Raw genomic sequence first — 71,690 nt, 5'->3', positions numbered from 1 at the left:
AATAGTCCGAAAAATATTATTCTAATTACATATCCATTTTTCATTCAAAGCATCATCTCGTAAAATTCATAAATCCCATATAAATTCATTAACAATTTATTCAATGCAAAAATAATATTATATAAATGAAGAGTCTAGAGAAGGCAGTTCATTACTTACTTTGAACGCGATCCCCAACAAATCCAATTAATCTCATAAATTCCTCGCAGGACCTAATATCCAAAAATCATATTTTCTTTTAAAATTAATCACAATATATATAAAAACTTAAATTTTAACATGCTCACAGGGCCGACCCTGCCGAAGTGTCTAGCACCCCGGGTTCGAGTTCGGATTCGGGTTCATACCCATAGACCACCCTCCTTTTATTTTATTATCATTTTTTTTTCTTTCTCTCTTTCTTTTCTTTTCTTTTCTTTTTCTTTTCTTTTCTTTTCTTTTCTTTTTCTTCTTTCTTCTTTTCTCTTTCTTCTTTCTTCTTTTCTCTCCCGACTCCCTTCCTCTCTTTCGGCGAAACAGGGATTCATCACCCCCTGCCGCCCCCTCCTCTTTGCTCTCGATCGAACCCAAGGGCGGCCGCGGCGGCTGGCCTTGGCAGCGGCAGGTGGTGGCGGAGCAAGCTCGGCCACCCCCCGGCGGCTGGCGGCGATGAACACGCGACGGCGACGAGCTTACGGGCCGAAATCCCGTTTTGGACCCAAGTCCGGCGCTTGGCCGGCTCAAAACCATAGTAAATCATGGCTAAATATCACGGAAGGAAGGAAATGAAAGTTAGAAGCCCTTACCTTAGCCTCCGACGAAGACCGGCGATCCTCTTTCTCTTCGGCGGTAATGGAGGAAGAGGAAGACCCGTGCCGAAGAAGACCCACCTTTTTAATGGTTCTCTCTCTCTCTCTCTCCCTCTCTCTCGGCCGGCAGCGGCTCCTCTTCCAATCTCTTCAATGAGAGGAGAAGCCCTAAAAAAGAACAGGGGAGCCGACTTCTTCGGGATGGCTCCCCCCCTCTCACCCGCCCTCACGTGCGCCGCACGTGAGGTCGAAATCCTTGGGCTGGGCCGGTCAATGGACCGGGCCCAGTTTCAGGGTCTCACATCCTTCCTCCCTTAAAAGAAATTTCGTCCACGAAATTTTCATACATGCAGTTCAAGAGTAGATTATACTTCTTCCAAACTAAGTCATAACACTCTTTAAATCAAAGTCGTCTTGTCTGACCAATTTCAAATAATTCTATTCACCACATTTTTTCTGCACATTCTGATTTAAACCTCAACATACCCGTGTCAAGTCTAGATTTTTTTTTTCTAGAATTACTTGCTTGTTGGTACATTCATTACTATGTCTTAATCTAGGTGAACACTTTCGAAATTTAAAAGTTCATATTCTTCTTTTGATAATTAATCAAAAAAAAATGTTATGTAACTATTTAATCTTTTCTAGCAGCATAATGAGTTGTCTAACAAAGAGCAGTGAGCATGGCAAAACAATACATAGAAATAAATATTGGGACTAGATTAATACCTATCGTCAACACATCAGAAGCCTGTGCATCTTGCTGTGTAAGTGCAAATACTCTTCCTTGAGTCTTTGGCCCCTAGCTTCCTTCCATTGCTTGAGTAGATCTATTCTCGTTTCTTTATGGGCAGTCTGCAATTTTATGACCTATCTTACCGCATCTAAAGCAGGCACCGGTGTTCCAATGGCAATCCTTGTCAGCATGAGCCTTACCACATCTAGAACATTTATTGATATTCATCTGCTTAGGGTTGTCACTCGTTGATTTCTTGTTTGAACTTTCGGCATTTTCATTGCTCTGCCCCTGAAATGCATTCGATCTGTTTCTCTTCTTTTGATTTCTTTCCCTTTCCAACCGTTCGTAATTAACTTCCCTTTCAATTATTAAAGCCTTATTTACCACAGCTGCATAGGTAGTCAATTCATAAGGTACCACTTGTTTTCTAATTTCAGTCTTTAGTCCCATCTCAAATTTATGCGCTCGATCTAGCTCATCCTCGACTAACTTTGGAACAAATTTAGCTAGCTCGGTAAATTTAGCTTCATATTCTGCAACAGTCATATTTCTTTGCTTTAGATGAATAAACTCCTGCTCTTTCTACGTCCTTACACTCCGAGAAAAATACTTATCATAAAAGGCTCCTCGAAATTTTTCCCAAGTGAGTGGCTTCCTATCCTGTTCATATTTATGTTCCAACATCCGCCACCAGTTGAATGCCTCACCTTGCATCATGTATGATGCAAACAAAATCTTTCATCATCCTGGCATCTCAAGACAGCAAATGCTTTCTTCATCTCTGTAAGCCAGTTGTCTGCTTCTAACGGTTCTGTAGTTCCCTTGAAAGCTGGAGGAGCTAGCCTCTTAAATTCAGCTATACTGCTATGCTGTTCACACTGTTCCCCTCGTCCTTGCTGTGGTTGTGTCTGGGGCAACTGCGCTTGTTGTTGGAGCAACTGCTGTTGCACCTGCTGTTGCATCTGCATAAGGCCCACTATGGTCTGCATAACCTGGCCTAGGCCCGGTTCTTGTTGTCCTATCTGAGTATCACTAGCAGGATTGACGACTCTCTCCTGTTGAGGGGTGTTACCAACTTGTTGGGGTGTGCTGTCATTTTGCGGGTTGGGTGCCTTATTAGTAGCTCTGCGAGTAGTCTTTCTCATCCGACGTGGAGGCATCCTGACATATGTCTATCAGATAGCGGCATGCCAATAATAAGCTTACCAATTCATTACAAGTACATAGAATAGTTGCTACAATCATCATAAACTAACGTCCCAATGTCCCTAGTGTCTACCCACCTACACTCATGTCATGTCAGATTTTCTTATCTCATAATTTATCCAATTATGCTCTGATACCATAAAAGTTGTCACGCCCCCGGCCCGAGATCGCGAGCCGGGGGTCGCGCCAACTGCCGCACACCCGTAGAAAACTCTCCCCACGAGCATGCAAGGCATCTTAACCAAAACACCTCAATTATGTAATTCTAAATTAATTCAGCTGAAATAAATGCAATCTTCTTCCATTGACTGACACAAATTATAAAGTTTCACAGTTCTCAATGCGCAGCGGAACAATAAAGATAGAACATTAATTTAAATAAAACCTAATCTAAGATAACTTGTGTCATAATTCTTGTATTCGCTCTCCCATATTGTAAAACCCCGGATCGAGCTAATTCCTCGGATCTGTAAAAACAGTAAGAAATCGTATAATGAGCTAGACAGCCCAGTAAGTAATAAACACCTTAACTAGTCAATTCATATAATAACATAAAATATAAATACAAATTACGATGAATCAACATAATAACATAATCAATTCCTTTTGAAGCACAAATTCATTAAAATTCGTATTTTTTTCAAATATCTATATACATAATCATAAATCTGATTCGAAACAAATCATATTCATCTCATCAGCCTTTAGCTACAATCACATTTATACCCTGTGGCTAGGCCAGAAACAGAACCGCACTTATACCTGCGGAGTGGGCCAGAATACCGCACTTATACCCTGCGGAGTGGGCCAGAATACCACACTTATATCCTGTGGTGGGGCCAGAATTGCCAATGCATAACCCCCTATTGGCAGGGTCCAGAACATAGCCAGGCTGAGAGCTCTAAATCTGATGCACATCAAAATTCTTTTGTAACATAATAGATATATCATAATCTGTTGCCCAGATAAACAACCCAAGAGGGGGGGTGAATTGGGTTTTAAAATAATTATTACAATTATTTGATTTGCGAAATACTAATTAACACTTTTTGCAAGTTGATTAATTAGATGCTATGTGCTGTGAATGAAATGAAAGTAAGAGAGATACACAAACAATCACAAACACAAGGATTTTATAGTAGTTCAGAGCTAACCCTTGCTCCTACGTCCACTCCCCAAGCCTCACTTGGGAATTCACTATAACCCCTCGAATTACAGCCGGTTGTTTTACAAGCTCACAACCAAACTTGTTGTTTTACGAGGTCACAACGAACTCGGTCGGTTTTTCCAGGCTCACCGACTAGAACCACCCCGATTGTTTTTCCGGGATCACAATCGAACCCTTACATCGTTGGTTTCAACCTAGGCTCACCAACAAACCTATACACCCTTGATTCAATCCCCTGATTGAATCAAGTAAAGACCAAATGGAAAGAACAAAGACAAACAGAAAAATAGAGCTTCTAAAAAGCAGATATACAACGATATAACTAAGAGAGAAGTTTAGAGCCCTCAAACACGTTTGAGTTGGAGTAGAGAAGGGCTTCTTGAACTTTCTGTCTCCTCTTGAATGTCTGAAAGACTTGAAGGCTGGAGGAGACTTCTTTAATGCTGGGAAGAGTCGGTTGAATGGAGTTAATGGTGCTCTTCCTTCTTTTCCATTGAAAAATCGTTTGCAGATGAAGGATTCTTGTTTTCTTTGAGTGGAATGTTGCTTCTCTACTTTGCTACAGTCCTCTGTGGCTATTTAAGCCATTCCCCACGAAAACTAACCGTTAGACTCACTTTACTAACCATTCTGCACACTCTGCACATCCTGACAATGTGTCCGTTGGGGTCGGAGTCGACTCGCGCGATCTGGAGTCGACTCGGCTGTAGCGGGAGTCGACTCATGCTTTTCTGGAGTCGGCTCGGCAACTGTTCCGGATTTGAATTAAAGTGAGCTTCTCGACTGGGAGTCGACTCGACTTAACCCGGAGTCGACTCGCCAAAACCTGGAGCTGACCTGGCATTTTTGGAGTCGGCTCATCCCATGAAATCCACAGAGCTATTCTTCAACTTGGCCCACTCGAGTCGACTCGGAAATACTGGGAGTCGACTCGGCACTCAGAGCCCGAACTCCCGATCTTCTGTCTTTTGGCTCGTCCAGTCTTGGAGTCGACTCGAGCTGTTCCGGAGTCGACTCGGCTCTCAGTTTCCAAAACACAGCCTTCTATCTTTTTGGTGTAGCGCTGCCTTGGAGTCGACTCGAGCTGTTTTGGAGTCGACTCGCGTCTCAGAGACAACAATTCGGTCTTCTGTCTTTTTGGGGTCGTGCTGTCTCGGAGTCGACTCGGGCATTGCGGGAGTCGACTCGGATCTCAGTGTCCGAAAACTGCTCTCTGACTTTTGCCTAGTATAACACTGAGAGTCGACTCTAGCTTTCTTTGGAGTCGACCTGCCAACCATCGGAGTCGACTCGCGTTCCTCAGAAGTCGACTCGGCTCTCAGGGTCGAAAATTGCTCTCTGACTTTTTGTCTGTAACTCCCTGGAGTCGACTCATACTACTCCAGAGTCGACTCGTCAAGCTTCGGAGTCGACTCGCGCTCTTCAGGAGTCGACTCGTTGACAGGTTTTGAATTGAGTCTTTCTGTTCATCTGTCTGTTCTCAGTCGGAGTCGACTCGTAATGTTCCGGAGTCGACTCGAGCCTGTGCCAGTGCTGCTGATACGCTTGGAGTCGACTCGTAATATCCCGGAGTCGACTCGAGTCTCAGACTTTGGTTCAACTTGACTTCTTAACTTATCCAAAATATCTTGAACCAAGTCTAGACGCACTTAACCATAAATTTATAAGATTTTCACTGAAACACTAGATTGAATTCATTAGTAAGCATAAGATATACTCAAATGCTTTGATCTCATCAAAATCTAATAGGGTTATGATCAATCACTCCACAATCTCCCCCTTTTTGATGATGACAAAACATTGAGTATATGTACAGTGAATTGCGCAACACACAAGGAAATTTATTGATAAAATTTTGAAATGAATTCAAGTGTCTGGTTATTTAATTTATCCAAACTTGAAAGGTGTGAAACAATAAATTTTGGAGTTAAAGCTCCCCCTTTCATTTGGAATTATATAAGCCTTCATGTCATGCAATCAATTATTTGGCTTATATGTCTTTAATGATTTTGCTTTCTTAAAAGTTCAGATTCTCCCCCTCAACATATGCATTCAACTTGTTTTGATTCTCTGAATTTTCTTTTAATGCATTGAAGCTTTTGAACTTAAATTTTTGGTTTTTAGAGGGAAAATCTATCACTTTGTTCTTGAGTAGGATTCAACTAATCTCCGAATATCCCTTGAATAGATTCTGGAGATTACTCCATTAGGAGCCCCAACAGAGAGATAATGAGTCTCGAGGTATTGAATCCACTTAGAACAAATTATTGTGTGTTTTAAAAGTTTTTCTTTTTATTGATTTTCTTTTTCCTTTTACATATCTATTAAATATATTCTCCCCCTTTTTGTCATCGTATCAAAAAGGAAGTGAGTAGAACACACAAGCAAGCAGAGATCAATTTGCACAATATTGAAGAGAATTTGTCTACTCATTGTATTGATGTATATGTAAGTACATTTGTGAATACAATAAGTAAAGCAGAAAATACATGTCAAAATAAAACAAAATCAGCTAGGGTCTCCTCGAGGATGTGGCTCCTCCTCTCAATCTATTTTGCTCCATGAGGAGACCGACCCCATCCACAACATTCCCTAGCTGGGAGATAATGGCCGAGGTGGCCCTGCTATGTGTCGTGGAGAGCTCGGTCAGAGTCTCCTGAAGTGTGTCCAGCTTGGCGATCAGCACATTCGCCAAGCACTCGGCCCCCTGACTAGTAGTCCTCATATCGTGTCGGATGTCATCGCGCATCTTCCGAGTGTTGCTCGTGACATCGCTCATGTTGGAAAACTGGGCTTGTATCAGGCTCCTGACGTTGAAGATCTCCTCCCTCAGATGAGCCGTCATCTCGGTCACGGCTGATAAGGAGGGAACCAACGCAGAGGAGGGTGCAGGGGCTGGACCTCGGAGCTCCCTCAGCAGGTCGTCCCGAAGATCTCTAACAATCTCCTGCCGCAACTCCCGGAGCTGCTCAGGAGAAATCCGAACCTCCATGGGCTGAGTAGGTGGAGCTGAGGAGGAGGGTCCGACTGAGGTGGTGGGAGCTGAGGTGGAGGAAAAGGTAGGGAAGTCTGAATCAGGATCTGGACTGGGGGAATGTCTGGTAGTAGGTATGGAGGAAGATGGTTTCCTGACCCAAGTTCCCTCTACCTTACGAAACCCCATCCTGTGTAGGGTTCCCTCACGCATGCGATCTGTCCATCGCAATGCGCGAGAGGGTTCCCCCTCAGGAATAGAAATCTCGGACTCCCTAAAAATAAGTGTGTACATCATCCCATAAGGGAGGGTGAGCCTAGGTCTATCTAGTGGCTCACATAAGTATCTATAGATCATCTTGGGAAAGTTGATAGGGGTGTCCTGGAGAATGTAGTACATAAGGGCTAGGTCCCTCTCAGACACAAAATCAAATCGGCCGGTCTTAGGGAACAATGACCTAGAAATGATGCTCAGGAGGAGCCGCATCTCAACAGAAAGTGAGCTAGCGGACACCTCATCTAAGGGGGACTGGGGTGGACTCCCTAAAATGGCCGTAAGGGCCTCAGTCCTATCCTCGGGGTGTGTAGGAGATACCCCTACTTGGGGAAGGTGGAGGATTTGAGCTATGAAATCCTCGGAAATAAATAATGGGACACCGACTACGGTTCCCTCTATCCCACCATTGCCCCTACGCACAGTTCCATAAAACTCCCTAACTAGACCTGGGTATGTGGGGAGATCTAAGGAACAAAAGAACTCTAAACCCTGGGCCCTCAACCTCTCTCCTATGGTGAAGCCCTCCCGGGAGAGATAGTCAAAGTCGACGTATCTCCCGGTGGAGACCGCCTTCCCGGCGCACGGCCGCGAGGGAACCGCCCTCGGCGGGGAACGAGCTGGAGGTTGTGGCCTCACGGGATCGTTCCGAGCTTTGGAACGTCGCTCGGCACCGGTCGCGGGTTGGGGCCTCTTCCGGCTCGGGACAACTGACTTACGGGGCATGGTTGACCTAGGGATGAGGAAAACACCTAAGGGACAGAAGAAGGTCGACGGAAAAGCCCTAAGGACGGTCGGAGACGTTGTCGGAGTCGGCTCTAGGGTTTGTGAACAGTGGCGGCGGTGAATAGAAGTGTTGATTAAACGCTTGGATTAGGGTTAAAAACTCGGATCCCGACCGCGAGACGACTCCTGTAAGTCTCGAGTCGACTCGACCTCGAGTCGACTCCAAAATATGCGCGAGTCAACTCCCCTTATGCGCCTATTGACCTCGAGTCGACTCCCGACTATATGCGAGTCGACTCCCTTATGCTGCCATTGATCTCGAGTCGACTCCCGTATATGTGCGAGTCGACTCCCCCTTACGAGCCGACTCTGAAACTTACTCGAGTCGTCTCGAACTCTGGCACGTACCTAAAAATCATGCTATTTTCGTGCCGAATGAGGGAAAATCACTAAGTTATGATCTGATTTGATGATCATAGATAAGAAACTCTATATTTAGCACAATCTAATCATCAAAATCAATGAGCTAGAAGAGAATATCACTAGGATGGATCAATCACTCCTAATCCTCTCCTAAGCACACTAAATCTCTCTTCACTCAAGGGTTTTGTGAAGATATCAGCTAATTGATCATCAGTGCAAACAAATTGAAGTGTCACATCACCATTCATTACATGATCTCTTATGAAGTGATGTCTTATCTCAATATGTTTAGTTCTTGAATGCTGAATTGGATTCTTAGTTAGATTAATGGCACTTGTATTATCACAATTAATGGAAATTTTATCTTGTTTAATGCCATAATCTTCCAATTGTTGTTTGATCCACATGATTTGAGCACAACAACTCCCGGCTGCAACATATTCAGCTTCAGCAGTAGATAATGCAACCGAGTTTTGTTTCTTGCTAAACCATGAGATTAAGTTTTCTCCTAGGAATTGACATGACCCGCTGGTGCTTTTTCTATCAAGTTTACATCCAGCAAAGTCTGAATCTGTATATCCTATTAAGTTCAGACTAGATTCTTTAGAATACCATAGACCTATATTTTTTGTTCCTATTAGGTATTTAAAGATTCTCTTGACTGCAATTAGATGAGATTCCTTAGGATTAGACTGATATCTAGCACACATGCAAACACTAAACATGATATCAGGTCTACTTGCAGTGAGATACAATAAAGATCCTATCATATCTCTATATAACTTTTGATCTACAGATTTACCTGATTCATCTTGATCTAATTTGCATGATGAGCTCATGGATGTGCTGATTGACTTGTTTCCTTCCATATCAAACTTCTTAAGCATCTCCTTGATGTATTTGACTTGATTGATGAAGATGCCTTCTTCAGATTGTTTGATTTGAAGCCCGAGGAAATAGTTCAGCTCTCCCATCATGCTCATCTCAAACTCACTCTGCATCAAGTCAGCAAATTCTTCGCAGAGGCGATTGTTAGTAGCACCGAAAATAATATCATCAACATAAATCTGCACTAATAACATATCTTTGTTTTTCTTCTTTAGAAACAATGTTGTATCTACATTTCCCTAGAGAACTCATGTTCTAGTAAGAATTTGCTAAGCCTCTCATACCATGCTCTAGGTGCTTGTTTCAAACCATAAAGTGCTTTGTTCAGTTTATACACATGATTAGGGTATTGATGATTTTCAAAACCAGGAGGTTGTTCTACATACACCTCCTCATTAATATACCCATTTAAAAATGCACTTTTTACATCCATTTGAAATAATTTGAAATTCTTAGAGCATGCAAATGCTAATAATAATCTAATTGCCTCGAGTCTAGCTACAGGTGCAAAGGTTTCATCAAAATCTATACCTTCTTCTTGATTATACCCCTTTGCTACTAGTCTAGCCTTATTCCTTATTACAATTCTATTTTCATCAAGTTTGTTTTTATATATCCATTTGGTACCTATGATTGAATATTCAGAAGGTCTTTCAACTAGATTCCATACCTTGTTTCTAGTAAATTGATTTAATTCTTCTTGCATTGCATTTATCCAATTTACATCTTTTTCAGCTTCTTCTATGTGTTTGGGCTCAAAATGTGAGACGAAAGCTAGATGATTGTTTAAGTTCCTAAGAGATGCTCTAGTCCTAACAGGTTGAGATGGATCATCTAGAATTAATTCCTTAGGATGCCCGTGAGCAAACCTCCAAGCCTTAGTCAGCCCATGATCCATAATAGCCTCTTGGCTTGATGATGCACCTCCAATTAATTTTTGATTATCATCTTGTAATGTCATCTCATCTATCTTTTCTTCAAGAATTTCAGCATCATCATCAAGATTAACTCTCTTACTAGATGAGGTATCACTAGAATCATCAAAAACAACATGTATTATTATGAACAAAACACCTACATCCAAAAACATGAAAGTAATTTACCTTTGGTTTTCTGTTTTTCCAAAGTTCATAAGGTGTTTTCTTTATAATGGGTCTCAATAAAACTCTATTTAATATATGACATGAAGTATTGATGACTTCTCCCTAAAAGTACTTAGGGAGGTTACTTTCACACAACATAGTTCTAGCCATTTTCTCTAGAGTTCTATTTTTCCTCTCCACAACTCCATTTTGTTGTGGTGTACTAGGTGCAGAAAAATTATGAGTTATTCCCTTTTTACTACAAAACTCATCAAATAAATGATTTTCAAATTCGGTACCATGGTCACTTCTAATAGCTATGACTAAAGTATCTCTAGCATTGGTTACTTCCTTATGAAATTTCTTAAATACTGAAAATGCTTGATCTTTATGAGCTAAGAACATGACCCAAGTATATCTAGAAAAATCATCTACAATAACTAGACCAAATTTATTTCCACCTAGACTTGTGGTTCTAGTTGGTCCGAATAGATCCATGTGTAGTAGTTCTAGAGGTCTAGAGGTAGAGACACACTTTATGGATTTAAAGGAGTTCCTTGATTGTTTGTCATATTGACAAGCTTCACATATTTTATTCTTTTCAAACTTTAGTTTTGGCAAACCTATCACGGAATCTCTTTTAACTAGTTTAGATATTATGTCCATGCTTGCATGCCCTAACTTGCGGTGCCATAACCAACTAGCATCATTATCCTTAGTTTCATTAACAACTAAACATGGGTTATGTTTGACAAGATCCTCAAGGTCTACAACATACACATTTCCACGTCTTATTCCTTTAAAAACTAAACTATTGTCACTTGAGTTGGTTATGATGCATAGTGATGGTTTGAACAAAACATCAAAACCTTTATCACACAATTGACTAATGCTAAGTAAATTATGTTTAAGACCATCAACATATCGAACATTATCAATAAAGGTTGAAGGGATAATTTGTACCTTACCTATACCAATGATGTGACCTTGGTTATTGTCTCCAAACGTCACAGCACCTCCCTTCTTAGCTTCAAGGGTGAAGAATTGATCCTTGTCACCCGTCATGTATCTTGAGCAACCACTATCCAAGTACCAACAATTTTTGTTGTCTTTGGCTGCAAGACACTTCTACACAAGCAAATCATACAGTTTTAGGTACCCAAGTTTTCTTGGGTCCTTCATGGTTAGTAATGTTGGTTCCTTTTGGAACCCAAACCCTTTTAATTTTTCTTTTGGTTTTTCCTTTTCTAAAATCACATACATTTGCTTTGTGTCCTAATGTTCCACAGCAAAAACATGTTATTTTCTTAGTTTTGTTTTCTCCTGCTTTAACAAAGAAATTACTAAGGAGTTTTTGCCTATTGTTAGGTTTATACCTTAAACCAGCTCTATTGAATACAGCTCGTTGACTACTAAGTATCATCTCTAATTTTTCTGAGCTATATATAAATCGTTCTACAAAAGGCTTGTATTTTTCAAGATCTAGTGTCAATTTTTGTTTTTCTGTTTTTAGATCATTTAGTTCTTTTGTGAGACTCTCATTTAAGATATATTTATTGTTTTTAAGTTCTAATATTTTTTTGTTCAGCCTTTCATTATCTTTGGTTAAGGTATTATTCTTTTGTATCAAGATTTGGTTGCTTGTTTTAAGTTCTGCATTTTCTTTAATAAGAACATCTTTATCCTTAACTAATGTATCATACTTACGGAGATGTGTTTGGTTAGTTACTTTTAATTCTTTGTTTTTAAGGTTTATTGTCTTGTATTCATCCATTAATTCATTGAAAGCATCATATAATTCATCGAAAGTAAAATATAAATGTGTTCCGGATATTACCTCATTGTCGTTAGCCATAAAACAAATGTTGGCCTTTTCTTCTTGCTCCTCATCCGATGATGATGAAGATGTATCGGAGTTCGATAGGGTGGAGACGAGGACTTTCTTTTTCTTGTGCTTGCTCCCCTTCTTCAGCAAAGGACACTCAGCTCTGAAGTGCCCCGGCTTCTTACACTCATAACATCCGATCCCCTCATTTTTTCTTTCCTTACCTTTATCCTTGTGATAGGAACTTGAGGGGCCTCTCCTTTGATGTGAAGATTTCTTTCGGTTGATGAATCTTCTGAATTTTCTTACAAGGAGAGCCTCATCATCATCTCCCTCATTATCTTCCTCTTCACTGCTACTGCTGCAAGACAAGTCTTTGTTAGTAGACACCGATTTAATGCTATTACCTTTTTCTTGTGAGAGGACTCCTCTTCATTATGTTGTTTCATGGTGAGCTCGTGCGTCATTAGAGATCCAAGAAGCTCCTCAAGTGGAAGCTTGTTCAAGTCCTTGGCTTCTTGGATAGCTGTCACTTTGGCTTCCCATGACCTTGGTAGACAGCGAAGAATCTTCCTGACAAGCTCACTGTTGGTATAATTTTTGCCAAGGCTTTTTAGGCCATTGACAATGTCAGTAAATCTAGTGAACATGCAAGTGATTGTTTCATTAGAATCCATCTTAAATAGTTCATACTTATGAACCAATATATTTATTTTGGATTCTTTGACTTGATTCGTGCCCTCATGGGTCACTTCAAGTCTATCCCAAATCTCTTTTGCAGAATTGCAAGTAGAGACCCTATTGAATTCATTTCTATCTAATGCACAGTAAAGCACATTCATTGCTTTGGCATTGAGTTGTGCCTTCCTCATGTCATGGTCATCCCAATCCTTTTCAAGTTTGGGTACAGTGAGACCCTCTACATAGATGGATGGGATGTATGGTCCATTTAATATAATGGTCCACATCTCATAGTTTTGGGCTTGGATAAATATTCTCATCCTAGCCTTCCAATATGAGTAGTCGGATCCATTAAAGAATGGAGGTCTTTGGGTGGATTGGCCCTCAATGTGGGAAGATCCAAATGGGGTTGTCATTTTGATCTTTTACACTTTGGGTAAAAGAGTTCCTGCTCTGATACCACTTGTTGCCCAGATAAACAACCCAAGAGGGGGGGTGAATTGGGTTTTAAAATAATTATTACAATTATTTGATTTGCGAAATACTAATTAACACTTTTTGCAAGTTGATTAATTAGATGCTATGTGCTGTGAATGAAATGAAAGTAAGAGAGATACACAAACAATCACAAACACAAGGATTTTATAGTGGTTCGGAGCTAATCCTTGCTCCTACGTCCACTCCCCAAGCCTCACTTGGGAATTCACTATAACCCCTCGAATTACAGCCGGTTGTTTTACAAGCTCACAACCAAACTTGTTGTTTTACGAGGTCACAACGAACTCGGTCGGTTTTCCCAGGCTCACCGACTAGAACCACCCCGATTGTTTTTCCGGGATCACAATCGAACCCTTACACCGTTGGTTTCAACCTAGGCTCACCAACAAACCTATACACCCTTGATTCAATCCCCTGATTGAATCAAGTAAAGACCAAATGGAAAGAACAAAGACAAACAGAAAAATAGAGCTTCTAAAAAGCAGATATACAGCGATATAACTAAGAGAGAAGTTTAGAGCCCTCAAACACGTTTGAGTTGGAGTAGAGAAGGGCTTCTTGAACTATCTGTCTCCTCTTGAATGTCTGGAAGACTTGAAGGCTGGAGGAGACTTCTTTAATGCTGGAAAGAGTCGGTTGAATGGAGTTAATGGTGCTCTTCCTTCTTTTCCGTTGAAAAATCGTTTGCAGATGAAGGATTCTTGTTTTCTTTGAGTGGAATGTTGCTTCTCTACTTTGCTACAGTCCTCTGTGGCTATTTAAGCCATTCCCCACGGAAATTAGCCGTTAGACTCACTTTACTAGCCGTTCTGCACACTCTGCACATCCTGACAATGTGTCCGTTGGGGTCGGAGTCGACTCGCGCGATCTGGAGTCGACTCGGCTGTAGCGGGAGTCGACTCATGCTTTTCTGGAGTCGGCTCGGCAACTGTTCCGGATTTGAATTAAAGTGAGCTTCTCGACTGGGAGTCGACTCGACTTAACCCGGAGTCGACTCGCCAAAACCTGGAGCTGACCTGGCATTTTTGGAGTCGGCTCATCCCATGAAATCCACAGAGCTATTCTTCAACTTGGCCCACTCGAGTCGACTCGGAAATACTGGGAGTCGACTCGGCGCTCAGAGCCCGAACTCCCGATCTTCTGTCTTTTGGCTCGTCCAGTCTTGGAGTCGACTCGAGCTATTCCGGAGTCGACTCGGCTCTCAGTTTCCGAAACACAGCCTTCTGTCTTTTTGGTGTAGCGCTGCCTTGGAGTCGACTTGAGCTGTCTTGGAGTCGACTCGCGTCTCAGAGACAACAATTCGGTCTTCTGTCTTTTTGGGGTCGCGCTGTCTCGGAGTCGACTCGGCAAGCTTCGGAGTCGACTCGCGCTCTTCAGGAGTCAACTCGTTGACAGGTTTTGAATTGAGTCTTTCTGTTCATCTGTCTGTTCTCAGTCGGAGTCGACTCTTAATGTTCCGGAGTCGACTCGAGCCTGTGCCAGTGCTTCTGATACGCTTGGAGTCGACTCGTAATATCCCGGAGTCGACTCGAGTCTCAGACTTTGGTTCAACTTGACTTCTTAACTTATCCAAAATATCTTGAACCAAGTCTAGACGCACTTAACCATAAATTTATAAGATTTTCACTGAAACACTAGATTGAATTCATTAGTAAGCATAAGATATACTCAAATGCTTTGATCTCATCAAAATCTAATAGGGTTATGATCAATCTCTCCACATAATCCGATCTAAATATGCATATACGATGCAAAAACAGTAATGTAACAATAGTCCGAAAAATATTATTCTAATTCACATATCCATTTTTCATTCAAAGCATCATCTCGTAAAATTCATAAATCGCATATAAATTCATTAACAATTTATTCAATGCAAAAATAATATTATATAAATGAAGAGTCTAGAGAAGGCAGTTCATTACTTACTTTGAACGCGATCCCCAACAAATCCAATTAATCTCACAAATTCCTCACAGGACCTAATATCCAAAAATCATATTTTCTTTTAAAACTAATCACAATATATATAAAAACTTAAATTTTAACATGCTCCCAGGGCCGACCCTGCCGAAGTGTCTAGCACCCCGGGTTCGAGTTCGGATTCGGGTTCATACCCATAGGCCACCCTCCTTTTATTTTATTATCATTATTTTTTTTTCTTTCTCTCTTTCTTTTCTTTTCTTTTCTTTTTCTTTTCTTTTCTTTTCTTTTCTTTTTCTTCTTTCTTCTTTTCTCTTTCTTTTTTCTTCTTTTCTCTCCCAACTCCCTTCCTCTCTTTCGGCGAAACAGGGATCACCCCCTGCCGCCCCCTCCTCTTTGCTCTCGATCGAACCCAAGGGCGGCCGCGGCGGCCGGCCTTGGTAGCGGCGGCCGGCGGAGCAAGCCCGGCCACCCCCCGGCGGCTGGCGGCGATGAACACGCGATGGCGACGAGCTTACGGGCCAAAATCCCGTTTTGGACCCAAGTCCGGCGCTTGGCCGGCTCAAAACCATAGTAAATCATGGCTAAATATCACGAAAGGAAGGAGATGAAAGTTAGAAGCCCTTACCTTAGCCTCCGACGAAGACCAGCGATCCTCTTTCTCTTCGGCGGTGATGGAGGAGACCCGTGCCGAAGAAGACCCACCTTTTTAATGGTTCTCTCTCTCTCTCTCTCTCTCTCCCCCCCCTCTCTCTCTCTCGGCCGGCAGCGGCTCCTCTTCCAATCTCTTCAATGAGAGGAGAAGTCCTAAAAAGAACAGGGGAGCCGGCTTCTTCGGGATGGCTCCCCCCCTCTCACCCGCCCTCACGTGTGCCGCACGTGAGGTCGAAATCCTTAGGCTGGGCCGGTCAATGGACCGGGCCCAGTTTCAGGGTCTCACAAGTATATCAAAAAAAAAAACAGCATAAAAATAAAACACTAAGGAGTGCCTGCCTATTTCCCAAGCCTATAACCCATTATTTAGAGCCTAGCATCGCTGTTCTTGCAACGATCCAATAATTCATAGGAACAGAAGATGCAAAGGTGCATGCAAGCAAAGAAAATAACTGCCAGCCTATTGAAAATATATACATACATACATACATACATACATACATATATATATATATATATATATATATATATATATATATATATATATATATATATATATATATATATATATATATATCAAATTAAAAAGTTGTTGGGCTAACTTCTAATAGCTAGCAAAATTAAGCCAGAATTATTAGGTAATTGATAATTCAATAATAACTAATAAAATAAGGTATAAAAAAATGAAACGGGATTAGATCAAACCCACAACTTAAAACTGACATTCGAGTCCAAACTTGGCTAACTTGACGTGGTTGGGAGATAATTATTAAAATTTTAATTTGCAAAATTTGTCGTCAATTCTATATAGAACCCTACTAATCCATTCTAGACAGCTAGTAAATATCCGGATCACAAATAGAAAGATACATGCTTATGCATGCGCCTAAGCGGGCTGACGGGTTAGTGTTAGATTGGCTGCAACAGAAAACCGTGTCATTTTATAAAGAATTTTTTGCATGAATACCCTTCTAAATATCGAATTTTGCATTAATATCCTTCCAAAATTAATATTTGCATGTATACCCTCGTAAAATTTTGATTTTGTACAAATGCCGGTAATATAATAGTTGTTCTAACGGTGTTAAGAAAAATCATATTATATTAATTAAAAATAAAATAAAATTTTAAAATTATGCTATTGTTTCTGTCTTTTTCTTCTATCGGGATTACGATCTATGTCTACTCATTAACGGTATTTTAGTTATTTTAATTTGAAACCGTTAAATTTTTAACGTCGTTAGATAGCATAGGTACATATACAAAACTAAAAATAAAAAAATGGATAGAATGAAAAAATAAGTATTTTACGAGGGTATATATGTAAATATTAATTTTAAAAAAATATTTATATAAAATTTGATATTTAGAAAAATATTTATGAAAAAAAATTTATAAAATAAGTTTGGATTCTCTGCAATGCATATGCGAACCGGAGAGGACCAATTCTCCCATCACGGTTATTTGTGATTGGCACAATGACTGTAATTAGACGAGCCCCGAATCGTACATAGACAACATGTTGGTGGGACTCGTCCAGCCCTCTCTAGTTCACATAAGAACCGGACATGTTGGTCAGACAAGTACTATAATTTAAGCATGTAATCTTAGGCGTGTACAAGCACAACCACATTCATTACAAACAATGTTAGAAACATGTTAAAAAAAGAAGCTTTTAAGAAGATGTTATTTTTTATTAAAAAAAGAAGAAGCAGACACCTGTTTTCATCGTCTACAAAAAGCTGGCTCGTTTCTATTTTATTTTTACATAAATATCACTAAAATAATAATTTTTTTAGTGTTTTTTAGAGTATATACCGATGTTTATAAGCGCCGATAATTTTGGCGCAAACACGTTCAAAAATGCCACAAAAGTGTCGGCTAGTTGGGAGAGAAAATTTTTTTTGCCGATGCTTTTGAAAAGTGTCGGCAAAAACAGAAACTATACCAAAGCGTCGGCTTTTGCCCAGTAATCACATATATAATACGCTTTTAAAACTTGAAAGTCTGTTGTCGGAAATTCAACCCCATATATAATAAGCGTCAGCATGATCATGCTCAGAAAATTCAAGCTCGGAAATATAGTTTCTTTTACAAACTCCGTTAATGAGATGCTGCAACAAAGAAATATATAATCTTATTTGGATGCTAATAATATTTTTTTTACAAATTATAATAAATTATATATAATCTCATTAATAAATTTTTTTTACAAATTACAATAAACTGTAAAAGATCTCCTAACCCCATATGGTTCATTTACAAATTACTAGCAAAAAATCCCCAATGCAATCTGAGGATGTTTCTTTCTCCCCTCCCAACAAAAAAAAACAAAAAACAAAAAAAAAAAACAAATGGGAATCTACCAGTTACCTGCCCTAACCCCAGAAGTGCCTGCCTTCTTCAAACCCTTCTTCTTGACGATGAAGATGGCGTCGATCAAGAAGCTCGAGGAGAGAGTGTGAATGAGGCCCTTGATGTTGTCGGCAGACATCCCGGTGCAGGACTCCACCTAGCTCCTCCCCGACGCCGCCTCCGACGCCATCGCGGAGAAGCCCTATCAATTTGGCCACTACCGTGAGATCCCCAGCCTTTAGGGGCGGAGAGACGGCGGAGGGGCGGATACGCAGTCCCGGTGGGTCATTGCCGCTTCTATCACCGTCGGTCGCTTTTGTTTTCTCGGAGATCTAGCGGCAGTGGGCGGAGGCTCGCGGAGAGAAGACGCATGCGGAGGTACTGTGGGATATGGGGCTAAGGTTTCCATCCTCCTCCTCCTCCTCCTCTCTCTCTCTCTCTCTCTCTCTCTCTCTCTCTCTGAGTGGCCAAGTTTCTGATGCAGCACCGATCACAGAAAGGCTGCCGCAGCGGTGTTGACGCGGATCCGAATAGGGATGGGCTGTTGTGATGTGAAATCAGAGGAACGGGAAAGAAGAAATGGAGGAAGAGGAGAGGAAGTAAGGCAGAAAGGAAGAGAAGAGGGAAAAGAGAAGGAGAGGAAGAAAGAGGAGGAAAAGAGAAGAGGAAGACGTGGGGAAAAAAAAGTTCTTAATCTTTCATTAACCCTAATCATCATAAAAATTTCCTATAAATAGGCTCAAATAAGAACAATTAAAATAAAACTTCCTTACACAAAATAAATTTCAATAAGCCCAAAATACACAAATAAAGTCCAAACAATAATAAAACTGCAAACAAACTCAGATATAAAAGAAAATAAAATGCAAATAAAATAGGGGACTAAACGGAAGGATAATCAGCTTTGATGTTTCCATCAACTCCTTCCGGATGGAAAAAACTCGACCCGTCGAGTGCAGATCTGACCGGCTGTCGTACTGCTCCAGAAGGTCAGGGTCAAGGCCCTGCAACTCGGTTCGCGAAATCCACGTCACATCCGATTCGGATCGACCTTTCCACCAAACAAGGTACCGTTGGTAGCTTCCTTTCCTGGTAGATATAAACTGCTCATCTAATATATGTTTTATGTGCTCTCTGCGTGCATGAAACTTTGGAGGTTGAGGCTCAATAGCAAGTGATGGGTCAAGATGATCAATAGAGACAGGTGTATCATCAAAAGGGTCAGAAGGAATGAATGTTGACATAAGCATTCGAACTGATTTTCTTTAGGACTTTGAACGGTCCCGCACTACGAGATTGCAACTTTTTGAACGTTCTCGAAGAAAGCCGTTCAGGTCTAATTCTCACCATGACATAATCTCCTACATTCAACTCTTTATAACGTCTGTGCAAATCAGCAAGAGATTTATATTTTAAGTTATTAGAGTGAATACGTTTGTTGATTTTCTGATGCAAGGAATGCAGGTGTGATGCAAATGAATATACAGACTCAGAGACTCTATATTGATGAGATATGAAAATCAAGTCTATGGGCTGCCTAGGTTTATAACAATTCACCACTTCGAAGAGACTCATGCCTAAGGACCTATTGACCGAACTATTATATACAAACTCGACTGTCGGTAACACTAAATTTCAGATCCTAGCATGCTTACCTTTCAGACATTTTACCATGTTTTTAAGGCTACGGTTGACAACTTCAGTCTAGCTGTCGGTTTGAGATTGATAGGTAGAAGAAACTTCTAGTGTGATGCCTATCCAAAGAATTTTTCTAGAGTAGCTCGCGAATTTAACATTCTTGTCAGATATAATAGATTTTGGAAGGTCAGGAGGTCTAACGACTTCATTAAACTAAAGTTTGGCAACTCTAGAAACATCAGAAGTCTTAGAATAGAGGAGAAAGCAAGTCATATTTGAGAAACAGTCCATCACCAAAAAATTGGAATCGTGCTTGATAGAGGTACGAGGAAGTCCTAACACGAAGTCAATACTGACATCTTACCATGGACATTTGAGATGAATCCGAATCTGGTGGTATCTCCTCTTCAGGTCGATCTTGGAGAAAACCGTAGCACCAGACATAAAATCTAAGAAGTCGTCCAGCCTAGGGATGGGAAAACGATACTTAACCGAGATTTTATTGATGGCATGGCTATCAACGCACATCCTCCAAGACCCATCTTTCTTGGGAGTGAGAAGTGCGGGTACAGCACAGGGGCTCAGGCTCTAATGCACATACCCTCAGGTGAGGAGTTCGTCAACTTGACATTTCAGTTCAGTGTGCTTGTTTGGGTTGAGCCTATGATGGAGGAGATTTGGTAAGGATGATCCAGGAACGAGATCAATTGCGTGCTGGATATCACGCATCAGAGAAAGTGTATCTGTAGAATCCTCAGGGAAGACAGAGTGAAACTCCTCCAACAAGGGAACTACTGTCGGTCTGTGCTCAGGGTTCGACTCCACACTGATGGCTCTAGCCACAAGGGCAAACATAGGTGATTGGCATTCGATATCCTTCATTACCTCTTTTGAAGTAATGATGTGAGGTGATTCATCTTTTTGTAGAGTGGTACTTTTCTTTTCAGGGGTGGGCTCTCTAGGAGGCAATGTGTTCAGTATAATTTTCCAATCTTGAAATATAAAGCTACACGAATTTGAACGTCCTTAATATGTGACGTCCATATCGTACAACCAAGGTCTTTCTAGATTAACTTGACCTACGTCCATCGGAATGCAGTCACACCAGATTTAGTCTTTATAGGATAGGAATTGAATCGGGACGAGACATCTTTCCGACACCGAGATAGACGTCTTATCTACCCAAGCTACCTTATATGGGTTGGGATGAGGGGTAGATTTCAGACGGAGGCAGGGAACAACTTCGGAAGCAATAGCTTTAATGCAGCTCCCGCTATCAAATAGGATTTTGCATGTTTTACCATTGATCTTAATAAACGTGAAAATAGGGAGGTCCTACGCCAATCTTGTTCGATCTTAGTTTGAGCTAGAGTACACCTAACCACATGAAGCCTAGGATTTTGGTCATTCCGATCAGTGGGCTCCTTTTGGAGTTCAACCTGGATAAACTCTAATCTGATTTGTTTGTCTCCAAAATCTTCTACAAAATTCTTGAGGTTTGGTTCGTAGACTTCTTCGACACATTCATTCTCCTGGGTTCCAACTTCAAGTTCAGTCATTAGATAGGACTTGGCATTACATTTGGACGCTATATGGCCAACTTTTTGGCACCTGAAACATTGGGTTTGGCTTCTAGAAGAAGGGTTGGAACCTAGTATGCATTTTCTTTTATCATTTGACGGATTCTGGGTAGTTATCGGGGGGGTCTTAGTCGGTGCTTGGCTAGAACCGAGCTGGTTAGGAGGATTGGGAAGTGGTCTGGATTGTGGAAGATAATTTTGGCTAGGTCGGGCTCCTGGGACCATGGGTCAGAGGTTGGTAAACCTCACTACAGGGATTCGTAAGAAACTATCCACATCTTGAGCCAACTGGTATGCTTGGCCAAGGGTGGTAATCTCTCGGAGGATTAATTCTTTCTGGATCTCCTCGCGGAGTCCTGCCCGAAACCTAGAGAGAGGAACAGTCTCCTCTTCGATTACACCGCACCTCATATGAAACTCCTCAAATTGTGCAATGTAATCGGCAACGGTTGATGTCCCTTGAGTTAGTCTCTACCACCTATCCATAAAGTGTTGTCGGTAAGAGAATGGCAGATATTTCTCATTCAGTTTTTCTTTCATATCCTCCCAGGTGGTGATACGAGGAAGCCTTTGGGTCTCATGCATATGTTCAATATTATTCTAGTACCAGTGAGTTTGCCCAATAAGCTTCATTTTAGCGAATCGTACTTTTCTAACGTCAGTCATTTCGTACCACTCAAAATAATTATCCATGACTGCTCTCCAATCAAGATACACACTTGGCTCTAGTTGACCAGCAAATGTGGAGGCATCTACTCTTATGGTACGAAGTAGTCGTTCGTCAAGATCGTGCTGGTGATCAGGAGGATGTTGGTTCCTAGGGGGATGGGGAAGACCTATAGGTGGTGTGACCTAACCAAACTCGGGATAAGCTACGATTGGGGTTGACGGTTAAGGAGTCCTAGGGTGTTGCACTAGAGCACGGATCTCTCACTTGAATTCGTCATGATCAGCTCGTAAGGCGGCGATTTGTTCCACAAGATCTTGCAGAACTCTGGAATCCATTGTGGCTAAAGGGGTCTTAGAATGAGTGAGGAGGTACTCCCTACCACTACGGGTTGGCATGCAAGGACTACACCGGTTAATGGTATGACATGCAATGCTACTAATGACCCTAACTGGCCAACTGTGATGCAGGACAACCAACTAATGCAACCTACTATAAATTCGGTAATCAACAAATTTTTACAAAAGTAACTTAAAATTAAATGTTACCAATTTGTACTTCGGTTATTTCAGAGTTAAAGTATGAAATTAGTCACTATAAGAAGTTAGGTTGAAAGCACGTATTACGGTCGTTCTAATCCTATGGTAGTCTGATCGATGGATGTTGAGAAATATCCTGTCGCTAGGATGTGCTAATTTAATATTTAGATTTAGATGGTGAGTAGGATGGGTGTGGTAGTAGATGTTTTAGGTTTTGAAATTTGACAGGAAAGTAAGTTTTCAAAATAGGGCTGTCATGCAAGAGAACTAGAACAAGATTAAATGAACAAGCCCAAAAGAAAGAAGAACCTGTCACCTGTGGTGGATGCAGTCAACCGGAAGCGTCTGTTATAGAGTCCCGAGCACGAAGTTGGTGCCAGGCGGAGCTAGCTGGAGCTGTGGACCTGGATCTGCAACACAAGAGCTCTTGGGCTTCTAAAATGGACTGAAGAAGGTGCTGGATCGGGCCTAAAATACGGCCTACGGCTGATTGGACTTGGGTCGCGCTACAGTAAACGGCGCACGACCTGGACCAAACCCGTTTTGAGACCGCCTGGGTCTGGGCCGCGCTCAAGGGAGGTTGGCGCGCGGGCCAGGTGGTGGGATTGGGCGTGACGCCTGCTGAACACGAACTGGGGGTCAGCCCGGTCAAGCTCAGTTGTGGCCTGATGGCACCGCTCGGATGCCTCCTGGTCTCGGGTGAGAGGAGAAGGCCAGATGGGGCTCGGCGAAGGGGCGCTGTAGGCGGCCCGCTCGGTGGAGACGGCACTCGGAGGAGGCCGTGGCCGAAGGGGACGCTTGACGAGGTTCGGCAGCATTGGGGAAGGCTGGCTGGCGCGGTGACACTGCTCGTCGGGGAGGACGACGACGGCTTGGTCACCGGAGGTCGAGCGATGACGGCTCGGGGTGCTCGGAGTAGGGGGAAAAGTTGGAGGGCGTTCAGAGGTGGCGACGGCGTTTCCGACGGGTGGATGGCACGGCGGAAGAAGAAGCGGCGACCGATCGAGACGACAACAAAGGTAAGGGTTTTTTTTTTGGTCGCGTGCAAGGCACGTGCTACTTTTTTTTTTTGAACCTTTACGGGTTCGGGTTTTCGGTTGCAACCCGCTCCGATACCCGTTAGATCTAGCACGTGCGGATCACGTGCACTTTTTTTTTTGATTTTGGATCCGGGCTACCGGGTTGTGGGTAACGGGTTTAGAACTTACCCGTTACTTGACGTCGTCTTCAACCTCCCGACCGATTCGGAAGGGCATGCCGGTCTCCTCGGCGGCAGTTGCAGAATGGCTGAAGGGGACGGTGACGGAGCTCGTGGTTGCAGCTCTGTGGTCGGTGGCGACAGCCGGCGGCCGATCACGGCATTGGATGGCCCCTTCCTGTGTGCGGTGGCCGACGGCTGCTACAGCGGGTCCGAGAGATAGAGCCGAAAGAAGAGAGGCGATGCTCCTTCTCTTTTTGGCAATGGGAGTTGCGCATGGCCCATCAACACGCTCCGGCGTCTTTGGTGCTCGGGGTACAGCGTAGATCTCGTGCGCCCACCGAAATTCTGGAATCCGGTACTGCTCCACCATAGACCAGGGTGGAGCTTCTGTGGGCCGACGTTCTCCAGCAGAAATTAGTGGTGCGGCGGCGTTGTGAGGTGGTTTGGGGAATGAATCTCGACACCGAGAAGGAAGCACAGGGGTGGGGCGAGAGCACAACGATGGGGAGGGCAAATCCCGAAGGGGCTGTTTTTTCCTGTGAGGTCTGAAAAGAGAGCACGGGAAGGGGTCTCTTTCCGACCCACGGCAGCCCAGAAAAGAGAAACGGTTTTGGCACGGGGGCAAAACCAAAAGCTCTGATACCAAGTTGATGCAACACCGATCACGGAAAGGCCGCCGCAGCGGTGTTAACGCGGATCCGAATAGGGATGGGCTGCTATGACGTGAAATTAGAGGAACGGGAAAGAAGGGAAGGAGGAAGAGGAGGGAAGGAAGAAGAGAGGAAGTAAGGCAGAAAGGAAGAGAAGAGGGAAAAGAGGAGGGGAGGAAGAAAGAGGAGGAAGAGAGAAGAGGAAGATGTGGGGGAAAAAGTTCTTAAGCTTTCATTAACCCTAATCATCATAAAAGTCCTCTATAAATAGGGCCCAAATAAGAACAATTAAAATAAAACCCCCTTACACAAAATAATTCCCAATAAGCCCAAAATACACAAATAAAGTCCAACAATAATAAAACTGCAAACAAACCCAGAAATAAAAGAAAATAAAATGCAAATAAAATAGGGGACTAAACAGAAGGATAATCAGCTCTGATATCCCCATCAGTTTCCAACCGTGGGATCTGGGGATGGATTTTTTTTTATGACAGGACTAGTTGAGCGTCGTGCGGATTCCGACAATGCTATTAAGCGTCATCTCCCCACTCGCTTTGTTCACTTCCGACGACGCTTTTAAAAACATCATGTACGCTTTCTTTTTCTTTTTCTTTTTTGGCCTTCGACGATGCTTAAAAGCGTTGTCTTATGATTTGCTTTCTCCGCTCACCCAATTTAAGGTCGTTTTCTGGCGATGCAACTTAGAAGCATCAATAAATTTTGATGCTGGAGCCAAAATTACTAACGCTTCTGCCTAACGTCAGCATGTTTATGTAGGCATTGCCCTTTTTTCTTGTAGTGTATTAATTTGTAACTCAGTAGACAAAAGCCTAATGGTTTTATTCATTAGTCTATATCTTGGTTGATAATGGCGTGCATTTATCTGTGGAGCAATGTATGCGTGATTGCTTGGAAATTTATTTTGGATGTGTCTGCTTTTCCCATGACATGGTTAAAATTTTTAAAATTATTTTCTGTTGTGTATCTCTTGAACCATACTTCTAGTGTTGAGTAGAACTACTTCACTTCAAAGCCATGCAAACTCAAAAAAAGCCCTATAAGAGTTTCGGTAGGCATTTGGGCCTCAAAGAAACGAGGATATAAGACCCATCTCAGAGTAGGAAAAGGGGCTTCGCCACTATTCAATATATATTATATGATCTACAATTATTTTATTTTATTTTCTCACGTATCTGAAGGTGCTAGACGATATACTTATACCATATAAACTAAAGTTAGAAAATGTGGCCTATTAGCTCAGTTGGTTACAGCGTCGGGGGCCAAAAATTAGTGAGATAATTTTTGTTTTAATTTTTTTACAATGGGTAATATAAAAATTAGTGAGATAATTTTTGTTCTTATTTTTCTGCAATGGGTAATTTAAAAATATATATCTACAAGCTCGAGACTTATAGCGGCTGGCTGTTTGTTTTTTGGTAACTATGGTGGAACAATATTTTTAAAATTTTTCTAGTTAAAAATTAGTAAGATAATAAAATATAATATTTGCAATGGGTAATTTAAAAATTAGTGAGATAAATTTTGTTTTAATTTTTCTGCAATGGGTAATTTAAAAATATATATTTGCAGGTAGGGGCTAGCTGTTTTGTTTTGGTAACTATGGTGGAATAGTATTTTCAAAATTTTCCTAGTTAAAAATTAGTGAGATAATAAAATATAATATCCGCAGTGGGTAATTTAAAAATTAGTGAGATAAATTTTGTTTTTATTTTTCTGCAATGAATAATTTAAATATATATATTTGCAGGAGACTTGTAGGGGCTAGCTTTTTTTTTTTGGTAACTATGGTGGAGCAGTATTTTCAAAATTTTTCTAGTTAAAAATTATTAAGAAAATAAAATATAATATTTGCAATGGGTAATTTAAAAATTAGTGACATAAATTTTGTTTTTTATTTTTCTGCAATGGTAATTTAAAAATATATATTTGCAGGCTCGAGACTTGTAGGGGCTAGCTGTTTTTTTCGATAACTATGGTGGAGAAGTATTTTCAAAATTTTCCTAGTTAAAAATTAGAGAGATAATAAAATATAATATTTGCAATGGGTAACTTAAAAATTAGTGAGATAAATTTTGTTTTAATTTTTTTTACAATGGGTAATTTAAAGATATATATTTGTAGGCTCGAGACTTGTAGGGGCTAGCTTCTTTTTTTTTGTAACTATGGTGGAGTAGTATTTTCAAAATTTTTCTACTTAAAAATTAGTGAGATAATAAAATATAATATTTGCAATGGGTAATTTAAAAATTAATGAGATCAATTTTGTTTTTATTTTTCTGCAATGGGTAATTTAAAAATATATATTTGCAAGCTCGAGACTTGTAGGGGCTTGCTGTTTTTTTTTTTGTAACCATGGTAGAGCAGTATTTTCAAAATTTTCCTAGTTAAAAATTAGTGAGATAATAAAATATAATATTTACAATGGGTAATTTAAAAATTAATGAGATAAATTTTGTTTTAATATTTCTAGAATGGGTAATTTAAAAATATAGATTTGTAGGCTCGAGATTTGCATGGGCTAGCATTTTTTTTTGGTAACTATGGTTTAGCGGTATTTTCGTAATTTTTTTAGTTAAAAATTAGTGAGACAATAAAATATAATATTTGCATTGGTAATTTAAAAATTAGTAAGATAATTTTTGTTTTAGTTTTTTTGCAATGGATTTAAAAATATATATTTGCAGGCTCGACACTTGCATGGGCTAGTAGTTTTTTTTTTCTGTAACAATGGTCTAGCAGTATTTTCATAATTTGCAGGCATACAGCACTTCTCCACTTAAAATAAAATAAAAAAACACTATGCTTAAGGCAATGAAATAGTGAAATATAATCTTTTATTTTTGGCAATGGGTAATCTAAATATATATTGTGGAGTGATTGATTATAACCCTACTTGATTTTGATGAGCTCAAAGCATTTGAGTATATCTTATGTTGTACTAATGAATTCAATCTAGTGTTTCAGTCAAATACTTGTAAATTTATGGTTAAGTGTCTCTAGATTTGGTTCAATACATTTTGGATAAGTAAAGAACTCAATTTGAACCTGTTACGGGGGAACTTAGCCACCATGCCCCACGTGACCGGCACGCGCCCGGGAAGACTACGGTTGCCCCTTGATCAATCTCTGACAACAACAGACTGTTCCCCTGAGGCATGCCGCGGCCCCCTGCTCCACTACTCCCTGCAACGGCCGTATCCGACGCTGTTTCACGATCCCCTGTAACAGCCGTACAAAGCGGAACTCCACTACGCCCTGCCATAGCCGTACCCAGCGCTGCCCCACGACGCCCTGTAACGGCCATGTCAGTGGCAACCCCATCGCGCCACACGATGACCAATCCCCAAAAGAACCCCTCAGCCTGGTATATATGCGGCTGGGGGGGAAGGGGGAGGGTAAGCAAGATTTTCCAGAGTATCATCTTACCTGCTACCTCTCCTTCTCCTTCGATCTTCCCTAACTTGATCGTCGGAGGGCCCCCACTACCCCGGTGGTGGTGCGAGGCTTGCTTGCAGGTTTCCCGGCGGAAGGTGGAGCGCAACCGAAGCAATTCCAAGGGAACCCCGTTCACACCGCTGTGCCAATCGTTCTCGGTTTGAACCCCCAGCAACAGAACCAAAGTCTGAGACTCGAATCGACTCTGGAAAATTACGAGTCGACTCCAAGCGTATCAGAAGTACTGGCACGAGCTCGAGTCGACTCCTGTACATTACGAGTCGACTCCGACTGAGAACAGACAGACGGACAGAAAGAATCATCTCAGAACCTGTCAACGAGTCGACTTCTGAAGGGCGCGAGTCAACTCCGATGCTTGCCAAGTCGACTCCAGAGTAGAACGAGTCGACTCCAGGGAGTAACAGACAGAAAGACAGAAAAGCTATTTTGGACCCTGAGAGCCGAGTCGACTCCTGAAAAACTCGAGTCGACTCCGATGGCTGGCAGGTCGACTCCTAAGGAAGCGAGAGTCAACTCCCAGAGGAAAACGAGGCAAAAGTCAGAGAGCAAATTTTGGACACTGTGAGCCGAGTCGACTCCCGCAAAGTCCGAGTCGACTCCAAGACAGCGCAACCCCAAAGACAGAAGACGGTATTTTCGTCTCTGAGAGGCGAGTCGACTCCAAGACAGTTCGAGTCGACTCCAAGGCAGCGCGACCCCAAAAGACAAAATACTGTTTTTCGGATACTGAGAGCCGAGTCGACTCCGAGACAGTTCGAGTCGACTCCGAGACGGCACAAGTCAACAGACAGAAGATCGGGATTTCTGGATCTGAGCGCCGAGTCGACTCCCAGAATTTCCGAGTCGACTCGAGTGAGCAAACTTGAAAAATACATCTCAGGATTCCTTGGAACGAGTCGTCTCCAAAAATACCAGGTCAGCTCCGGACATTGGGGAGTCGACTCCAGGTTGAGTCGAGTCGACTCCAAGTCGAGACAGTACTTTAATTCAAATCCGGAACAGTTGCCGAGCCGTCTCCAGAAAAGCACGAGTCGACTCCTGCAACAGGCGAGTCGACTCCAGATCGCGCGAGTCGACTCCGATCCCAATGGAAACATTGTCAGGAGTTGCAGAATGTGCAGAACGGCTACAATATTATGTCTAACGGCTAGTTTCCGTGGGGAATGGCTTAAATAGCCATAGAGAACTGTAGCAAGGTAGAGAAGTGACATTCCTTTCAAAGAAAACAAGAAATCTCTACCTACCAAAATTTTTCAAAGGGAATACACGGAAAAGAAGGAAGAGGGGCATTAAACTCCATCCAACCAACTCTTCCCAGCATTCAAGAAGTCTCCGTCAGTCATCAAGTCTTCGAGATATTCAAGAGGAGACCCCGAGTTCGAGAAGCCCTCCTCTACATCTTCATAAATTTGTTTGAGGGCTCTTAACTTCTCTATTATTTATATCGCTGAATATCTGCTTGTTAAGAAGCTTTATTTTTCTGTTTGTTTTTTAAACCATTTGTTCCTTACTTGATTCAATCAGGGGATTGAATAAAGGGTGTAAAGATTTGTTGGTAAGCCTAGGTTGAAACCAACGGTGTAAGGGTTTGATTGTGATCCCGGAAAAACAATCGGGTGGTTCAACGGTGTAAGCCTGGAAAAACCGACCGAGTTCGTTGTGATCTCGTAAAACAACAAGTTAGGTTGTGAGCTTGTAAAACAACCGGCTGTAATCCGAGGTATTATAGTGAATTCCCAAGTGAGGCTTGGGGAGTGGATGTAGGAGCAAGAGTTAGCTCCGAACCACTATAAATTTCTTTGTGTTTGTGATTGCTTTATTGTCTCTTACTTTCCTTTCATTCACTGCATATAGCAACTAATTAATCCACTTGCAAAAGTTTTAATTAGTTACTCACAAAGCTTTTAAATTGCAATAATTATTTTAAAACCCAATTCACCCCCCCCTCTTGGGTTGTCTATCTGGGCAACAAGTGGTATCAGAGCCGGAACTCTTTTACCAAAAGAGTAAAAGATCAAAATGACAACCCCATTTGGATCTTCTCATATTGAGGGCCAGTCCACCCATAGACCTCCATTCTTTAATGGATCCGACTACTCATATTGGAAGGCAAGGATGAGAATATTTATCCAAGCACAAGACTATGAGATGTGGACCACCATACTTAATGGACCATATGTCCCATCAATTTTTGTAGAGGGTGTAACTATACCCAAACTTGAAAAGGATTGGGATGACAATGATATACGGAAGGCACAACTAAATGCCAAAGCAATGAATGTGCTTTATTGTGCTTTAGATAGAAATGAATTCAATAGAGTCTCTACTTGCAATTCTGCAAAAGAGATTTGGGATAGACTTGAAGTGACCCACGAGGGCACAAATCAAGTAAAAGAATCTAAAATAAATATATTAGTTCATAAGTATGAATTATTTAAGATGGATTCTAATGAAACAATCACTTGCATGTTTACTAGATTTACTGACATTGTCTATGGCCTAAAAAGCCTTGGCAAAAATTATACTAACAGTGAACTTGTCACGAAGATTCTTCGCTGTTTGCCAAGGTCATGGGAAGCCAAGATAACGGCAATCCAAGAAGCTAAGGACTTAAACAAGCTGCCACTCGAGGAGCTTCTTGGATCCCTCATGACGCATGAACTAACAATGAAGCAACACAGTGAAGAAGAGTCCTCCCACAAGAAAAAGGTAATAGCCCTCAAATCTGTTTCTACTAACAAAGATTTATCTTGCAGCAGCAGCAATGAAGAGGAAGACAATGAGGGAGATGATGATGAGGCTCTTCTCGTGCGTAAGTTCAGAAAATTCATCAACCGAAAGAAGTCCTTTCATCAAAGGAGAGGCCCCTCAAGTTCCTATCACAAGGATAAAGGTAAGGAAAGGAAAAATGAGGGAATCGGATGTTACGAATGTAAGAAGCCGGGACACTTCAGAGCAGACTGTCCTTTGCTCAAGAAGGCTAGCAAGTACAAGAAAAAGAAGGTCCTCGTCTCCATCCTATCGGACTCCGATACATCATCATCATCGTCGGATGAGGAACAAGAAGAAAATGCCAACCTATGTTTTATGGCAAACGACAATGAGGTAACATCTGAAACACATTTAGACTTTACCTTCGATGAATTATATGATGCTTTTAATGAATTAATGGACGAATATAAGATAATAAACCTTAAGAACAAAGAATTGAAACTAACTAACCAATCTCTCTTCCGTAAGTACGATACATTAGTTAAGAATAAAGATGTTATCAGTAAAGAAAATTCAGAACTTAAGACAAGCAACCAACTGTTAATTCAAAAAACTAATACCTTAATTAAAGATAACGAAAAACTAACCAAGGAAATTTCTGAACTTAAAAGGGATAAACAAACTTATAGAGATAATTTCACAAAAGACTTAAATGCACTAAAAACAGAAAAATAAAAGTTGGCACTAGAACTTGAAAAGTACAAACCTTTTGTAGAAAAGTTTACATATAGCTCTAAAAAATTGGAAATGATACTTAATAGTCAACGAGCTGTGTTCAATAGAGCTGGTTTATGGTATAAACCAAAAAATAAGCAAAAGCTCCTTAGTAATTTCTTTGTAAAATCAGGGGAAAGCAAAACTAAGAAAATAACCTGTTTTTGCTGTGAAACAATAGGACATAAAGCTAATGTGTGTGATTATAGAAAAGGAAAAACTAAAAGAAAAATTAAAAGGGTTTGGGTTCCAAAAGGAACCAACATTACTAACCATGAAGGACCCAAGAAAACTTGGGTACCTAAAATTGTATGATTTGCTTGTGTAGGAGTGTCTTGCAGCCAAGGTTGACAAAAACTGTTGGTACTTGGATAGTGGCTGCTCAAGACACATGACGGATGACAAAGACCAATTCTTCATCCTTGAGCTTAAGAAGGGAGGTGCTGTGACATTTGGAGACAATAACCAAGGTCACATCATTGGTATAGGTAAAGTACAAATCACCCCTTCAACCTTTATTGATAATGTTCGATTTGTTGATGGTCTTAAGCATAACCTACTTAGCATTAGTCAGTTGTGTGATAGAGATTTTGATGTTTTGTTCAAACCATCTTTATGCATCATAACCAACTTAATTGACAACAGTTTAGTTTTTAAAGGAATAAGACGTGGCAATATGTATGTAGTAGACCTTGAGGATCTTGCCAAACATAATCCATGTTTAGTTGTTAATGAAACTAAGGATAATGATGCAAGTTGGTTATGGCACCGTAAGTTAGGTCATACAAGTATGGATACAATATCAAAACTAGTGAAAAGAGATTCCGTGATAGGTTTGCCAAAACTAAAATTTGAGAAAAATAAAATCTGTGAAGCTTGTCAATATGGCAAACAATCAAGGAACTCCTTTAAATCCATAAATTGTGTCTCTACCTCTAGACCTCTAGAACTACTACACATGGATCTATTTGGACCAACTAGAACCACAAGTCTAGGTGGAAACAAATATGGTCTTGTTATTGTAGATGATTTTTCTAGATATACTTGGGTCATGTTTTTAGCTCATAAAGATCAAGCATTTTCAGTATTTAAGAAATTTCATAAGGAAGTAACTAATGCTAGAGATGCTTCAGTCATAGCTATTAGAAGTGACCATGGAACGGAATTTGAAAATCATCTATTTGATGAATTTTGTGGTAAAAAGGGGATAACTCATAATTTTTCTGCACCTAGGACACCACAACAAAACGGAGTTGTGGAAAGAAAAAATAGAACCTTAGAGGAAATGGCTAGGACCATGTTATGTGAAAGTAACCTCCCTAAGTATTTTTGGGGAGAAGCCATTAATACCTCATGTCATATATTAAATAGAGTTTTATTGAGACCTATTATAAAAAAACACCTTATGAACTTTGGAAAAATAGAAAGCCCAAAGTAAACTATTTTCATGTTTTTGGATGTAGGTGTTTCGTTCATAATAATGGAAAGGATAACCTAGATAAATTTGATTCTAAATCTGATGAGGGTATATGTTTGGGGTATTCTACAACAAGTAAAGCCTATATAGTTTTTAATAGAAGAACCCTTGTTATTGAAGAGTCTATACATGTTGTTTTTGATGACACTAGTGATATCTCTTCTAGCAAGAGAGTTGATCTTGATGATGATGCTGAAATTCTTGAAGAAAAGATTGATGAGATGATATTACAAGAAGATGAACAAAAACTAATTGGAAATGCATCATCAAGCCAAGAGGCAATTGTAGATCATGGGCTGACTAAGGCTTAGAGGTATGCTCATGGGCATCCTAAGGAATTAATTTTAGATGATCCATCTCAACCTGTTAGGACTAGAGCATCTCTTAGAAACTTGAATAATCATCTAGCTTTTGTCTCACATTTTGAACCTAAACACATAGAAGAAGCAGAAAAGGATGTAAATTGGATAAATGCAATGCAAGAAGAACTAAACCAATTTACTAGAAACAAGGTATGGAACCTTGTTGAACGACCCTCTGAATATTCAATAATAGGTACTAAATAGATATATAAAAATAAACTTGATGAAAATGGAATTGTAATTAGGAACAAGGCTAGACTAGTAGCAAAGGGCTATAATCAAGAAGAAGGTATAGACTTTGATGAAACCTTTGCTCCTGTAGCTAGACTTGAGGCAATTAGATTGTTACTAGCATTTGCATGCTCTAAAGATTTCAAATTATTTCAAATGGATGTAAAAAGTGCATTTTTGAATGGGTACATTAATGAGGAGGTGTATGTAGAACAACCTTCTAGTTTTGAAAATCATCAATACCCCAATCATGTGTATAAATTAAACAAAGCACTTTATGGTTTGAAACAAGCACCTAGAGCATGGTATGAAAGACTTAGCAAATTTCTACTAGATCATGAGTTTTCTAGGAGAAATGTAGATACAACACTGTTTTTAAAGAAGAAAAACAAAGAAATGTTAGTAGTGCAGATTTATGTTGATGATATTATTTTCGGTGCTACTAACAATCGCCTCTGCGAAGAATTTGCTGACTTGATGCAGAGTGAATTTGAAATGAGCATGATGGGAGAGCTGAACTATTTCCTCGGGCTCCAAATCAAACAATCTGAAGAAGGGATCTTCATCAATCAAGCTAAATACATCAAGGAGATGCTTAAGAAGTTTGATATGGAAGGAAACATGTCAATCAGCACACCCATGAGCTCATCATGCAAACTAGACCAAGATGAATCAGGTAAATCAGTAGATCAAAGGATGTATAGAGGTATGATAGGATCTTTATTATATCTCACTGCAAGTAGACCTGATATCATGTTTAGTGTATGCATGTGTGCTAGATATCAATCTAATCCTAAGGAATCACATTTAATTGCAGTTAAGAGAATCTTTAAATACCTAATAGGAACAAAAAATATAGGTTTATGGTATTCTAAAGAATCTAGCCTGAACTTAATAGGGTATACAGATTCAGATTTTGCTGGTTGTAAACTTGATAGAAAAAGCACCAGCGGGTCATGTCAATTCTTAGGAGAAAATCTAATCTCATGGTTTAGCAAGAAACAAAACTTGGTTGCATTATCTACTGCTGAAGCCGAATATGTTGCTGCCGGAAGTTGTTGTCCTCAAATCATGTGGATCAAACAACAACTTGAAGATTATGAAATTAAACAAGATAAAATTTCCATTAATTGTGACAATACTAGTGCTATTAACTTAACTAAGAATCCAATTCAGCACTCAAGAACCAAACACATTGAAATAAGACATCACTTCATAAGAGATCATGTACTGAATGGTGATATTACACTTCAATTTATTTGCACTGATGATCAACTAGCTGACATCTTCACAAAACCCTAGAGTGAAGAGCGATTTTGTGTGCTTAGGAGAGGATTAGGAGTGATTGATCCATCCTAGTGATGTTCTCTTCTAGTTCATTGATTTTGATGATTAGCTTGTGTTAAATATAGAGTTTCTCATCTATGATTATCAAATCAGATCATAAACTTAGTGATTATCCCTTGTTTGGCACGAAAATAACATGATTTTTAGGTGCGTGCCAGATTACGAGTCGACTCGGATACATTTTAGAGTCGGCTCATGAGAGGGAGTCGACTCGCACATAGATAGGAGTCGACTCGAGGTCGATGGCATCATAGGGGGAGTCGACTCGCGCATATTTTGGAGTCGACTCGAGGTCGAGTCGACTCGCAATTTACTGGAGTCGACTCGCGGTTGGGAATCCGATGTTTTAACCCTAATCGAAGCGTTTAATCGACACTTCTATTCACCGCCTCCACTGTTCAAAAACCCTAGAGTCGTCTCCGACCTCGTCTCCGACCTCCATTAGGGCATTTCCATCGAGTTTTCCCCCGATTCCTCATGTCTTTCCCCCCTCCTTCGGTCTAGGATGCCTCGAAAAGTTGTTGTCCCGAGCCGGAAGAGGCCCCAATCCGCGAGCGGCGCCGAGCGACGGTCCCAGACTCGGAATAAACCCGTGAGGCCACAACCTCCGGTTCCTTCCCCGCCGAGGTCAGTTCCCTCGCGTCCGTGCGCCGGGAAGGCGGTCTCCACCGGGAGGTATGTCAACTTTGACTTCCTCTCCTGGGAAGGCTTTACAATAGGGCATAGGTTAAGGGCCCAAGGGTTAGAGATGTTTTGCTCCCTAGATCTCCCTACTTACCCGGGGCTAGTTAGGGAGTTTTACGGGACAGTAGCTAGGAGTCATGGTGGGATACAGGGAACCGTAGCGGGTGTCCCTTTATTTATTTCGGAGGATTTCATTGCACAAATCCTTCATCTTCCCCAAGTAGGGGTGTTTCCCTCTCACCCAGCCGATAGGACTGAGGCCCTTACGGCCATACTAGGGAGTCCACTGGTGCTTTTGAAAAACTGTTCTCCCAAGTGCAGGAGAATCGCACAAGTAGTATAACTCGGAAGTCCGAGGTCGATTCCTCAGGGAACGAAATATGGATTATTAGTTTAATTTCAGATTAATTGATTCAATGAACTTGTGGATTAAGATGATGGTTTGCAAATAGAAAATAAACTAGTAAATAGAGAGTCGAAGTTTGGATATATTAAAAATGGTGTAGGGATCCAGAATCTCCTTTAATAATATCAAGTTCATGCAATAAATTCTATGATTCTTTTGTTTTCTTTTAAAAAGTATAAGCAGATAAAATTTAATTATTGAGTATGTTCTTGATAACATGAATTCTCTTTTTAAGCATTCAACGTGCCTTAGAACGTCAACGATGAATCAAATAATTGAGGAAGACATGTATCAATAAGCATAAATCATAAAAGAATTTTCAACATATGAGAATCATAACATAATCAAAAGATAAATCGTATAAAGCAAAGGATTAGAATTTACATCATGAACTCGGTACACCAAAGGATCCTCCTTCACCCATCACCAAGGATTTTAGCTCATCATCTTCCTCTCTCTTTCTCACTCTTTTTTTTTTTTTTTTTAATAACAGAAACAGGGCATCCCCTGTTTCTATTTTTTTTTTTTCTTCTTTTTCTTGCTACTGCAGCAGCCCGGCTCTCCTTTTTTTCTTTCGAATGAGCGCTCCCCTGTTCTTCCTCCCCCTCCCCTTCTTATAGATCGCCGGAGCATGGCGTGGAGGAGAAGCGGGTGCGGAAGGAAAGAGGCGCGGGCTGAGGCGGAGGAGGAGCGATGATCGCGGGATTGTTCTAGTGAAGATGAATCGATGGAGGAGGAAGACAGCTGCGGTTGGATCGCAATCTCTTCCGGATGGCCGCTGGGAAGCTTGTGAATGGCTGGGAGGTGAAGCGGAATCAGTGGAGGAGCGTTGCAGATCTGGAGGACGCCCGAAAGGGAGAACGGCTGGGTGATCGCCGAGATAATCATGAACGGCTGCTGGCGGCATCAACGGGATGCTGAGGTCTTAATACGGGAGCTGGGATCATGGAAGAATCAGTGGAGGAGCATTGCAGATGCGTGGGAGATTTGGGAGAGGCGGATCCCGGCTGGGCGCGGGTTGCTCGGATGCTGGGATTGTGCACGGGAGTGGAAGCCGCGGACGGATGCTGGGCGTTGATCACGGTTGCTGCGACGTTGGAGCTGAAACGGGTCCGGAAGAAGGGATGGACGCGTGAGCCGGTGGGAGACTCGGATGGATCGCGGACGGCAGGGGCGTGGACGAGTGAATTGCGAACGTCTAGGATCGCTGGGACTCAATTTCCGGAAGCTGGGATTACGGGGGAAAGAAGATCATGTGGGAGAAGCTTCACGGGCTCGGGCAGGATCAGAACGGAACTCATCACGGGTGTGGACGACCTGGAGGGGACTCGTTGATCACGGGATGATCGCTGATGTGGCCATTTCGGATGTCCCATTGCGTGTTGTCTTAGGATGGCTGGCATATACCCCTCGAGTGCAAGTGTGCTTGAAGATTGGTGGGTTTGATCACCATGACCAGGTTGGGCGTATGTGGTCTAAGTTATGCATTTGTCTAGGCCCAATTTATTCTAAATACGCATTGTAACTTTGATTTCTGATCACCTGCACCCAATCAAAAATATAATATTAAATTAGTGATAATATCGTTATCCGTTGGCAATAATACTAATTTAAGTAGTATGTAGATCGTACTTTTGTACTCTCATCACACCCCCCAACTAGCTTATTGCTAGTCTCTAGCAATTCAGAGTAACCAATAACATGAGAGTACAAAAAGTGTTGATCAATCCTTTGACTTTTTATTAAGGCTAAAGACATAAAACTAAGATATGTACCCACTTTCGTAGGGTATCACGATTGCACTTAGCACGTGCAACAAGCCGTTAAACCCCTAGGTTACCCTAGTGGACGAGTGTTGTCTCGTGAGGGTTTTCAGTAATGTTACCCACAAACATCATTCATAAAATGATATACAATGAAATCTAAGTCAATACACATGTGATATATATATTTTTCTAAAGCTTGGCAACTATCAAAGCAAGGGGAATACTAAAGTGTAATATGCATAAACAGAATGACTTTCTTAGAGCACTAATACCTCCACCACAACATGGTACCACTTGAATTTTAGGTGCATACTCAAGTTCGCAAGTGTTTACTACAGTTTATTAGAACCTGATCTATCAAATTTTCAGAATATCACATGTTGTCTACATTCGTCAAGAATGGTTCGTATGTAAAGAAAGAGCTATCAATCCCAACTAAATATCCAAAGTACACAAAGGTCCAATACAATGGAGTCAAACCAGCCATTACCACATGTCACTGGGTTCAGCCCAACCAACCCTATTCATGCTTTTTTTTTTTTTTTAGCATAAATATTGGAAACACATATGGTGGTTACAATAGTCCAACCCCCTTAGGCTCTAGCAAGGTCCATGTAGCGAGTTTTCGGCCAATGACTCTTGATCCAGTTGGCTCAAGGCATTAGGTGAAAACACCCCTCGGGCTTAATTACTCGAACCAAACTACACCACGAGGTTAGACTTGTCATCTCCTCATTTATTTATTTATTTATTTATTTTTTTTTTTTCAAAATAGAGAAGGTAAACTGAACCATATAACATGACTGTATCGTGACTATAGGTCAACCAAGGTCGGAACATAAGGCACTTAGGTGATCTAGCCAGGGTATTCAACCTCTATCTTTATGTGAAAACCAAATCATGAACCTTATAGTACGGACAAGGATACTCGTACTTCTTTTACAGATACGGCTTAATAAAAATGCATTAAACAAATATGAACTCCTGAGGCCTTCCTATAATCATTAAGTACATATGCGGGGATCTAATAATAGGTCTCTGATCAGTCATAATATGCATGTGTTCCTTGCCGTAATAGTTGCACAAACTCAATATGAAAATACATGTGCATTTGCTTAGAAAAGAATGCAATTTTTTTTTTTTTTAATCAAAATACTTTCCTCCCCCCAACTTAAACATTGCATTGTCCTCAATGTAATAGATACAAGAAAGCTATAATGAAAGACAGTAGAGAAAATAATATTGAAGAGAAGAGGAATACCTTGAGCTGTTGATATCCAGAAAATAAAACCTACAAAACTAGAAAAATAATCCTAACTAATATACACGTACCTTTGCCTTCATGCTCAGTCATAAGAAGGCTCCCCCAAGAAAAAGGAGTCCTCTTCATCTGCAAAATTCTCAAGAAAAGGTTTTAACCTGTGTCCATTTACCTTAAAAATTTTACCATCCCGTGGATTCTCAATCTCAACCGCCCCATGTGGAAAAACAGTTTTTATAATGTAAGGACCTGTCCATCTCGATCGCAACTTACCAGAAAACAGATGTAAGCGGGAATCATATAAAAGAACTTTTTGCAAAGGTTCAAAAGATTTTTTTAAAATTGATTTATCATGTACGATCTTCATTCGTTCTTTGCAAATTTTAGTATTGTCATAAGCATCTCTGCGAATCTCATTAAGCTCGTTTAATTGCAATTTTCTAGCTAGACCGGCATCTTGTAAATCAAAATTCAATTTTCTAATTACCCAATACGATTTATGTTCTATTTCTACAGGCAGATGACACGCTTTTCCATAGACTAGCCGGTAGGGAGACATGCCAAGAACGGTTTTGTATGCAGTACGGTAAGCCCATAATGCATCTGATAGTTTCAAGGACCAATCCTTTCGTGATGGGTTCACCGTTTTCTCTAAAATACGCTTGATCTCTCGATTGGCTAACTCTACCTGGCCACTGGTTTGCGGATGATATGGGGTAGCAATTCTATGGGTGACACCATATTTTTTTTAATAAGGTTTCGAAAGGCTTATTACAAAAGTGTTTTCCACCGTCACTAATTATGATTTTAGGCATCCCAAATCGTGAAAAAATATTTTCTTTTAAAAACTTCAGAACGGGTTTGTGATCATTGGTCTTACAAGCAACAGCTTCTACCCATTTGGACACATATTCGACACCGACTAAAATGTACTCATATCCAAAAGATGGTGGGAATGGGCCCATAAAATCGATGCCCCAACAATCGAAAATTTCGATAATAGTAATGGGTTGAAGAGGCATCATTTGCCTACGAGTTAGACTTCCAATACGTTGACATGGATCACATGTCCTGCAGAACTCATGGGCATCTTTGAACATAGTGAGCCAATAGAAACCACATTGCAAAACTTTTGCAACAGTTTTCTTAGAGGCAAAGTGTCCACCGCAAGCATCAGTGTGGCAGAAAGAAAGTACGCTTTGTATATCATGATCCGGTATGCATCGTCTAAAGATTTGATCGTTGCAATATTTAAATAAATAGGGATCGTCATAGTAATAATTTTTTACTTCGCGCAAGAAAATTTTTCTATCTGTCGACCCCCAATGCTCTGGCATCCGGTTTGTAACAAGAAAATTTACAATATCTGCATACCATGGTATACTAGAAAGTGCAAACAACTGCTCTTCAGGGAATGAGTCCTTGATGGAAAACTGTGGCACTGAATCATGAAAAACTAATCGTGATAAATGGTCAGCAACCACATTCTCTACTCCTTTTTTATCTTTGATAGTGATGTCAAATTCTTGGAGTAGAAGTATCCATCGTATTAAGCGTGGTTTGGCCTCTTTCTTATCCAACAAATATTTTAGTGCTGCATGGTCCGTGAAGATAACAATTGGAGCACCAAGGATATAAGAGCGAAATTTATCTAAGGCAAATACTACTGCAAGCAATTCCTTCTCGGTGGTAGTGTAATTCATTTGAGCATCGTTTAAGGTTTTGCTTGCATAGTAAATGACATATGGCTTATTATCCTTGCGTTGTCCTAAGACAGCTCCTATTGCATAGTCGCTAGCGTCGCACATAATCTCAAAAGGTAATGACCAATCGGGTGGTCGAACGATGGGTGCAGTGCTAAGCATAGACTTTAACTTCTCGAATGCATCTTGGCAAGTTTCAGTCCAATTGAACGGTGTATCAAGGGATAGGAGATTACATAATGGTCGAGATATGACACTAAAGTCCTTGATGAACCTCCTATAAAATCCGGCGTGACCCAAAAATGATCTAACATCTCTAACCGTCTTGGGTGCAGGTAGCTTAGCAATTAAATCAGTCTTAGCTCTATCTACTTCCATGCCCTTCGATGAAACAATATGTCCTAAGACAATTCCCTTTGGCACCATGAAGTGGCATTTCTCCCAATTCAGTATCAAATTCTTTTCCATACATCGAGCTAAGACAGCTTGTAAATGTGACAGGCAATCATCAAATGTGTCGCCAAAAACGGAGAAATCGTCCATGAACACTTCCAAAAAATTCTCGTTCATGTCTTCAAAGATGCTGAGCATGCATCTTTGGAATGTTGCAGGTGCATTACACAACCCGAATGGCATTCGTCGGAAAGCAAATGTGCCAAAAGGACAAGTGAAGGTAGTCTTCTCTTGATCTTCTGGTGCAATTTCAATTTGATAATATCTCGAATAGCCATCGAGAAAACAATAGAAATCATGCCCTGCAACCCTCTCCAATACTTGGTCTAGGAAGGGTAGAGGAAAGTGATCCTTTCGTGTGACCAAATTCAGCTTTCGGTAGTCAACACACATGCGCCAACTCGTCGGGACACGAGTTGGAACTAGTTCACCTTGTTCATTTTCTACTACCGTCAAACCCGACTTCTTAGGAACAACTTGAGTAGGGCTTACCCACTTGCTATCGGAAATTGGGTAAATAATACCCACATCAAGCAACTTGAGGACTTCTGCCTTAACCACATCTCTCATCGTAGGATTCAACCTTCGTTGCATTTGCCTTGTGGTTTTGGTATTGTCCTCCAAATATATCCGGTGCGTGCAAACTAAGGGGCTAATCCCCTTCAAGTCGGCAATAGACCACCCTAAGGCTTCCTTATGATTTTTTAGAACACCAAGTAATTTTCTTTCTTGGATATGATCAAGTCCAGACGAGATAATTACAGGAAAAGTATCTTCGGGTCCAAGAAAAGCATACTTAAGTTCCTTTGGTAAGGGTTTCAATTCGAGCTTGGGTGCTTGCTCATGGGATGGTTCTATTTTCACCTCTCGAGGCGACAATCTCTCAAATTCTTCTTCTTTTGGTCTCCACCCATTGACCATCTTGATATCTAGATTATCCACAATAGGTGTGACTGACAAATCATCATCATTGGTTCCATTAGGACACCAATAATTAAACTATCATTGGATGGGTCGTTAATTGCTTTAGCTAACAAATATTCTTCTGCGATGGTTTCAACCCAATCAACCTCTTTACTCTCTTCAGAATCATTGGGTTGTTTGCACACATTAAAAATGTTCAGTTCTAAGGTCATATTACCGAAAGAAAGCTTCATGACGCCATTCCTACAATTAATCAATGCATTAGAAGTTGCAAAGAACGGACGTCCTAAAATGACCGGAATCTGAGACTGTGAGTTCGAAGCCGGATGTGTGTCCAATACAATAAAATCGACAGAAAAGTAGAATTTGTCTACTTGGACTAATACATCCTCGATAATCCCCCTTGGAATTTTAACTGACCTGTCAGCTAATTGCAAAGTGACGGAGGTTGGCTTCAACTCACCTAAACCAAGTTGCTCATAGACAGAATATGGCAACAAATTCACACTCGCCCCTAAATCTAACAATGCTCGCTCTATCCTAAAGTCACCTATGATGCATGAGATGGTTGGGCAACCTGGATCTTTATATTTAGGGAGAATGTTGTGCTGCAAAATAGCACTCACATTTTTAGTTAAAAATGCCTTCTTCTTAACATTTAATCGGCGCTTGACGGTACACAAGTCCTTTAAAAATTTGGCATATGAGGGTACTTGTTTGATTGCATCAAGAAGAGGTATATTGATTTTTACTTGTTTAAAAAGCTCAAGAATTTCAGAGTTAGGTTCGAGCTTTTGTAACGGCTTTAACCGTTGTGGAAAAGGTGGAGGAAAAGGACATTCAACTTTCTTAGTAGAAGTTGGGACCTCAACTTCTTCTTTGTCCCTTTCATCAACTTTGGGAGCATCAGAATTAGAAGTGACTTGCGGTCTTGATGGGACGGTTTGATCAATGACTTTCCCATTACGCAAAGTCATGATGCTCTTTGCATGCTCTGTATGCGAACTAGAGGGAGCCGTATTATTACTACCGTGCACTTGTGGGTTAGGTTGGGGTTGAGCTGAAAGCTTACCCTTCTCTTGGGTACTTAGGACGGTAGTCAACATTGACAATTGGTTCCTTATGTCTTCAAAATTTCGAGTATTTTGAGCATTGATATTAGCTTGACCTTGTAGAAAAGTTTGTATGGATTGCAAAGTATCCTCGATATTTGGCTTTTGAGATGGTGATGGTGCATAAGTAGGATGTGCAGGTGGAGGAGCTGAATGGTGTGACTGTTGAGGATGATCGTTTCTCCACCTAAAGTTTGGATGATTCTTCCAACCAGGGTTATAGGTATTCGAGTATGGATCGTTATAAGGCTTTTGGTAGGAGTTCATAGCATTCGCTTGATCGTGCAAGACTTCTTTGAATGCCGGTATGGTGGGGCAATCTGTAGTGGTATGACCTGACATATCGCAGATACCACAACACTCGTTTCTAAGCTCTATAGTCTTGACAGGCTCAACCTTCCTAAGCTCAATTTCTTCTACCTTCCTAGTGAGGGCTGCCATTTTAGCATGAAGATCATCCTCAGTTCTGAGGTTGTAAAGGCCTCCCTGTACAGAGCTAGTGGGCTTAGGCAAAGACTTATTATTTCTATCCCCGTTATCCCAAAGTTGGGCAGTCTCAGCAAGGGAATCCAAATACTCCCATGCCTCATCAGGGTGTTTTTCTAAAAATCTACCATTGCACATGGTCTCTACAAATTGTTTTAACTGCGAAGATAAACCTTCATAAAAGAAGCTAATGGTTCTCCAAGTTTCGAATCCGTGATGAGGGCATGAGAGAAGAAGGTCTTTTAATCTTTCCCAACATTCATAAAATGTTTCATTATCTTTTTGTTGGAAATTGCTAATATGTCTTTTTAAAAAGTTGGTCCTTTGTGTGGGGAAGAACTTCTTTAAAAATTCTCTCTGCATATCTTGCCAATTTCTTATTGATCTAGGTCGCAGAGAGTTTAGCCATGTTTTGGCCTTATCCTTTAGAGAGAAAGGAAACAATGTCAACTTGAGGACATCCTCGGTGACATTTGGCACTCTAAATGTAATGCTCAATTCTTCAAAATCCTTTAAATGAAGATACGGACTCTCGGACTCTAACCCATGAAACTTGGGCAGCAATTGGATTACCCCTGGTTTGATGTCAAAATGACCTACATTATCAGGAAAAATTATGCATGAAGGCTGACTAGTCCTAGCCGGTTGTAGGTATTGTCTTAGAGTCATAATATGGGGTTCAAGTTCTCGATTGTGGTGACTCCCCGCATCTTCATTTAGATCAGCCATCTCACAAGGTGTGAGATATTGCGAAGGAATTTCAGAGGTATGTCCTAAGGGATGATCTAAAGTTGTACGACTTAATCGACCGGTGTCGTCCCTATTCCACTTTAGCATGCAAAATATTTCCCTCTTCTTTTTTTTTCTTTTTCTCTTTTTTTTTAAAAAAATAAAAGAAAATAAAAAAATAAATATAAGTACCAACTAAAGATACCCTAAAACGACATCCTAAAACAAAAATCCTATTCACAATCAAACATGCAACAAAACATTACACCTCAATTTCTAATGTTTTTCTTAAATTTCTAGACAGCTCCTAACTGGTTTGAAGAGGGCACCTAAGCCTCCAATCCGGTCTAATGAACCGAGTTGACCAGGTAAGCTCCCAGGTAAGTGGAGGGGTCACGATGCGTTCGCAAAGGTCCCACTTAAAACCCACTTGCCTCGAACAGATGAACTGTCTCCCTTATAGGGACAAAGCTTGCCTAGACATCAACTAAGCCACAGAGCGAAATTGGTGCAACTTTCGGTGGTCTTCGTCCTATTGAGCTCGAATGTCCTTAGGGGCCAACGTCTAGTTGATTTTAGTTAAGCTTAGGATATTTATGCACTGGGGTGATTTCTGGGCTAAGGACGAGTGATGAAATCCCGACCTTATCTTTTTAAATGGGTTCAGCCCTTAGAATATTTTATGCTGATGCCTTATACTATATGCAACAATCAAGAGATTTTTTTTAATATTTTATGACATGACATTAAATTTCATTGAATAGGTGATCAAGCAAATTATTTATTTATTTATTTTTTAAATTTTATGAGTTATAGTTTGAAATTTGAATTCTGAAATTTGAAATTTGAAATTTGAAATTTTAGGTTTTTTTCTTTTTTTATTTTTGAATAATCACCCTTGATCTTTTCTTAAAGTTTTTTTTTTCTTAAATTTTCAATTAGCAACAAGGGTTAATGAGATATGATAACGATAAAATTCCGATTCTAAAAAAAATAAATGCAGAAAATTTAAAGTAGAAAGCAGCAAGGTTTCGTATTAATCTGATGGTCTTAAAAGTCTCAGAATGTCAATCAGACCGTTCAGATTATTCAACAATGTGTTGTCCACTAGCTGACCAAATTTGAGTCAAATCAGATGGCTAATTTCTATGATATCAGAGTTTGATGCAAACTGTGCAGGAAATTAAAAATAGTAGTAAAGATGTAATTTAATTTTTTTTTTCAAGAGAAAAATACTAACTACTAAGGTAAAAATTAAATCTAAAATTATACTAATAACTCAGCCGTTCCCCGGCAACGGCGCCAAAAACTTGGTGCTTTTGAAAAACTGTTCTCCCAAGTGCAGGAGAATCGCACAAGTAGTATAACTCGGAAGTCCGAGGTCGATTCCTCAGGGAACGAAATATGGATTATTAGTTTAATTTCAGATTAATTGATTCAATGAACTTGTGGATTAAGATGATGGTTTGCAAATAGAAAATAAACTAGTAAATAGAGAGTCGAAGTTTGGATATATTAAAAATGGTGTAGGGATCCAGAATCTCCTTTAATAATATCAAGTTCATGCAATAAATTCTATGATTCTTTTGTTTTCCTTTAAAAAGTATAAGCAGATAAAATTTAATTATTGAGTATGTTCTTGATAACATGAATTCTCTTTTTAAGCATTCAACGTGCCTTAGAACGTCAACGATGAATCAAATAATTGAGGAAAACATGTATCAATAAGCATAAATCATAAAAGAATTTTCAACATATGAGAATCATAACATAATCAAAAGATAAATCGTATAAAGCAAAGGATTAGAATTTACATCATGAACTCGGTACACCAAAGGATCCTCCTTCACCCATCACCAAGGATTTTAGCTCATCATCTTCCTCTCTCTTTCTCACTCTTTTTTTTTTTTTTTTTTTTAATAACAGAAACAGGGCATCCCCTGTTTCTATTTTTTTTTTTTCTTCTTTTTCTTGCTACTGCAGCAGCCCGGCTCTCCTTTTTTTCTTTCGAATGAGCGCTCCCCTGTTCTTCCTCCCCCTCCCCTTCTTATAGATCGCCGGAGCATGGCGTGGAGGAGAAGCGGGTGCGGAAGGAAAGAGGCGCGGGCTGAGGCGGAGGAGGAGCGATGATCGCGGGATTGTTCTAGTGAAGATGAATCGATGGAGGAGGAAGACAGCTGCGGTTGGATCGCGATCTCTTCCGGATGGCCGCTGGGAAGCTTGTGAATGGCTGGGAGGTGAAGCGGAATCAGTGGAGGAGCGTTGCAGATCTGGAGGACGCCCGGAAGGGAGAACGGCTGGGTGATCGCAGAGATAATCATGAACGGCTGCTGGCGGCATCAACAGGATGCTGAGGTCTTAATACGGGAGCTGGGATCATGGAAGAATCAGTGGAGGAGCATTGCAGATGCGTGGGAGATTTGGGAGAGGCGGATCCCGGCTGGGCGCGGGTTGCTCGGATGCTGGGATTGTGCACGGGAGTGGAAGCCGCGGACGGATGCTGGGCGTTGATCACGGTTGCTGCGACGTTGGAGCTGAAACGGGTCCGGAAGAAGGGATGGACGCGTGAGCCGGTGGGAGACTCGGATGGATCGCGGACGGCAGGGGCGTGGACGAGTGAATTGCGAACGTCTAGGATCGCTGGGACTCAATTTCCGGAAGCTGGGATTACGGGGGAAAGAAGATCATGTGGGAGAAGCTTCACGGGCTCGGGCAGGATCAGAACGGAACTCATCACGGGTGTGGACGACCTAGAGGGGACTCGTTGATCACGGGATGATCGCTGATGTGGCCATTTCGGATGTCCCATTGCGTGTTGTCTTAGGATGGCTGGCATATACCCCTCGAGTGCAAGTGTGCTTGAAGATTGGTGGGTTTGATCACCATGACCAGGTTGGGCGTATGTGGTCTAAGTTATGCATTTGTCTAGGCCCAATTTATTCTAAATACGCATTATAACTTTGATTTCTGATCACCTGCACCCAATCAAAAATATAATATTAAATTAGTGATAATATCGTTATCCGTTGGCAATAATACTAATTTAAGTAGTATGTAGATCGTACTTTTGTACTCTCATCATCCACCCCAGTCCTCCCTAGATGAGGTGTCTGCAAGTCAGCTATCAGTTGAAATGCGGCTCCTCTTAAGTATTATATCTAGGACCCTCTTCCCTAAGACTGGCCGTTTTGACTTTGTATCTGAGAGGGACCTAGCCCTAATGTACTACATTCTTCAAGATACCCCAATCAACTTTCCTAAGCTCATCTATAAATACCTATGTGAGCCTCTAGACAAACCAAGGCTTACTCTTCCCTATGGGATGCTGTACACATTGATCTTCAGGGAGTTAGAGGTCCCCATTCCTGAGGGGGAACCCTCTCGCGCACTGCGATACACAGATCGCATGGGTGAGGGAACTCTTCACAGGATGGGATTTGATAAGGTTGAGGGAGTCTGGGTCCGGAAACCATCCTCTTCCACACCTACTGACCCTACTACTCGTCACTCCCCCAGCCTTGATCATGACTCCGATTTTTCCACCTATCCCTCCACTTCAGCACCATCCACTTCAGCCGGACCCTCCACTGCACCACCTTCTAAGCCACAGGAGGTCCGGATCTCTCCTGAGCAGCTCCGGGAGTTGCGGCAGGAGATCGTGAGGGATCTTCGGGACGACCTACTGCGGGAGCTCCGAGGTCCAGCGGCTGCTCCCTCCACTGCCCTGGTTCATTCATTGGCAGCCGTGACCGAGATGACGGCTCATCTGAGGGAAGAGATTTACAATGTCAGAAGCCTTATACAAGCCCAATTTTCAAATATGAGCGATGTCACGAGTAACACAAGAAAGATGCGAGATGACATCCGACAGGACCTAGGCAGCCAGAGTCAGGGGGCCGAGCGTCTAGCCAATGTACTGATCTCCAAGTTGGATACCCTCCAGGAGAATCTGACTGAGCTTACCTCAATCCAGAATAGGGCCACCTCGGAGATCATAAAGCAGCTAGGAAACATTACAGATGGGATCAGTCTAATTATGCAACAATCTAGACTGAGCAAGGGAGCCACATCCTCCACAAAGAAATCCTAGTATAGCTTGTTTTCTCTTTTTGATATGTACTTACTGCTATACTTTTTGATGTATCTACAAGTGTACTTAAATTTACATCAATACAATGAGTAGACATTTCTCTTCAAATTGTGCAAATTTGATCTCTAATTACTTTTGTGATGTGCTTTCTTTCTTTTTGCTATGATGACAAAAAGGAGGAGAAAATATATTGAATAGACATGTAAAGGGAATCAATAAAAAGAAACCTTTTAAAACACAAAATAATTTGTTCTAAATGGATTCGATACCTCGAGGCTCATTATCTCTCTGTTGGGGCTCCTAAAGGAGTAATCTCCAGAATCTATTCAAGGGATATTCGGATATTAGTCGAATCATACTCAAGAACAAATTGGCAGATTTTCTCTCTAAAAACAAAAAATTCAAGTTCAAAAGCTTCAATACACTAAAAGAAAATTCAGAGAATCTAAACAAAGTTGAATGCATGTGTTGAGGGGGAGAATCTGAAATTTTAAGAAAGCAAACTCATTAAATATATATAAGCCAAACAATTGATTGCATGACATGAAGGCTTATATAATTCCAAATGAAAGGGGGAGCTTTAACTTCAAAATTTACTGTTTCACACCTTTCAGTTTTGGATAAATTAAATAACTAGACACTTGAATTCATTTTAAAATTTTACTATAAATCTCCTTGTTTGTTGAGCAATTCACTTTACATATACTCAATGTTTTGTCATCATCAAAAAGGGGGAGATTGTGGAGTGATTGATTATAACCCTACTTGATTTTGATGAGCTCAAAGCATTTGAGTATATCTTATGTTGTACTAATGAATTCAATCTAGTGTTTCAGTCAAATACTTGTAAATTTATGGTTAAGTGTCTCTAGATTTGGTTCAATACATTTTGGATAAGTAAAGAACTCAATTTGAACCAAAGTCTGAGACTCGAGTCGACTCCAGAAAATTACGAGTCGACTCCAAGCATATCAGAAGCACTGGCACGAGCTCGAGTCGACTCCTGTACATTACGAGTCGACTCTGACTGAGAACAGACAGACGGACAGAAAGAATCATCTCAGAACCTGTCAACGAGTCGACTCCTGAAGGGCGCGAGTCGACTCCGATGCTTGCCGAGTCGACTCCAGAGTAGAACGAATCGACTCCAGGGAGTAACAGACAGAAAGACAGAGAAGCTATTTTGGATCCTGAGAGCCGAGTCGACTCCGATGGCTGGCAGGTCGACTCCTAAGGAAGCGAGAGTCGACTCCCAGAGGAAAACAAGGCAAAAGTCAGAGAGCAAATTTCGGACATTGTGAGCCGAGTCAACTCCCGCAAAGTCCGAGTCGACTCCAAGACAGCGCAACCCCAAAGACAGAAGACGGTATTTTCGTCTCTGAGAGGCGAGTCGACTCCAAGACAGTTGGAGTCGACTCCAAGGCAGCGCGACCCCAAAAGACAGAAGACTGTTTTTCGGATACTGAGAGCCGAGTCGACTCCGAGACAGTTCGAGTCGACTCCGAGACGGCACAAGTCAACAGACAGAAGATCGGGATTTCTGGGTCTGAGCGCCGAGTCGACTCCCAGAATTTCCGAGTCGACTCGAGTGAGCAAACTTGAAAAATACATCTCAGGATTCCTTGGAACGAGTCGTCTCCAAAAATGCCAGGTCAGCTCCGGACATTGGGGAGTCGACTCCAGGTTGAGTCGAGTCGACTCCAAGTCGAGACAGCACTTTAATTCAAATCCGGAACAGTTGCCGAGCCGTCTCCAGAAAAGCACGAGTCGACTCCTGCAACAGGCGAGTCGACTCCAGATCGCGCGAGTTGACTCCGATCCCAACGGAAACATTGTCAGGAGTTGCAGAATGTGCAGAACGGCTACAATATTGTGTCTAACGGCTAGTTTCCATGGGGAATGGCTTAAATAGCCACAGAGAACTGTAGCAAGGTAGAGAAGTGACATTCCTTTCAAAGAAAACAAGAAATCTCTACCTACCAAAATTTTTCAAAGGGAATACACGGAAAAGAAGGAAGAGAGGCATTAAACTCCATCCAACCAACTCTTTCCAGCATTCAAGAAGTCTCCGTCAGTCATCAAGTCTTCGAGACATTCAAGAGGAGACCCCGAGTTCGAGAAGCCCTCCTCTACATCTTCATAAATTTGTTTGAGGGCTCTTAACTTCTCTATTATTTATATCGCTGAATATCTGCTTGTTAAGAAGCTTTATTTTTCTATTTGTTTTTCAAACCATTTGTTCCTTACTTGATTCAATCAGGGGATTGAATCAAGGGTGTAAAAGTTTGTTGGTAAGCCTAGGTTGAAACCAACGGTGTAAGGGTTTGATTGTGATCCCGGAAAAACAATCGGGTGGTTCTAGTCGGTGAGCCTGGAAAAACCGACCGAGTTCGTTGTGATCTCGTAAAACAACAAGTTAGGTTGTGAGATTGTAAAACAACCGGCTGTAATCCGAGGGATTATAGTGAATTCCCAAGTGAGGCTTGGAGAGTGGATGTAGGAGCAAGGGTTAGCTCCGAACCACTATAAATTTCCTTGTGTTTGTGATTACTTTATTGTCTCTTACTTTCCTTTCATTCACTGCATATAGCAACTAATTAATCCACTTGCAAAAGTTTTAATTAGTTACTCACAAAGCTTTTAAATTACAATAATTATTTTAAAACCCAATTCACCCCCCCTCTTGGGTTGTCTATCTGGGCAACATATATATATTAATTTTCTGCATATACGATTGCTAAAAATTAACTAGGAAAATATAATTTTATAGGCTCTCAATAATTGCCAAATAGATATAGGATCTGTAGGGTATGCCTCATAGATATGGGATGATTTCTTCTTCATAGATATAGGACCCTATATCCTAACTTGAAGTGCAGCAAAAAAAATGCATTGAAGAGCCACCCGGTGGATGGCAAGCCTCACCATTGCAGTCTTTAACATTTTATCAGAAAACATTTAGAACTTTAAATTACTTCGAGAAAAGTTCTCAAATCTTGAGGAGTGAAAGATCGCAAGAAAAACTGCAAGGACAGTGCAAAGAAGCATGTAACCCTGTTTAACCTTCTTGTATAAATAGTTCTACCCTGGCCTAAACTCTTTAATTATTTTATTTTTGGTTAGTTGGTAGAGAGATGAAAAAGATTGATGGCTCAATGCAATTCTGTGATCCCAGCTATAGGAATTCTTCAGCATGGATTTATCACAATGTAAAAGTTAGTACCTGTTTGAGATTAGATCCTAATGGTAACAACAACATTTCCTCGAAGTTTATTCTTGCAGCTCAGTTTGCTAGACTCGACAACTTTTAGGCCATGGAATATTTGAGGTAACCACAACTAGGACAATGGCGATCTTCTAAAATGTTGCGATTGGAAATGTAATTTTTGATTAGATTGATTTGGTTCATGGTCTTCCATCTTTCGCAGAAACGAGCTCCATCTCTTTGAGACAACCTTCCTCAAGCCCTACTGATGGCTCCCTTCTGTGTTCCTTGAGGTAATCACCAATGTTCTCTAATTTGCAAGGCTCTATTTTGCAGGTTTAATTCCCGTTTGATGTCCCGGTACTCAAAAAATTCTTTGGTTATGAACTCTATCCTGGTTTCCATGGTGGCGTCCATGCAAAGATAGAAGCAGCACGCAAGGAATGGCAGGAGAACGAGCAGAAGAAAATTTCCTGTGCACAGTCTTTGAGTCAGTTGAATGATGTTGGTTCCTTAACTATAGGCAAAAAGCATCCCCCAGTCTCTTCCAATTCCAAATTTCCACGTTTGAGGCCAATCATTTTATCCAGGTACAACATGCATGCTGAATTCTGGTATCATTAAGCTTCCATGACACTATATTGGCATCTTTCATATCATCAAATTCCTGAGTACATGGAGCTGCATGCCTGGGGGTTGGCAATTGAAACAATCTGACTGAGCATGGCGCTGCTTCTGTGGAATAAGGCTCATAGATCAATATCCATAGACAGTATTAAAACCAGGGTGGCCTGATCTGTCCGCAACCATATCTCGACCTCAAAATGTTAGGTACTTCCTTGCATTGGCTCCTATATATTGGCAGCAATCCTTGTTATGGTCAATGAGTGTTCCAGACTAACAATTCCCCTGGATACATTTCAGAAAATCCAAACTGAAGGAATCCTGATTATAAAGTTGTACCAATAGTCATCGAGCAGTTCCTTTCAATCTCGAAACAGTCGCTGGCTGCAACAAGAAGTGCATCAGCTCTTTACCATCTGCCTCAATTAAAGCCCAGCCAGCCTCCTTGGTGATTCCTCTGTGATCCATCAACTTCCTCACCTTCTCTGCTCCATTCCACTCCCCCATTGAAGCATATATGTTGGAGAGCAGCACATACTCCCCACTTGCATCATGTCTCATCTTTAGAAGTTGTTCATTTGCACGCTCTCCCAACTCGACATTCCCATGGATCCTACAAGCTCCAAGCAATGTCCTCCACACAATAGGATTTGGCTCAATCTTCATAGCATCCACAAATTTGAATGCCTCTTCCAGTAGGCCAGCGCGTCCCAGCATGTCCACCATACACCCATAATGCTTAATATTTGGCTCGATCGCATACTCATTTTGCATGAGGGAGAAGTATTCCCTGCCCTCTTTGACCAACCCACCATGACTGCAACCAACCAAGACAGCAACAAAAGTGATCTCATCCGGCCTCACCTTCTCTCTGAGCATATCTTTGAACAGAAACACGGATTCTTTGCTGTGCCCATGGAAAGCTAACCCTCCAATGATTGAATTCCAAGTAGAAACATCCCTCTCCCTCATGCCTCTAAAGACCTCCATGGCTCCCTCTATGCTCCCACACTTTGCATACATATCTATCAGTGCATTCCCAGTAACTACACTCAAGCCACTTCTCGAACACATCTTCAGAAGAGAGTGGTGTATCCTCTGCCCAAAATCAAGAGCCCCAGAGTCGGCACAAGCTGACAGTGAGCTCAACATGGTGACCTCGTCAGGCCGTTCTCCTGCCCGACACATCTGATCAAACACCTCCATCGCCTGCATTTGTGATCCACACTGCACATACCCAGCGATCATCGCATTCCATGACACGACATCCCTCTCCGGGACTCGATCAAACAACTCCTGAGCCCTCGCCATCTCACCTTGCTTCGCATAACCAGTGATCATGACATTCCAGGAGACCAAGTCTTTTGACGGGGTCTCGTCGAACAGCTGACGGGCAACGTCCAGTTCGCCTCTCCTTGCATAGCCGGCAATCAGAGCGGACCACGCGACAACATCCCGTCTTGCAGGGCCGTCGAATAGAGCAGCAGCCACCGCCAGGTCCCCACAATTGGCGTGCAAGTTAATGAGGGCGTTCCTGACGAAGGCATCGGATTCCAGGCCAAATTTAACGATCTTGGCGTGGAATTGGGCGCCGGTGGAGGCCGAGGAGAGCTTGGTGCAGGCCCTGAGGAGGAAGGGGAAGGTGAGCTTGTTGGGCCAGGTGCCACCCCTCTCCATCCGGGCGTAGAGGGAGATGGCGTCAATAGGTGTGGGGGTGTGGGCGGCGCCGCGGATGATGGTGTTCCACATGAAGAGGTCCGGGTGGGGGATTTGGTCGAACAGGCGGCGGGCGTAGGGCATAGCACCGGGGACGGAGACGGCGGAGGAGAAAAGGAGCTCTCGAAGGGCGGAGGGGTGGGCGAGGAAGCCTCGTACGACCATGAGGGCGTGGATTTGCTTGAGAGCGCGGAGGCTCCGACACCGCTGCCATATTCCTGTTTGGGGTCGTTTGTTGCCGGATTTTCTTATCATGAGCTCCGGCAAGGCTTTCCGTGACCCGGAAAATGCCCTGGCACTGTGAGCTTTGCTGGTTGGTTGCTAAATTTATAATCCGTCCATGCACAATTTACGGTGAGTGCCGAGAGCTGACCGAGTAGCCCTCGGAAGGTGATTCGTCTACAGTGATAGAATAGATTTAAGGTAAAGACGGCTAGCGCCAGCCCACTTGTACAAGATATATGGATGAGCACTCAGAAGTGAAGTGTGTATTCCTGATGGTTAGACACATTCACATGGGAGCTAATGGGTAGCTGACTGTGTTGCTTCTTTTGTAGCTCAAAACGAGTTTTCATGGTGGCTATCCTGCGTCGTCTGCCATGGAATATTTTATTTTCTAATTTTTTTAATATATTCATACTATATATATATATATATATATATATATATATATATATATATATATATATATATATATATATATATGAGCTGTCCGTTCTATATTAAAAAAATAAAAAAACATACACCGGCTTTATCAAATACATTAACATGCTTAATTCTCACTATCCAAATCATCAAAAACAGCCCTACCCATACCCACAACACCATTTTTTCAAGTTCACCCCCAAATATTCGGATGGTGCATCAGCCTCCCATTTTGACCCCTTTTTAATCTTCTCAGCTTTGTAAAAAAAAAAGAAGCGCCAACCACCTCTTTCTACCCCCCATTAGTTAATTTTTCTGGTTTTGCGGGCAGTGGTTTGGCCTACTCGGAAGCCTAAGCTTTGGTTTAGCGATAGTAAGTTTTCATATTTTTTAACATTCTAATAAAAAATATTTTTTAATTAAAAATGATAATTTATTAATTAAGATAATTTCTTATATCCTTGTCTGAAATATTATAATGAAACTTGCTGTTCTTTGGCTTTAGATTCTTCAACATGATTTGCATGTTTTGCCATGCGCTATCTGAATATATGGTCTTTTTGGTTGACATATACATTTACTGAAAGCTTTGCTTATTGATAGCATATAAACATTTGCCTATGAATTACCAACGAGATAGACAAATTCAGAAGCTCAAAAAAGAGGAAAGAAAGAGAAGTAAACGTATATTGAACTATTCCAATGAAGCCCGGGACTGTGTCGTATAGCAATGGATTAACAAACTTCCGTCGCATCCATTTTCAATTCATAGCTCCCTGGTCGGGAGAGATCTAACAATAGGTGCCCCAGAAGCTAGGAAATCAACATATCTATGCACGTCTGGAAACATGGATCTTTAACCCATGAGCCATTGATAATATGGTCATCATCCTATATTTCACTGGATGATTTGGCACCAGAGCAAATGTAAAGAACCTGCAAAGGATGGCGAGTGTCATCTTCATCTGGAGATAAGCAGAATCCTTCCCCAAACATATCCGAGGTCCGGCCTGAGAATTAAATCATAGACACCAACGTAAAAATATTAGGAGAAGAAAAGAATGCATCTGTTGTTATGGTGGATGTACCTGGAAAGCTGTGAATTTAAATGGCGATACACTTTGGAGCATGCCATTTTTGAACCATCTCTCGGGCCTAAAGGATGCAGCATCTGGCCCCCAGTTGTACTCCATTCTTCCCATAGAGTAGGGAACATAGGTAACCATTCCACCAGCTTTAACTTGGGTTCCATCAGGCAAAACATCATCCTCTAGGATACCTTTTGGGTCCTACATTATTTGACAAACAGAGTTTTATCAGTAATCAACACCTTGTTCCACCAGGCCTATGAGACAAGCAGAACAAATATTGATGATTGAAAGACTGATTTCGAGCTTAAATTGGCAGTGCAGTCACCTGAGGAACTGCAGGATACAGTCGAAGTGTCTCGGTGATGCATGCATGCAAGTATACCAGTCTTCCCAAGGAATCATAATTTAGAAGCTCTGCAAACTGATTTACCCTGCTGCTGAAGGACTTGACATCGTTGGGAACATATGAAATCAACTTGACCTTCTCTTCCTTGGCTCGTTCTTCTTCATAGGCCTTGAGCTCAAAGTAGAGCTTATCAGCTACAGCAGGGTGCGTCATGAGCATGTAGATGAACCACGAGAGGGTTGTTGCTGTTGTATCTCTTCCCGCAATCACAAAGTTGAGGACCACATCTCTAAGGCTTTTCTCATCACTGAAACTGCTGTCAGGCACCTCTCCCAGCTCGATAAACCTAGATAGTATGTCATGCTTGATCTGTTTGTGCTTGTCCATGCATGACAAGTAGTTAGAAGAAAGAGTTGAACATGAGTTGTTTAATAAATAAGCTTGCTGCTTTTTTCTTTTCTTTTTTTGATGTAATACCGCATTTGTTATGTTGGACTCAAGATTTCAGCAACTTGGTCCTTGTCTATCTAATTCAATAACAAGTTTGTGCATACCTAATAAGTTAAAACCTGAAATGCTACTCAGGTTTTCTTTTTGAGGTCTCAGTACATAAAGGTTTTAACGGCCCTTGGCCCAGACCATTTACTAGCTCTTACTCTTTAGCTTGACCTCGTATGTTCATCTGTCATCTTTGCTGCACTGTTAGCCAAGCCAAGCAGCACAGCCTTAAGCACCATTTCGTCGAACCTTTAAGCTTTTTAACTAATTCACTTCTTTTAAAACATTTGCTTCTTCTATTTATATGGACCTTGAAGTGGAAGACCGTTACCTCTCTGATTCCACTAGCTCGGGCTCTCTCGATCTCTGCTTTTCTCTTTCGAATCACATCATATGTAAAGTCATCCACCGCCTTGATGCTTCGTTCAAGTAGAGCCTCCGAGCCTGCACGAAGAAATCTCTTTATCCTCCAGAGGGGATCAATGAATCGGAGCGTTACAATTATGTTGGCAGCATCAAATGCTTGAGCAAAGCTGTTATCAGGCAGGTGGGGAGAGAGTGTTCCAATTTCAACTCCAAACCCAACCTTGCATATGGAGTCCAATGTCATTCTCATAAACAAGTCCTGTATATTTTTGTCCAAAACAGTGCTGAATTAGAGCTTTGACATAAACTGAGGTATGCATAACATATGCTCAGAAGATGGAGGCTTACCTGCATGTCCATGTCTTGATTATTTATTGATAATTGGCACAATATATTGGAGAGCTTCAAAGCATATTCTCTAAAAACTTTTGTACTGAAATCCCTCAGGTTTTTGGAAGCAAACTCCAAGCTCGCCGTCTTCCGCTGCTTCCGCCACATATCTCCATCTGCATTGAAGATGCCATCACCCAGCAAGACATCCATGTACGATCGATACAACTCTCCCTTTAAAATAGAATAACTCCTGTTAGGATTATGCATAAATGAGAAGTCGAATTAAACAAACTTTTGGCGTCAGTCTCATATTACAAGTACTTTTACCTTGGGGTAATTGTCGAAGTTGGTTTTGAGGACATGCTCTACATTTGCTGGGTCTGCAATGTAAGTGAAAGATCTGAAGGGCATTGAGACAGTTATGGTCTTCGACACAGATAGGTATTCAGCGAGCCAGTCATGCATTCGATCATAGTTTCTTAGTTGTTCGATGGCTGCTCCGATGATAGGCCATGTCTTCGGGCCTTTATGGTTCCTTTGACTCCATCTATGAATCAAGATCCATGACAAGACTACCATGATGAGTGTCAGGCAATTGTGAAGTGCAGATGTGGAGGAAGACATTGCGGGCATCTGGTAAACTTCTTCCATCTGAGTATATGTTTAAAAGAACTGTGATGGCTTCATTTCGGAATTGAGAGTTAGGAGATAGCTGTTTATAAGAGGAATGGGAAAGAATGAGTAGTTGAGATGTGGGTGATAGGTGTGGCCAATGGACAAAGTCACTATTCCTTGAGCCATCTTGGTGTGACTAAGAATAGATGATTTCATTCCTTTAGTGTTCCAAACCTAACCAAATAGATTAAGGGATGTGGCTCCCGTATTCATTTGAGTAAATTTGAATATTCTTAGCCTCACTAACATTCACCATGTAGGTTGTAAATATTCATGGATTCCAAGTGATTAACCTGATTTTTCTTTTTTGATTGGTAGAAAACTTATCATATGTATCTTAATATTTCTGCGAATAATATCATTCTTCAGAATTGTTCATGCAAACTAAAAATGATGCATGGGCAATTAAGTTGAATAATGCTGCTATTAGCAAAAATCTGAAACATAAAATTAAGGAGCATACTGTTCCTCTTTTCCCTTCTAGATATAACTTAAAATTATGCAGCCTCCATATGGGTGTCAGCTGCATCTTTAGGAACAGCAGCTGGCCGTCCCTACACATACAACCAACCTTTCAGGGAGTGATTAATATAATAGGAAGGTCGGCAGCGATCGGCACAAGTATGCCATGTACCCATTTTGAGATTAGTCTCTTCCTGTGAGGAGAGGATCCTATCTAGATATAGGAGTTTCGTGTGCAACTTCTATATCATATAAAAGGTCCATGATGATCTCAGTCATCCATTTGAGACAGGTTGGCCTGGACCCATTGAGTAGGAAATTCTATCGCATCCAACAGATCCACTGCTTCAAACTTTAGATAAAAAGGTATTAGAGGAAGCAACAGACCTATAACTACCTTGTTGCTTTGCAGAGCACTCAATATCTTGAAAGTAGCATATAAGAGGGTCACCTCCCTTCATCACTTTTCCCTGGACAACTTCTTTCAATATCTATCTCAAAGGTTAGAGATTCCGATTGATGACGATCTCATGTTTCATCTTCACCCTCTCCCCCCCAACTTCTGCCTTCCTTTCCAAATAATATTGCAGTATCATGCACCAGAATCTTCTCTCTCTCTCTCTCTCTCTCTCTCTCTCTCTCTCTCTCTCTCTCTCTCTATCTATCTATCTATCTATCTCTCTCTCTCTAATATCATACACTTATATCTTAATCAGTTCTTGCCCACCTATTGGCTGGTGGGATTTAAGATTGTTATATCTTATCCAATTAGACCCAGTTTGCTTTCTCTCATCTTGCTTGAATTCATCAATAGACATAACAGAGTTAATTGTTAGATCATTACTCAACTTGGTTCCTTGTTTTTTTCTCAATAGGAAATGGAACATGGTGCTTTAGGGCTAAGCAAGGGAGACGATGATATGGACTTGCCACCAGGTTTCCGGTTCCACCCTACCGATGAAGAACTCATTACTCACTACCTTTACCAGAAGGTCATGGATGCCAGCTTTAATGCCAGAGCCATTGGGGAAGTTGACTTGAACAAATCTGAGCCATGGGATTTGCCCTGTAAGCTTCCTTTGATGTCCCTTCAATCCTTCCTCATCTTTTCCTCAAGTCTGTTATCTTATCTCTGAGATTATGTTCTTGTATGGAAGTCAAAGCTGGAACAGGAGAGAAGTCTGGGTACTTCTTCTGCCTCAGGGATAGGAAGTATCCAACTGGTTTGAAGACAAACAGGGCTACAGAGGCTGGATACTGGAAGGCAACCGGAAAAGATAAGGAGATTCACCAAGGAAAGTTTCTTATTGGGATGAAGAAGACCCTTGTTTTCTACAGAGGCAGAGCACCCAAAGGAGAGAGGACCAACTGGGTCATGCATGAATACAGATTAGAGAGAAAGGATCCTTTCTACAACCTCTCTAGAACAGCAATGGTACTCATATCTCTCTAAACCTCTCGCGTTTCCTAATTACAGATTGTTTTAATTTATTTTCTCTTCGCATTGTTTCCTGTGTGTTAGAATGAGTGGGTGATATGTAAAGTATTCCATAAGAATTCAGGAGAGAAGAAAGACACACAACTCGCTGGGATGGGCTCCTGGTTTGAAGATGGATTGGATTCTACTCTTCTAGGTCCATTGATAAATGATTCCCACAGAAGCAAGAACAAAGCCTCTTCGGCATCTGTCCCAACTCACGTGACCTGCTTCTCCGATGCCTTGGAGGGTGAGATGAGCCATTGGGAGCTGTTGCAGAATTGCTACAACTTTGCCTCTCTCTCTACGTCCAGTTCTTCACCATCATCACTAAATCATTTTGAGATGTCTCCGCCAGGCTCCTTGAATACCACCCATGGGGCTTCTCAGATCCCAGGTGCCAGTTTGGTGCAATTGCTTGAGAACAATGGGTATAGCATGGAAAAAAAGAGTTTCAAAAGAGAGAGGGATAATAGCATCACAGCTCTCACAAACAATTATATGGAGATGCACTTATTTGATTGCCAAGAGAACCCAAATGCTTCAGCAAGGCCTCTGCACCCAGATGGATGTTTCTGAGCCACTCGAAGAAAAGGATTTCATGCAAGCAAAAAGATTAAATTCCAGGAGAGAGAACTGTACAACTGGTGTGTGCATATGTAAATATTGGGTTCAGTATGCAGATTTAGAACTTCAGAAGATGACATTAAATTGGAATATTTCGGTGTGACGATCAATGTTTTGTAATGATATTTCTTATATTGCTTGAAAGCATTGTTTACGAGTGTCATCTGGGAGCATTTCAGCTTAAGATTACACTGGTGCCTATTTAGTGGCCTGATGTGGTTTTATTACTCAAGTGACAGCAAACTACAAATCTCGTGGATACGAAAATCCTTATACCTTGAGACTTCCATCTTATGGGCATTCAATTAGCAAAATCAAACATGAGACACTGACTATTATACCAAAACTCCGAACATAGATCGCTTGAAGTATTACATATTTCGGTCTTTTGTTGAGGCAGCGAGCAATGAAGGTTATGGGTCTTATTACATTGGATACCGTATTGCTTCATCCCAACATCTTCTTTTGTCTCTTTCATAACCGGCCCTGCAATTCTTTTATATGTGGCTTGAGTCCGTTAGGTCGCCTACTCAAAATTCCTTCCATCCATATCAGGTGCAAGATCTAATCTGTTATTTATGAGAATTTGTTTTCATATGTTTCACATCAGTAGGAAATTCTGATTGGTGTTATCGGATCATATGATCAACAACCAAAGTCATGATTGTGACATAACAACTTCTAGTTCTGTTTCTGTACTAGTGTGATGTGAAAATGTTCCTGTGGTGAAGAAAATGAAAGAAGATGATGACAAAAAGCTAGAAAGCATAATGTTCTCTTTACTATTAAAGTGGTCCTTAGGGAAGAAGCTTCAGTTGTAAGTTGTAGGGATCATCATATCTTTGTTTTTGTCGTAATGTTTGAAAAATTTACAGATCATCACATGGTTTGCCGACTAAAAACCTAATGCACCATCGTCAAGGTATCTTAATTTATGTTATTAGCTATAGATGTAATTTAGACTTTCCAGAAATGACCATCTTTTCCTCCATGAAGGCAGGCTTATTTAGGTGAATGGCTATGGTCCTTAGTATGAAACTCCTTGATCATTTGAATCAATTATCTGTGGCTCACCTAACACTCCTAATCATTTGCCAACCTTAGCCAAGACTTCATTGGTTTAATTTCTTCTAACCAAATAAATTAATCACTTCATCACATACGAAGTAATAGCATATTCACTTCATATAGTCCAAGGAAGTGCAAGTAGATTGTTTACACAGAAAGTGTAGATTAAAAAAATTGAACTCTTCTTGTCTTTTGGAACCAGGTTAAGGACCATCTTTGTGTAACTCTTTGATTAACTCTTGCAGGCCATGTTGCTTTGGTGTCACGGGGTGAGTTTACATCTCTTTCAAGAGATATGCTCCTAGATCTTCTGTGGGTAAGTTGAGACAAATCAGAGGATTCAAACAATAGTTAATGATTACTACCATCCAATTCTTCTGCACAAGTTGATTAGGATGAAGCCAAGGAAAAAAATTAAAAGACAGCAGAAAACTGAGGTGCTGGCCATCTCTTGTGCTGACGATGTCACGGGATCGAGTCATGTTATCGCCATGAGATGTTCTTGGTTGATCAGTGCAAACTCCATGACGCCCACGTGATTAATCTTATCAAATGTATTCAGCCTGATATTTGTTTGGTTGCCTTAGGAGGCCTAAGACTTTCAATTCATTATGTAACTTATCTTTGCAGTACAATATAAGTAAAATCTGCAACCACTTTTTATTATATTAAAGAAGGTAAGAATTTTAAACTCCTGCTTCAGAATTCAGTAACATTCATTGGATCCTACTGGCCCTAAATCAAAATGATTAAAAAAGGCATTGCATTATCTTGGATTCAGATTCCCCTCAAACAACTCCATTTGATGTATGTCTTGGGGTTCCATGACATCTCAAATTTTTTGAGTCATTCAGCATGCTATTGGAATGGCTTAGTTCACAACCAAATCTAACATATTACAATCTACCATGGCTTTTGGAGATTTAAAGTTCAATCTGATCCAGATAAAAAGCTTGATTAACTTGCATATAAAACTTTATTACATCGAATGATATCAACAATGGAGAAATAAAACCTGGTCAAGAATTCCTTGACCATATTATCAGTCTTCCTCAAAAGAGTGCTGATTAAGGGAAAAAAATTACAAGAGAAACTAAAATAAAAGCAAAATCTAATGGGCATTGCTTGCTTATGCAAGCTCAAATCGAGTCATTCAGCATGCTATTGGAATGGCTTAGTTGACAACCAAATCTAACATATTACAATCTACCATGGCTTTGGAGATTTAAAGTTCAATCTGATCCAGATAAAAAGCTTAATTAACTTGCATATAAAACTTTATTGCATCGAATGACATCAACAATGGAGAAATAAAACCTGGTCAAGAATTCCTTGACCATATTATCAGTCTTCCTCAAAAGAGTGCTGATTAAGGGAAAAAAAATTACAAGAGCAACTAAAATAAAAGCAAAATCTAATGGGCATTGCTTGCTAATGCAAGCTCAAATAGAGCTCTCATACCTTGTTTTTTCGCCACCTTTCCGTATGTCCCTCTCCCCAGTCTCATTGCCTTGTCCATCTCCAGGCCACCAACAGCACTGCCACCAATGCCTCCCTTTTTCTTCAGTCTCCCCAGTAGTACCTTCAGGACTCTCTCATCCCCTCCCACAGCCTCCGACACACTCTCCGCCACCACGGCCTCAGCCGGAATTTGCCTCCCCCACTTCCTCATCAACTTCTCCGACTCGTAAACACCATAGTAAGCAGTCCAAAAGGATGCCCTCAGGAAACCTTTCTCCCTCCCCTTCACCATCCATCTCCTCATCCCTTCCTCCAGTCTTGACGAGACTCCACCCATGTCGGACCCGCTTTCCAGCACCATTTCCATCTCCCTCAGCTCCTGTGCAGATAAAACCTTCTCCTCGAATCGGCACCTCTCACAGTGGCAATGAAACTTCCATCTTTTAGACATCTCTCTTCGCTTGCTCAGTGGCGAGAACACGTCGAAGTAGGCGAAGGTGATCTCTTCCCCTGCCTTCACATCCCTTGAGGCATGGACCACCACCCTGTCACCGATATGCAATCTCCTCGCGTTGGGGCTGCACGAGTGATTCACAAAGGAAGGCAATATCCACAGCCCGACGCCGCAGTAGCCGCTGTTCTTCCCAAGAACTTTGGCAGAGAATGCCTCTTCGGTTAGACAATTCACATCCAGGACCTTCAAGATCCTATCCACGTCTGGCTCTCTGTTCTCGAGAATGAAGCTCTCCTTTGCCGCTCCTGGACTGAAGAGTCCCATTACAGGAATCCCCGGACCACCTTCCTCATCCCCTGCGGACAGTGTGTAGATCAAATAGAGGGTCCTGCTGCATTTCTCCGTGGCGTCGAGAATCTTGTCCACAAAGTCCTTCCACATCACCATTCTGGCGTTCTCGCCAGGCCCGCCGGCCGTCTCCGGCAGAATCCCTCTTCCAAGCACAATCGCCTTCGTTATCACCAGCGGCGTTCCAGCTTCGACGCTCTTGGTGGCGAAGAGCCCCCTTCCACCATTGGCCGATCTCCGGACCTCGACTGGACCAACGTATTCTGCGAGCTCGGGAGGATTTCCACCAAACCCGTTCAGCAACCAGTCTGAAATATCCAGAGCGCCTGTTCTCGACTGGGCCTCCAATCTCCTGCATCGCCCCAAGAGCCTTCGAAGAGCTTCCGCGTTGCCCGTTCCCTGATTGACGAAGGCCTGCTGGAAGCAGCCGGACGCTTGCGTGTACAGGTCGAGATCGAGCAAGATCTTGCCCTTACAAATGATGGCCTTGAGGTGGGTAGGATCGATCTCGAGCACGCGATCGCAGTCCTCCAATGCACCAGAGAGATCCCGAAGCCGTGACCGTGCCTCCGCGCGGTTGGAGAGGGCCAAGCAGAGGGTCTTGTGGAGCTTGGCGTCGCTGCTGGGTGAGTGCTGGTGGTCGCAGAGGGAGATGAGGTGGGTGTAGAGGTTGATGTATTCCTTCCAGTCCTCCCTGAGGGAAAGCTCCGTTGCCCTGGATCTTAGGAGATGCATCTCCTCCTCTATACCTCCCGTCATCTTTTCCTTGCTCTGCGATCGATTCCCTTCTAACCCTGGATCGTGAACGGGTTATTAATTTGTTGTGCGTGTTCTTGGTTTGAGTTGGTATTTTTTGAAATCGCTAATGTAACGGTCGGATGTCAAGCGGCATTGCTGGTTTTGTAACGGCTAGTGCGGGGGTCTCGGTTGGCCTTTTTAACCGTCGTCGCTGAGCATAACGGCTAGTCCGAGCTTGGGGAGAAGGCAGCGGCAGAGGAGAAAAATATTCCAAGGAAGCCGACGGGACTGGAGTGGACGACGGTCGAAGCTTCCGTCAGTGCAGACCTGCCTCTTTGTTCGTTCCTTCATCCACTAAACTACTAGCCAAAAGCATGTCATTAACATTTTAAGTCAAGCCAAAAATAAACTTGGCTCGATTAAGCTCGACTTCATTAGGCTTAAAAATATATACATATAATATAAGTTTACATAGTGGATATTGGTTCTTAGATCCAACCCTTTGTTGTATGGGTTATTTCAAGTTTGTTTAATTTTTGAACTATGGTTGAATCAAGCTTGAATTAAGCACTAATTCAATCTTAAATTGAGCTTGCTTTGTGCTTGAATTAATTTAACTCGATTTTTTTGAGTTTAAAAAGATAGTAAACAAATCAAGCTCATTTCAATTTTTAAGCTTGAAATTAGTTTTAAACCAAGCTTGATGAGTCCTAGAGATTAAGCTCTCCTGGATTACACCCCTGCAAGGCATGTAATGGCTATATAAGGTAAGGTTCAATAAGTTGGACGACTTCCATAGCCAACAAAAAATCGTGCGTGGGGGAGAGAAACCTCACCAATGCTGACGGTCTACATTGTTCCCATTACTTAAAGCATGAAAAAAAAAAGGAACATGTGCTTTGAAAGCCTCTTACTTGAGCATCAAGTGACCACATAATAGACAGAAAATAGTTAGTAAGCTAAAATATATTACAAACTATGTATTTGAGAATGAAAGCTGCTGCTTTTGATCTAGACTTCTTAAAACACATAGAAATTAATTTGAATGCTTCTATACTAGAAATCAAGTGAAAGCATGGGATCCTTCCATTAAAATTATCAATTTTGTATCCACTTGATTTAAGGGAAAAACTTTTAAAACATGTGATTTTTTATTTGTATTTATTATTAATTTTGTGCTACAAGTAGTAAGACGGCTACTTTTTAGAAGTACCATCATTGAAAGTAATTGATGCAACATCATGGACCAGAGATCTAATCAAGCCAAGATTATTTTTACAACTAGCTTTCACATTTGCAGCAAGGATATAGGCACATTTGTCCATAGTCCATATGGATTATGGGTCAATAGCAGGCAAAGGGAGACGGGCCAAGGCAAGAAAGATGGACGTCGCCGGAACTTGAGAGAGTTAAGCAAAAAATAGGAGAGGTGGAAAACGAGAAGCTCCAATGGAAGCAAATCCTACATGCATTTTTAAAGCATATGCCTCCTATCGATACACTCTGATACTATTTGTAAAGATTCAGGACTTCACCTAAAAGTATTAGTAGGAAGTTATTATTCGGATTTTCTAACCCCATATAAGTACCTAAGATTTATTCAGTATATAATTGTACAGGCCTAAACATACACCTGCACAAGTCTTCAACAAAAAATAGATTAGTAAAAAAAATATTTGGTGATATACAGTGTATTCATGTCTATCCATCTATCTATACAAAGCTCCGATCACTGTAGCAATATAAGGAAGAAGATTTGTCCACAATTGAATTTTACAGTAGTGTGAATCACGATGGCTGTATTTGGAAGAAGAGTTGTCCCAATTAGAGTTGGAGCATAAAAAATATTTTAAATAGTTTTGGTTGTAGCTTTCAGTCTGACAAAAAAAGAATATAGTTTAGATCCGAGATCAGGCCCATGATCTGGATCCAGCGTTAATGACGTGATCCAGCTAACAATATTTCAACCGTGTCCCAGCGGTGGGTAACGGTCAATAATGGGAACACCCTGTGGGGCCATCATGACTCATGGTGCAGAAAAATCTTTCCTCTAATCTCAGTTTTCGGAAAGTCCAAGTCATGGGCCATCGAGCCACGCGTCGGCCCTAGATACGTTGACTCATAGGTTGCCGTGGAAACCACGATCAATAAAGCGACGACTTGAAGTCAATGGGCGGGCATTAAGTCAGCAGTTCTAATTACTAATTAAGCTTTAATAACGAGACTACCTTACCTCACTCTCTCTGAGTACACCAGGAGGATTAGAGAAAGCAGGTGAGTTCACCATCTGTCTGCTTCTGCATCTCTACTTTCAAAAAATAAAAATAAAAATCATATTAGAAGAGATTGCCTACATGATCATGTACTTTCTCATGACCAGCACTTCCATTGCATGTTTGCTGTTTTATTCTTTTTGTTGTAAGCAATGATTTGTTATATAGAAGATAGAAGGAATAGAAATATTATCCTTCCTACTGTAAATCCCTCGGAAGGTTCAGAGGGTGCAAAGTTTCTAGGGCTGCTGCTTCTGGGAAAAGCGCTCACTCATGAAAGCAGGCTTACTGAGACAACCATAACAAGTCCTGTTGTGGTTCAAATTTGGCCCGAGGGTGACCATGCTGGGGGAGTCGAGGAAGCTACTGGCTGGAGCAGAGAAAGGAAAGCCACCTTCCGTGCGACGGTGTACTTGCACAAATCCTCACCGATGGTTCCGGTGAGAGCCCTCCGACGCTCAAGTTAGAGTAGATCTTCGTTGGTCCAAGAAGTCTCTTAAGCGTTACCTGACGGAGCTATTTATAGTCCCCGTAAAGGTGCCCAGGTGGCGGAGGTATAGCCCATCCTCATCATAGGAGGAGATAGCTTTTAGCCAGATGGTGCGCAGCTAGAGCTTGCTTGAGGTGCACGGCGTAGGCTATTCTTGTAAACGGTAAGATGTTGGTAGATATGGCAGGACATGGCTGGGGTAGCAGAGCATGGTCCCTGATTGATATGGCGTGGCGTGGCCAGCAAGCAAAACATGGTGCGGTGATGCTGCTGCAGGGCATGGCTGCAGCATGTGGACAATGAGATCGGCCTTCGAAGGTCAGCCTTCTGAGGTCTGCTCGGCCTTCTGGGTCGGCTCGGCCTTCTGAGGTTGGTTCGGTCTTCTGAGGTCGGCTCGGCCAGAATTGGGTGACTTCATGCCGAAAATAGGACGATTCATTTTGCCTTCCATCAAGTCCTTTTGCAATGGGCATATATTTTAGGATAGGATCAGAGTTTCTTGGGGTTTCAATCGTTCACTCAGTGTTAACAATTGTCTTTTTAACCTCCATCAATATTTGTAAAAGAGTACCAAAGGATTTATATAACTTTTGAGGAATTGGATGAAGAAAGCCAAGCATCATTGAGCAAAGGGACTTCAGAGTGGAAGCTTGTTACAGGTGATGCATTTAGAGAACCAAGCTTCTCAAAGCTTCTGTGTCGTGATGGTTGGAGATGGCATTCAGATTGCAGGTACAACAATAGCAACAATGATCCCTGAAGCTCTTGGGTTCATCTCGCCGGATCAGATTCGTTGCTCTTAACAGGAATGATGTGTTTCTGCCTCATTTTTTGGTTTTGCTGCCGGTTATATTGGTGTTTGGCTATGGCAAAATATCAAAGGCAGCTCAGAAGGGTGGAGGTCCTTGTGCTGGTCTATTGCATGCTTCTCTATCATCTCTTTTTCCATCTTGATAGCTCTAAACATGAGGTCTGTAAATGGGAGCTCTGCTACTGTCTGTTTCCCCCGGTGTTTGACCCTCCTTGCTTTATGGTTTGGCATTTCAGCCCTGCTCACAATTCTGAGAGGGTGCATGGCAACAAAGTCTAGGAAACAGATGCAAGTTCCGGTACTGGAGACAGAGCAGAATCCTGGAGAAGTCCCTGCACGGCAATTGCGGTCAAGGTTTCTCAGTGTAACGTCCGGGGTTCTTCCTTTCACGACCATCTTTATTGAGCTCTTCTTTGTTTTTCCCTTTGATCTGGCTTGGGAGGTCCTACTATGACTTCAGCTTCCTTTCTGAAGAAAATGTGGTTGGCTTCCTCCTCGTGGCTGCCATCTTCCTGACTGTTGCCTGTCCTAAAGTGTCCGTCGGATCGGCCTACAAGTTTCTTTGCACCTGGGATTGGAAATGGTGGTGGAAGGCATTCTTTGCATCAGGTTCTGTCGGCTTTTATATATATATTTATCTTCTCCATAAACTACCTGGCATTTGATATAGTAAGATTGGGCAGGACTGCATCAGTGGCACTATACCTTTGGATACTCAGTGATCCAACTTTATTGTGATGCTGTCTTGATGTAGTGTAAAAGAAGCTACTTTTGGTCAAGAAGTCAAAATCTTATTTCTTTAATTTCTAGTAAGTTGTGTTCAGTAAGCTGTGTTTGCATTTATTTTGGGTTTGAGAATTGTAATAGATACTTAGTAAGTTGTGTTTCTTGTAAGTTGTGTTTGCATTTATTTTAGATTTGAAAATTATAATAGGTGCTTAGTAAGTTGAGTTTACATTTATTTTGAGTTTGAGAATTGTGATGGATGCTTAATAAGTTAGAGCATGATTAATGCTTAGACTAGTAGAAATACACTATGTGGTAGAGGGTCAAGGGCAGATTGTGATTACTAAACTATTTGATATATGAGATAACTTGAGCTTGTAGCTCGCTTTATCCACCCTCTTCTCTTGTTATAAATGATTGTTCATCTATTTATCCTTTCATTCGACCTTCCCCTCTCTTCCTCATCATTTGGTATCAAGTTAATGATTACACTTTTGGGTTATTCTCTTCTTTCTCATAGCAGCATGAGGAGGTAGAGGACGACGTGACAACCAAATGAGGGATGAAAGGGATGATGAACTTCAAGCACTTCAAAGACAAGTCCAGGAACTTACTTTGCGTCTTGAGCGCCAAGAAGCTCGTAGTGAGTGCGGTGGTTCAAGCCGTGGGTCTTCTAGTGATGAATCCAATGTGAATCCATTTACCAATCATGGAGGACGATTGAAAAGGATGTTCTATCGTGATTCCGACACTTTGAAGATTGATTTACGGGAATTTCATGGTCGCCTTCAACCCGAAGAGTTTCTTCAATGGCTTAGCACCATTGAAAAATTCTTTGAATACAAGAAGACATCGGAGATTCAAAGAGTGAAGCTTGTTGCTACAAGGCTTCGTGGTTATGCTTCGGCATGGTGGGAAAAAGTTCAAGAGATGTGGCTTCGCAAAAAAAAGCCTAAGATTTCTTCCTAGGAGAAAATGAAATCTAGGCTTAAGGAGAAATTTCTTCTGGTGGATTTTGCTCAAATGGTCTTTGCTCAATTCAACAATTTTCGTCAAAAGTATAAAAGTGTGATTGGTTACACTGAAGAACTCTACAAGCTAATGGCTCACAATGATCTTCAAGAATTCGAAGAACAACTTGTGGCGAGGTATGTTGGAGGTCTAGGAATTCTAATTCGGGATGAAGTAGAAATGCATCGATTATCGAAACTCAATGATGCGTATCAACTAGCCTTGAAAGTAGAGACTAAGCTTGCTCACAGTGGAAGAAAGAAATTTGTGGAGGTACAAAGTCTTTACCCACCCTCCGAAGGAGAGTCTTTATGTGGTAGAGGTACAAGATCTAACGTTCGTGGTGTTCCTAAAGACACTACAAAACCAACTTTGAATACTCGTGGTGATAATCATTTTGGCCACTCCAACAACCCCAATTCTTGTTTCAAGTGTGGACAAGTTGGTCATTATTTCAACACTTGCCCAAAGAGACAAGTTGATGCTCGTGTGAATCTTGTGGGAGAAGAAGAATATGAAAACTTCGATGATTCAAAACAGCTTGTGTACGATGAAGAAGGTGATATTGAGCAAGTGAAGGTTGAATCGGAAGAAGGTGAAAATCTTATAATCCAAAGGGTTCTTTCTACTCTAAAGGTTAGTTTGGATGAAGATTGGCTTCGCTCCAATATTTTCAAAACTCGGTGTAAAACTCATAGCAAGGTATGTACTATTGTGATTGATGGTGGAAGTTGTGAAAATATTGTTTCTCAAGAAATAATGAACAAGCTCATGCTTCAAACCGAGCCTCATCCAAAGCCTTATCGGATTGCTTAGTTCAAGAAAGGCAATGAGGTAAAGATTACTAAACGCTGCCTAATCTCATTTTCTATTGGTAAAAATTATCAAGACCAAGTATGGTGTAATGTAGTTCCAATGGATGTATGTCACATACTCTTAGAAAGACCGTGGCAATATGATAGGCATGCCATTTATGATGGGCGTAAGCATACTTACACCTTTAAGATAAGAAGGGTTGAGATTGTTCTTTTACCATATAAAGAGGAAAAAGCTTCCAAATCTTTACAAGAGGAGGGTAGTAATTTTCTCACTATGTAAAATTTGTAAATAAAAGTGAACAAAGCAATGAGAAGTATGAAAGAGTTGCTAATCTTCATTGACGAGAAAGTTTTTAATGAAGGAGATCTTGTGTGGGTTTTCTTGAAAAAAAATAGTTTCCTTTGGGTTCCTACAACAAGCTCAAAGAAAGGAAGATTCGCCTTTGTCGAATTCTCAAGAAGATCAATGATAATGGTTACAAGGTTGAGCTCCCTCCCAACATCAACACTCATTCCACTTTCAATGTTCGAGATTTGACACTTTACTAAGGAGAGTCGAATGACAACTCAGGTCAAATTTTTTCTCACCCGAGGAGGACGATGTAGTATAGAAGAAGCTACCTTTGGTCAAGAAGTCAAAGTCTTATTTTTTTAATTTCTAGTAAGTTGTGTTTAGTAAGTTGTGTTTGTATTTATTTTGGATTTGAAAATTTTAATAGGTACTTAGTAAGTTGTGTTTGCATTTATTTTGGGTTTGGAAATTGTAATAGATGCTTAATAAGTTGTGTTTGCATTGATTTTGGGTTTGAAAATTGTAATGGGTGCTTAGTAAGTTGGAGCATGATTAATGCTTAGACTAGTATAAATAGACCATATGGTAGAGAGTGAAGGGCAGATTGTGATTACTAAACTATTTGATATATAAGATAGCTTGAGATTGTAGCTCGCTTTA

The 71,690-nt window shown here is 41.3% G+C and overlaps 4 protein-coding genes and 1 non-coding gene across 7 annotated transcripts; 2 read left to right on the top strand and 3 right to left on the bottom strand.

Annotated features, from left to right (window-relative positions):
- The first annotated feature begins 43,864 nt into the window (after positions 1-43,864).
- On the top strand, positions 43,865-43,973 carry LOC120111810. Its single transcript, XR_005513205.1, has one exon. It is a non-coding gene; the product is annotated as a small nucleolar RNA R71 (small nucleolar RNA).
- A 7,678-nt stretch (positions 43,974-51,651) lies between these two features.
- Positions 51,652-54,542, bottom strand: LOC103698129 (pentatricopeptide repeat-containing protein At5g15300). Its single transcript, XM_008780116.4, has one exon. It carries the CDS (start codon positions 54,273-54,275, stop codon positions 52,650-52,652), a length of 1,626 nt encoding a protein of 541 aa, XP_008778338.2. The 5' UTR covers positions 54,276-54,542; the 3' UTR covers positions 51,652-52,649.
- Positions 54,543-55,310: 768 nt separating this feature from the next.
- Positions 55,311-57,940, bottom strand: LOC103698133 (cytochrome P450 704B1). Its single transcript, XM_039129673.1, has 6 exons — positions 57,627-57,940; positions 57,315-57,530; positions 56,911-57,225; positions 56,082-56,471; positions 55,754-55,954; positions 55,311-55,675 (listed from the first exon to the last, which is right to left on the bottom strand). Exons 1-6 carry the CDS (start codon positions 57,930-57,932, stop codon positions 55,496-55,498), a joined length of 1,608 nt encoding a protein of 535 aa, XP_038985601.1. The 5' UTR covers positions 57,933-57,940; the 3' UTR covers positions 55,311-55,495.
- A 909-nt stretch (positions 57,941-58,849) lies between these two features.
- Positions 58,850-60,724, top strand: LOC103698130 (NAC domain-containing protein 79-like). 3 transcript variants are annotated; one of them, XM_008780118.4, is made up of 4 exons: positions 58,850-58,938; positions 59,312-59,504; positions 59,594-59,871; positions 59,959-60,724. In XM_008780118.4, the coding sequence occupies exons 2-4, from the start codon at positions 59,315-59,317 to the stop codon at positions 60,490-60,492; spliced, it is 1,002 nt and encodes a 333-aa protein (XP_008778340.2). In that variant the 5' UTR covers positions 58,850-58,938; positions 59,312-59,314; the 3' UTR covers positions 60,493-60,724. The 3 variants fall into 3 exon arrangements, with proteins under 3 accessions (XP_008778340.2, XP_026657302.2, XP_008778339.2); XM_026801501.2 differs by lacking the exon at positions 58,850-58,938 and having other exon boundaries at positions 58,945-59,504; positions 59,992-60,724; XM_008780117.4 differs by lacking the exon at positions 58,850-58,938 and having other exon boundaries at positions 58,945-59,504.
- A 1,843-nt stretch (positions 60,725-62,567) lies between these two features.
- LOC103698132 (methyltransferase FGSG_00040) lies at positions 62,568-65,102 on the bottom strand. The gene has a single exon (XM_008780120.4). It carries the CDS (start codon positions 64,628-64,630, stop codon positions 63,023-63,025), a length of 1,608 nt encoding a protein of 535 aa, XP_008778342.2. The 5' UTR covers positions 64,631-65,102; the 3' UTR covers positions 62,568-63,022.
- Positions 65,103-71,690: the final 6,588 nt, after the last annotated feature.

Source organism: Phoenix dactylifera, chromosome 8, assembly GCF_009389715.1.
Source record: "Phoenix dactylifera cultivar Barhee BC4 chromosome 8, palm_55x_up_171113_PBpolish2nd_filt_p, whole genome shotgun sequence".
Classification (NCBI taxonomy): domain Eukaryota; kingdom Viridiplantae; phylum Streptophyta; class Magnoliopsida; order Arecales; family Arecaceae; genus Phoenix; species Phoenix dactylifera.
Note: the sequence above shows the minus strand (reverse complement) of the source record. Positions and strands in the feature narration are given on the sequence as shown.

Bases quoted from the DNA above. Each gene is read 5' to 3' on its own strand.
- LOC103698129 (XM_008780116.4), bottom strand. From the start codon at position 54,275: ATGATAAGAAAATCCGGCAACAAACGACCCCAAACAGGAATATGGCAG.
- LOC103698133 (XM_039129673.1), bottom strand. From the start codon at position 57,932: ATGCCCGCAATGTCTTCCTCCACATCTGCACTTCACAATTGCCTGACA. The intron at 57,226-57,314 runs GTAAGCCTCCAT...AAAAATATACAG, and splicing joins ATCAAGACATGGACATGCAG to GACTTGTTTATGAGAATGAC. The intron at 55,676-55,753 runs GTACATCCACCA...TTTAATTCTCAG, and splicing joins TTAAATTCACAGCTTTCCAG to GCCGGACCTCGGATATGTTT.
- LOC103698130 (XM_008780118.4), top strand. From the start codon at position 59,315: ATGGAACATGGTGCTTTAGGGCTAAGCAAGGGAGACGATGATATGGAC. The intron at 59,505-59,593 runs GTAAGCTTCCTT...CTTGTATGGAAG, and splicing joins TGAGCCATGGGATTTGCCCT to TCAAAGCTGGAACAGGAGAG. The intron at 59,872-59,958 runs GTACTCATATCT...CCTGTGTGTTAG, and splicing joins ACCTCTCTAGAACAGCAATG to AATGAGTGGGTGATATGTAA.
- LOC103698132 (XM_008780120.4), bottom strand. From the start codon at position 64,630: ATGACGGGAGGTATAGAGGAGGAGATGCATCTCCTAAGATCCAGGGCA.